Genomic DNA, 72,089 nt, shown 5'->3' on the forward strand with positions numbered 1-72,089 from the left:
TATGATCATCTAAACATCATAAGAACAAGAATATGAATATGAACACCTTCAAGAATCAAAATCACATTTAATCTTTGTAATTTTGATAACTAGTTGTTGTAAATGAGTTAGAAAAGACATTACACCTTCTAAAACAAGTTTTCAAGTACCAAAACAATTTAGGGTAATGTTTCTAATTCATTTCCAGCAACTGAAGTCGAAATTCTGCATTCTGTCGACCCTACTCGCCGAGTGCATAAACCTACTCGCCGAGTAGGTTGAAGATACAAGTGGACTCGGCGAGTCCTCCCCATGGACTCGGCGAGTCCATCAGCCAGACAGCAAGATTTCGACTTTTTTCAACTTTTAAGCACAAATAACAAACAAACAAGCCTAGGCTCTGATACCACTGATGGGTTTTGAGCATTCTAACACTTCCTAAGTGTACATGCAACCCTAATAACCTTGGATCTATGTTTGTCTAATTATCATGCAAAGTTGAATTCCAAGGTTATATTCCTATCTAGCATACATGGGGAACAATTTTAACTTGAATCATAGATAGAATAACTTACCTTGTTGTTGCTTGTGTTCCTTGAAACCTTGTGAGCCTAGCACCCCAAGTGTGATGCCTCAAATGCTTCACACAACACCAAATGCTCTTGGAAAGACTCTTGAGATAACACACACTTCTCAAAATCGGCCAAGCCCTCTAGTTTCTTAGTGTTCAACTTGTGTAGCCAATTTTGTGGAGAATGGGACTCTTATATAGTGTTGGCACATCTAGGGTTACACCATGTAAACCCTAATGTGTCATGACTCTTCATTTCCATGACCCATGGGTTTGTAACTCCCATGGAGCATCCATGGAGCATCCTATGGGTAGAACCCAACTTGATAATCCATGGAGCCTCTTAGCCCACTATACAAGATATGGATGATTTACATAATCAACCCATATATTTAATTAGTTATCCTTTGATCACTTAATTAATTCCAAATTAATTCTTTGATCAACTAATTAAATAATATTATTAATATATTAGAACTTATAATATATTAATAATCTCCAAGTGTTATTTCTCTCATTTAGTCTATCCAATTGCATGGTGCCATGCAACCCAAATGGACCATGCCGGGTCGGGTCAAGTACAAGCCCGAAATAGTTATGGACTTAGACACCTTATCCAACAATTTGTACTCTGACACTTTTATGTTTTATAAAAATGTTTTCCAGACATGCAATATCTTTTGTGAAATGATATGATCATTGAATGTTTTATTCCTAATGTTTTGCTAAGTACATGTTTTAAAAATGAAATTTTTGGCTCGTATTTTTGAGATGTTACAATTATAAGTTCTAATATATTAATATGAAATAATATGTTTTAATTAGTATTGATCAAGAATTAATTTGGAATTAATTTACTGATCAAAAGAGACTAATTAAATCCATAGGGACTAATTATGGTAATTAGTTATATTTATATGTGTTGGCTTATGATCCATGTCGGACCAAGTTTATGTATGGACACATAAAGAGTTGGGCCACATGAACCATGGATTATAGAACCCATGGGTATGGATTTGGGTTATACCCATGATCAGTCGAATCCTACATATAAATATGTGCTCTATAGCTAAAAACGCCAACACTTGTAGTTCTTGGAGGTGTTTTTGGTGCATGGAGATTCTCTCTCAAGAGCCACCTTTGTCCTAGGTGAGTTGTGATCCATTTGAGGCATTCATAGTTTTGGTGCTAAGCTCTTAAGGCCAAATACAACAAGGTGTCAAGCTACATAAGAGGTATGTCATCCTAACTAGTATTTCATATTATTTATGTTAATTGTATGCTAGTTATAGGCTTAATGCTTTGGAAATTCCATTACATGTATAATTAGAGAAAACATAGATCCAAGGCATTTATGATTGTATGTGCACCATAAGATGTTGTAGTATACAAAAACCCAACAGTGGTATCAGAGTCATAGGTTTTTTCTATTATACTTGATGTTATTATTAGGTTTCGAAGCAAAAAAAATCGAATTTTCTGCATTCTGTCATCTGGACTCGCCAAGTCCACTGGGTGACTCGACGAGTTGCTTGAAGATTGTCTTGGACTCATCGAGTGCATCAAGGGGATCGACGAGTTGGCAATCCTGAGTGCAGATTTTTCAAGTTTTTGGCCTGTTTTGGATTAGAATCATTACCACAAAATTTTTTTGTTCATAAAATTTGATTTTGATGCTATGGTAATGATTATCCTCATCCAAATAAAGGATAATTGTCAAAGTTTCAAGATTTGTATTAGTTTATGTGATTAACTAATTTCTTGAAAATTGTTAATGTGAATTATCTTTACTTATGAGTTTGATCATAGAAAAATTATTTGATTATTGTGTTAATTGGAATAATTGATCTTAATGGTTTTTTATGAATTCCATTACTTGTCCTCAAGTTATGGAAGATGAAGAGTTTTTCTTTTAAAAGATTCATTAAAGTTCAGAGGTTATGAAAAATGAAAGGTCTTATTTTAAAATAGTTTTATGTCTTCCATAACTTGTCTTCAAGTTATGGAACTTGAAAAGTCTTCCATCAAAACCGTATTAAACTCATAAGTTATGGAAACCAAAAGTTTTTTGAATTGTTTAAAACTTGTCCTCAAATTTTGGAATTTGTAAAGTTACCCCCCATGTATACTTTAATTCCAACCGTCAGAATTTTAAAATTTAAAATTCAACCCTTCTACTATTATAATATTAAAAGTTATATATATATATATATATATATATATATATATATATATATATATATATATAAGAACAAAGTCAGTCTTACCATTAGTAGGCCTCATTCACGAATATAGGGGGTATAAGGTTATTGCCTATAAAATGACAGTTTAATGAGTGTCCACTCTTACCCACCACTTCCTTGACTGGTGGATGGTCGTTAGCCGAACGGGTAGGACATGTCATTAATTCTCCCTTCATTAAAGGTATAATGATAAATATAAAGTGACTAAACTTTATTAAATTCTCAATCTTAGTTACTTTAGGAAAATACGAATTTGGTGCTAACTCATGAAATTGCACTTTGCACCTTGTTAAGTCGTTAGTGGAGCGTGTGTGGTTAATCAGCACACTAATCTGGGACTGACAATGCGTGGCAAATGGTAGCTTGATGTTAATCATAGATCAATGGAGTGTGTGTGGTTAATCGACACATTGATTAGGTGGTTGTAACATTAAATGTACCAAGCTAATTTGCATGGTTATTCACTCATTGTTTGTGATCATCGGCATCCCAGTCACAAATGTAACGCCCATGAGTTAGAGCTAGACGTTAAAGGGATCATAATAATAAATATTCATTTTATTAAATAAATAAAATCTTCGAATATGATAATTGTTTGTCATACGCGTTACGAGTTATATAAATACATCCAATGATGAATACAAGTAGTGAAACGGTATTTTTGTGTTACATCCGTTTTTCGATGATAATTATCCTTATATATTTTACGACGTTAGCAATTGGTGATTAACTTTAATATATCATAAGATAATATCAATCAAACTAGTTGTTTTATATATGACGTATTAAATAAATAATAAAGAAATGAATTAATTATTCATTAAAAATAAACGTTTAAATGTATATATGGAGGTTGTTGGAGATTGTGATATATTAGATAATCATATATACATATGTCTTATATATGTACGAATAGAAATAGTTACTAAAGTCATGGTAAAAAAATTTCTTCCACCACGACCATTTCTCTTTTTTAACTCATCAACCATGTTGGAATCCAGAATAGCAACACTTGATGATCCTGTAAAAGTTAATAAACAATAAAATTATTAACTTTATTACATAAAAAACAACAAAAAATTTAAACTATACATGAATATAACAAATTTTTATACCAAACCACATGATTCTTTATAAGTTTCTTATATCTATAGTATCAATCATGTTTTAGCAACAAAAAAAACTCTAACTTGTTATACCGATATAAACTTATTCTTCACAGAATGTTTGTATTCAATAAATGTTTCATTATAGAATATGATTAATAGAGTACTCTTACTCATTAATGACCACACAAAAAACCCACAAATCTGTGTTTTTTTAAACTTACAATCAAATAGAAAGTAATACAAACTTTAGTTATAATTTACATACACATGCAAAATAGAATACACTGTCATCATTTACTTATATTAATCAACTATGTTCCATGAACAAAAAACCCTAACTTTCTATATGAATATAACATCATCGTTCTCAAAATGTTTTGATTCAAAATGTCTTTCTTGTTGAATATGATCGACATTCTAGTATAACTCAATAAACATAAAAAGAAACCCACAAAACATCATGTTTAGAAAAACCCCAATCTCACAATCAACTTAGAAGTAATACATACCTGAGATAATGTTAACAAAATCATCTTCATCAACATCTATTGCAGTACTTTCGGTGTTTGAAAACTTCGACAAGCACGGACTTGCCTTCATTCTCAAAGCACTTCGTAAAGTTCTCATTCTCGGTTCCTTTTACGCTGCTAACATATTTATACTGGAATGTAATCGATCGGATTATGGGATATGATCGGAATTGATTGAGTGTTTTTGATTATCAGAAAATCTTTTGAATTTTTTCTTGATAAATCTTTAGAACGACAAAACAATTTCAGGGGAGAAGATCATGGGATATGATCGGAATTGATTGAGAAGCCAGCTAGGTTGCCTTTTCAATTAACTATGCAGCTTTACTATTTTAGCCCTCTATCATTTTTTAGTATAAAATTTCATTATGAAATTATTTTAAAAATAAAAAAATCTAATACTATTAATAACATTAAATTGCTTAATCTAATGGATAATAGTTGTCATCACATCCTCACTTTAACTATTGTCTTCAATATATATATATATATATATATATATATATATATATATATATATATATATATGTGTGTGTGTGTGTGTGTGTGTGTGTGTGTGTGTGAGAGAGAGCACGATATAATGTTTAAAACTACAGAGTTGATAACCGATTACCACACATGTTTTATGACAAAGCTTTTTATACATAAAAAGTCATAGCACTTTGTAGTAGAAAGATATATCATTTTTATTAGTTGTAATATAATTATAAAAACTATAATATATCCATATGACATATGATAACTAGTTTATTTGTATATGAGGTGTTATTCAACAAAATAATATATATAAATTAGGGGATATATACACTTAAGTCCCAATATTTGCAACCATTTGACAAGAAATTCATAAACTTTATTTTTTTGACAATAAAGTCCTAACTACCGGCAATTTTTGACACGGTTACCCTTTTTTGCCGGTTAGTTGGTAATTAGGACTTTACTATCAAAAAAATAAAGTTTAAGACTTTCTTGTCAAATCGTTCAAAATATTAGGACTTTAGTCTATACTCTTTGTTTCCCTAGAAACAAATAATTTATCAGTCTCGTGAGACCCAATTCGTAGCCAATAACTTTTAATTGTGATTTTTGTCCCAACACCACTATTTTTCTTACTGTCATCATCTTTACACTGCTACAAACACGATCAGAGGAAATAGATGCAAGAGAGAGAGAGAGAGAGAGAGAGAGAAAGGAATGAAGACTTGTAAAGCTTTCTTCTTGGTTCACCGCCAAATCGTGAACTGAAAAGAGGGGACAAATTATATAAAAAAATAACACACGCCTACTCAAAAGGGTGTGAATGTGGGGAATAGGTAAGAAAGACAGTTTCGTCTTTTTCGGTTTCCTAGTTCTCCGTTTTAGGACTACAAAAGCCCACACAACCCTAGTTCTTTCTTTATTTCTTCATTATCTCCACTTTTTTAATGTCGGTTTGTTGAGAATAAAAAATTTATTTAACAAGAAGCAAACGTTAATGATTTCAATAGGATCTAGTTGACCAGTTTCAATAATTTTTATGCTTAATGACTATCATACCATTAAATTTCTAAAAAAAAGGATATATACACTAAAATCCAATATTTTCAATGATTTGACAAGAAATTCTTAAACTTTATTTTCTTGACCGTAATGTCCTAATTCATGATTTGACAAGAAAGTCCTAAACTTTATTTTTTTGATAGTAAAGTCCTAATTACCGACTAACCTGCAAAAAAGGGTAAGTGTGTCAAAAACTGTCGATAGTTAGGACATTATTGTCAAAAAATAAAGTTAAGGATTTTCCGGTCAAAGCGTTGAAAATATTAGGACTTTATTGTATATATCCTATAAACTAGTTCTAAATTTGTAAGTGCTTTTCATAAACGAAATAAATTATAGCACATGTATTCTAGCTTTTTATACATAAAAGGTCATAGCACTTTGTAGTAGGAAGATATATCATATTTATTGGTTGTAATATAATCATAACAACTATAATATATCTATATGACATATGATAACTAGTTTATTTTCAAATAACTTGTTACTTGTTGAAATAACATTTTATAAACTTGATATGAGTTGTAAGCGAAAACAAGAAAATTAATCTAGAATAACGATTTTTTTCCTGTTTTATAAAAATTCTATAAAAATCATCGGGAGTTAGAATTAGTACCTGTAAACTCTCAAGGTTTAGAAATTGAGTCTACTTTGTCCTTAATTTTTTCTCTGACGTGATATCAACCTAACTAAGGTAAAAGTGACCGTTTTTATAGACTAGTCCGAAAAAGGATAGCAATGATAGACAGTTTTGAAAATATCATAATAAAATGTATAGAAATCGTATGAATATGTGAGAGTAGTCCTTGAAAAGGTATTGATCTAAACTACTTTCATATAAAACAGTTTTGGAAACTATAGGGTTTAAGCTGGAAAAAATAGGTCTTGAACAAACCACAATTTTTCATATCAATTGATAACATTTTGTAGTATGTTTTCAAGAGTGTTTTTGTATAAATGAAATATGTGAGTACATGTATTCCCCCCCCCTCCTAATATATGTAAAAACATTAAAAAGGGGTCATAAACACTCACCCTTGATGCATGATTTTTGAACTAGAGTCGAGAGTGCGGTTATCTTTGGACTTGATTTAAACCCACAAAAATCAATGAAGACTAAATTGAACTAGGAAACACTACAAAAAAGATAACAACACAAAGGTGGCACAAGATGGTAGTGGTTGGTCGTCAAAAATAGGGGCAAAAGGAGGTGGCTACGGTGGTTTATGATGGTGGAGTGTTGGTTCTTGGTGGTAGGTTCCAAACCAAGAAAAGAGAGAGAATGGAGAGGGGAGAGTAAGAGAGGAAGTGGCTGATTATTTGTGTATGAAATGAAGACCCAAAGCCTTCCTTTTATAATGTATGAGGTCTCTCACATGCACCATGCACCCATAAGTTCATAGAAAGTCCAACACACAACATACACCATGATTGTACTAGAAGGAGAAGTGTGCACTCAACTAAGGAGAGGGGGGAGGTGGTAAAAAACATGGGTAAAGGTCTAAGAGGGAAGTATTTGCTGATTTTTCACTCTTCCAAGCAAGCATGGTGGGGCTTAGACCAACTCCAATGGATACACAAAAATAGTGTTTTGGTGTGAAAATATGTTCCAATGTACCACTAAACTCAACACAAAAATGGTAGGATTGAATAGTGGCCTCTATATTTGGTGTAACACTATTCGTCACACAAAAACAACTTTTTGAATTGTTAAATACTATTTTGGTTAGTTTTATAACTTTTTCAACTTTGATAATTATTATATTCTATATTATAATATGAAAATATGTTTTTTGTGTAAATTTTTAGTGTGTGGTTGGAGTAAAAAAAAAGTTTTGGTGTTAAAAATACACCAATTTAGTGCTTTTTTTAGTGGAATGATTGGAGTTACTCTTAGTGATGTCATCTTCTTAAAAATGCTCTAAAAACTTTGCGTGCTATGATCCTAACTCCTAATATTTTTTTCAAAAGTGTCAGATTATAGTAGAGTTCAAGGGTTCCAAAAACCCAAACAAATAAATTTTTCGAGTTGTAGAACTCCGGGAAATTGCATTTAAAGTTTTGCATCTAAATGGGCCGAAAGGCTCGAATTTTTGAATTTTGAAAATATTTTCGCTAAAAAAATTTCAAGTGCAATATTAAATATTACACCATAGCATGAGTCCAAAAAGCTCTCAGAATTTCCATCTAAGGTGTGCAAGTGCCTCAACGGATCGATTCGGTTTTAGCAGTTTCAAGAAAGTTAGTGTTTTATTGGTTTGGTTTCTTATAACGGTCGTATCTTTTGCATATGAACTCCGTTTTGGATACGAACTCCCTTTTGGACGTTCTTTTATTTTTGGAAACAGGGGAACATGTACTGTGAGACTAGAATGATTATTTCGCTCACAACTACTTAATACAAATTTTTAGTTTTTCAGACGTATTAACTAGGGTTGTAGTTGTAATGACACTATATATTATTCAAAATATGCATTAAAGCTTAATAGGCCATACTACCAAGAAGTTAGTAGTGGACTCACTATCTACAGTTTTAGACCTAAATTTCGGGTGTCATATAGGGTGCATGTACACCTAGGTAAAATATTAATTGTTTATAATACCTATTTAATGTGTATTTAATGCTTAAAAAACTAAACACATACTCCTTCTAGAATCAGTTCGGAAACTCCAGCTAATCCCTTGCCCTACCTCGTAGGATGTTCACAACGAACCATACATTTCCATCCTTAGGGAAAAAAACATGTGCGAAAATTGCTCTCCACATCTGCTATCCAAAGCATGATCACTATTAGATCCTTCCTCCCCTCGAACAATGGAGGCTGACATGCGAAGAAGTCACAGTATGTGATATCTCCAGTCCTCGTTTGTCCGACCCTACTAGTTGTTTGCGCGTCCGCATACCGCTTATCAAATGTATAGATTAACTCCTCATTGATCCTACCAAACATACCAGGTAACTCCTTGAGTATGATCCACAAAACATAAAAAGCAACCAAATCGTGTAAGTTAGAATCACTCGAACCTTCTCCAAAACTCTCTCCTCCAAGTCTAGTAGCCACATTTTATGAAAACAACGGAAATAAGTTACAACAATTTCATAGTGATATTCTCACACTACTACCTATCCACCAACTTCTCAGAACCCTTGTGACCCTTCCCGACCCAATTTCATATCTTGTGCTTCTGGTAGTACAAACCCATATTATCTTCCACACATATCCATACGTGTTCCAAAGAATTTCCCCAAAGCTCCTAAGTTGCCCATTATAGTCGTTATTAGATATCCTATAATACATGTACATGTCTATACATGCACGTATCATTAATCTTCCTAGAATCTCTAGTAATCCTTACCACTCTCATGCCGAACAAAGTTTATGCTAATATCAACGAGTTGCCTTATGAATGCACAATCATATGTAGTCGAGAATGAGATAGACAGTCGAATAATTGATTCTACCCTAAGTCAACAACCTAATAAAGAATATGTAATAAGACCCATTTAATCATTCTAAGGCTATTTAATCGTATGTACATACAACCCTAAATCATTCACTTAATGACTCATCAATATTAATATTGGCTTCAAGTAGCACAGGGCAATTAACATTCATGGAAAACCATATATTTCTCCTAAGAAGGCAATTATCACATGCAAAGCTTGAGCAAATACTTAGCCTACATTCTAGCATGCATATTTATCAATTTCATAAATAGCATACATAAAAATATAGGTACATTGGGAATCACTTTCCTTGTAACATCCCAAAATTCAGAACCAAATCATTTTTAAATAGGTAGTTATAAAACCAGTAGTCAAAAACATCAATAGTGTCAACTCTTATCATAGTCAAAACCAGTATGTCAAATAACCGAAACATGTCATAGAAAAGTAATATCAGAGTACAACTCCCAAAGATCTCATAATGCGGAAAATCATAGTGTGATGCGCTGCGATCATGCCGACTACTTTTCTTTTGAAGAAGAAGTACCTGAAACAAAAACTGAAAACCGTAAGCACGAAGCTTAGTGAGTTCCCCCATCATACCACATAATCACATACTTCCAGGCATATCTAGGTATCTGACCTACCCTGTAAGGCATATCTGGGTGCCCGACCTACCCTGTCAAGCATATCTGGGTGCTCAACCTACCCCGTCAGACATATCTGGTTGCCCGACCTACCAACTGGTTTATTTCAACCGATTACGGGGACTATTTCACCCCTACCACTACCACATAATAACATAGCATAAACATACTGTCAGACATATCTAGGTGCCCGACCTACCCTTCAGTTTACCTCCTACCACTATCACATAATATCATAGCATACTAGCACATAGAGCATAACAGATAGTGGCATACCAAACAATTATCACAAATACAATCATCTCTACTATAATAAACTACTAGTAGGCCGACATTAGTTCCTTCCACCCGCTTCTATAGGAAGGTAACTCACCTCACACTGCTGAAGTTCACTACAGGAAATCCTTGGTTGCTGTACTGACAACTCCTTGTGCTATCAATACCAAAATATAAACCAATTAGCAATTGGGTTCCAAACCATGATCCATAATCCTTACTTTGGGTGATATAACCATTTCACCCCCGACCCATCACGGCCCAAATTATAAAATCCACGAAAGTCCATCAATGGCCCAATTTTCCAACTTAGGCCTAAACCCTTACATGAAACCACCCTTTAGAACCCATTCTGTACTTCATAACCCTACAGGGGTCAACCTTGGTCAAATTCAAATCAAGGTCAAATTCAACATCCAAGTCAAAGTCAAAGTCAACATTCCGAGTTAACTTAACTTGTTGAGTTGTCCTTCAACTCGACGAGTTCCCATAAACCATAGAGTCGTGATACTACGAATCAAATCGTCGAGTTCTCCCTTAACTCGTCGAGTTATTTCCTTTTCAACAGAATCGGGACATACTCACATCAAATCGTCGAGTTCCTTTGTGAACTCGTCGAGTTCTTCAGTTTGTTAACCATTTTTAATGCATTAAGCCATTTCCCTCGAATCCAACAGCTCGAAACCTCAGGTTCTTTCCATTATGATATTTAGAAGGGTAAAGTTTCCAACTTTACCCACAAGAACCATTTACTAAGCTTAAAAATCAAACCCTAGTTTCTTTAAAGGTGGTATTGATCCATTAAACCCCCTAAACCCCTACTACAATCCACCAACATACAGATCTGATGTCCTAAGGTGGACAAATCACGTAAAGTTTCCAACTTTACGTTCATGCATGCTAGAAACATCCCCATATGTCCATTTTTGGCTTCACAATGGACATATTGCATGAATGGGACATGGAGGCCATTAAAGTTTGCAACTTTAAGCCTCAATAGGCCATATAGGGGTCAGATCTATCCTAATAACCCCTGGAAACCTCTTCTCTTCGGACCATTTGATCAAAGCCCCAAAACTTAAGCTAAAACTTCAAGAAAAGAGATCTAGTAAACTATGGGTCAAGGTGATGACTTTATACCTCAAAGATGCAGCTCTTGATGAAGGGTTTCTAGATTTAGAGTCACTCCTCCAAGCTAGGTGCTTCCCTCTTTAAGTCTCCTTCAAGAATCACCAACAAATACTCCTTATGAACTCACAACACTCAAAAATGGCCTTAGGGTCTCGAGGTTAGGGTTTTGGACGATGGAGGCTAGAAATGAGGCCAAACCCTAGAGCTTAAGTTGTTTAAATAAGGTGCAAAACCCCGAATTCAGGGTTTCTCAAACCGCGACCAACTTGTCGAGTTGATCTTTGAAAATATGTGTGACTCATAATTCCTACACGTCGAGTTTATGCCTTAAACTCGACGACTTGACTTTTAGAATAAGGTTTTATTTTCCATAATTAGCCTTCTAGATTCCGGGTGTTACATTCCTTCTTGAGATCCAACTCACTATATGCATCACATGTTTCCTTTTTTATAAAAATTATTTTTCTAAAAGGTTTTTAAACTTTCAGACCTTAGTTTGAGTTCAAGAACACGCTAATGTTCATCCAACTCCCTCAAACTAAGACTCTGATACCAACTTGTAACGTTCCAGATTTTCAACACAAGATTTCTTTTTAAAATATAATTAAACAACCCGAAAACCCTTTTTCTAAAACGTACATAAAAATCCATTTGTTATCATCATAAAAACATAGTACCATATCAAAGTAATATCATAATATCAACGAAATTCTTTAGACGTCATACTCTTATCTTTCTCACCGGAACAACCTGAAAAACATTTAAATACATTGAGTAAGCATAAAGCTTAGTGAATTCCCCAAGATACCATGCATTTCATCACACATACAATGTATAACACATGCTCGCTCACAACCTAACATTGTTCCACCAAACACATACAGGCACGTGGTCTCATACTGTCACACCCCAAAACCAAGAACGGCGGAAACGTTCTGGGGCGGAGGACGTCATGTATAGTATCACAACACAGTAAATGTAAATAAGTAAACAACATCATCCATTGCATTAAATATATAATTTTAATACAAGTGTGTTCTGTACAGTTATAGACACCAAAATAATGTAACACAAAATAATAAGAGATGAGTCTTGAATGCACTCCATCTTCTCAAAAGCTGGCCTCGGTACCTGTCTACTGATGACCTGAGAATACAAGTTTTTTTGAAAGAGTTTATCAGCATTAAGCTGGTGAGTTCATGCGTACTTTAGTGTCAATGTTTCTTGTAAAAACGTTTGAACCTGTCTCAATGTATAAGTTTGTGAAAATGTAAGTAAATGTTTGAAAGTGTTTGTAAAAGTTTGAATCTCTCAGAAAAACCTATATTTTCTATTAAAGTAACCTTCTACCAAGGCTAAACTGTTTTGTAAACTTGTCTGTTGTAAAAGTGTGTAATTTCCCAAGTATAACTATCATTTGATAAAAATATAGTTTGTACATAAATGCTTAAGTGATGTTATCACTAAAATATGTAATGGGTAAATCATTGTAGTACTGTAGCTTTGTATAATAAGACTACTATGGTACTAAATACTACTACCTTAAACCGGATTTATATTAAGGTATAATGTGATAAATTGCACCATGCTATCGACTGGTAACAACGACATAATGAATGGTCGTAATAAAAGAAATGACGTTTGGCACCCGCAGACCTGCAGGTCCGGCTGTAGCTAGCAGCAAGGTGTAGGATAGTCAATCCAGTATAGATCTATACGCAAACTCACGCTCTCCCTCCAAGAGAATTCTGGCTACAACTCGGGCCATGACATTTAAGGCATGCTCCGACACAGTGGATCACAATTATTACGTATTTATGTATATGTAATGTTTCTCGTTCTAGTATGGCTGTATATGTACTTGTTTCTAGTATATCTGTATATGTACTTGTTTCTAGTATATCTGTATATGTACTTGTTTCTAGTATATCTGTATATGTACTTGTTTCTAGTATATCTGTATATGTACGATCCTGTGTTACCCAGACGGTAACTAACTAATGAGGTACTGATGAGTATGAATACGGAAGTACTTTTATGTCTATATATGTATATATGATATATAAGTAATATTGAAACGACCTTCGGATGGTCACCCGAAATCCCACCAGACCACATCTCAAGGCGCGAAAAGGAAATAGGGCGGATGGCCTTCCTAAGTCCTTTAAACATTATTTATACATCTATAAATATATGGGCATGCAATTGAATATATAAAAGCATAAATAAGTTTTCATAAAACATTTGAAGCATAAATATGATTTCAAGAGGAGATCGACTTGATGTCGATGTATAAAACAATTTGAAGGCATAAGTTAATAAAACAGTTTAAGTATAAGAAGCATTTGTTTGAATCACAGTCTATAAGTAAGTTTGGATAGTAAAACAGTTTGTAAAACATTTCAAAGTAAAGCAATTTGATAAACAGTTTGAACAGTGGTAAAAATCGTTGTTTTCCTAGTTATTAATCACATGTGATTAAATGCAATCACATGTGATTCAAGCAATAACTTATAAGTATTTGAATTGTATTCCCCCCCCCCATAAAGTGTTTTAAAACATTTAAAATCATTTCAAAGGTTGATTCAAGGGGTATGAACTCACTTGTGGTGAGTCGTTTGAATTGCAGTGTCGGATACCGTGCTAGGTGGCAAACGGAGACTGGTTTACACGCACGAGCCTAGTTATCATATAATAAGCATATATATAACTAATTAGACAAATAATAACTTAAATAAATAAGTTAAGACACTTAGGAAACATGTAAACACTTTTATGAGTGTTTAAGGTTCAAATGGTTGCATCTAAGTTGCTACGGGACAAGGCAAAAGGGTTTGAAACATCAAATGGCCTTGTATAGGAGTTCACCATCCAACAAACCCCACACCTTGGAGTTTACGGCCGTAAACTCATGGGTTTATGGCCGTGAACTCCTCAAATGGTGGTTTTGGGTGTTTTGTGGTGCTATCTTGATCCTAGAACACTCCTAGCTTTGTTGGAATAACACATGAAGTAATTTAAGGCTCTAGAACACTCCATATGGGAGTTTACGGCCTAAAGTCCATTCACCCTAGAGTTTACGGCCGTAAACTCCTATGGGGTGATGGCTTTTAATTGTTTTGAGGCTCTTAAACATCAAGGATGGCTTCCATGAATTTATCTAAGGCTAATGGGGACAAGAGGCACACTTTTGTGCCTTCACTTGGAGTTTACGGCCCAAGATATGTTCCTTGGCCGTAAACTCCTTTCAAGGAGTGATTATTATGTGTTCTACTCTCCATTCTAGTCCCAAGTATTCAAGGTAAATTGTCTTAAGGCCTAAGGTGTGCTTGGAATGATTTTTACCCTACAAAAAGGGGTTTACGGCCCAAGAGGGGTTCTTGGCCGTAAACTCCTACAAATCTATGATTTTGAAGGGTTTAGATGTCTTAAATAAGCATAAGCCTTTGAGGGTTAAAGTCTTTAAGCATAAGAGGAAGTTTAGGGCACATTAAGCCCTTGAAAAGGGGTTTACGGCCCAAGGAAGTTCCTTGGCCGTAAACTCCTATAACTTGTGTTTCTTGGATGATTTCTAGCCTATAAAGATCATACCCTAACCCCTAAACAAGTTGTCTAACAAGGAATCGGGACAAGGAATCCTTTATGTTCCATTTTGGAGTTTACTCCCCAAGAACGTTCTTGGGCGGTAAACTCCCGGATCTTGTAATCTAAGCATGTTATTGATGTTAATAAGCATCTAACAAGTATTGAAACACATTTAGTAAAGTAGACTCACAATATGGGATGAAAACCCGAAGATCCGTCAGAGAGAATATGGCTTTTCTCTATTTGGAATTGTAAATAATGAATTTATTTAGTTCAGAAAACTATTTATAGTCCTGGAATATTTTGACAGAAAATATTTTTATTCTGGATACAGGACTGTAACATTATGAAACTTGAAATGCCCAAATTTCACACAACCAGGAGCATCCACTCTCCTGATATCTCCTAAAACATAAACCCTAATGTACACAAACTTGTTCGGAAAAGTATGAAAATCACTGAAACTGAACTGGCTTCTATTGAATAGATAATGTTCGTACAATGGAAATTTCGGGTTGTCACATCATCCCCCCGTTAGAGGGAATTTCGTCCCGAAATTAGAATTTAAGCAAATAAGAGTTACAAACAATTAAGCGAAAAGATGAGGGTATTTCAACTTCATCTGATCCTCGCGTTCCCAAGTGAATTCCGGTCCTTGCTTGGCGTTCCAGCGAACCTTCACGATAGGGATACGGCTTTGTTTCGTCTGCTTGACCTCACGGTCCATGATCTCTACAGGTTCTTCCACGAAGTTGAGGCTCTCGTTGATCTCGATCTCGTCGAGTGGGATTACGAGAGTCTCGTCGGACAGACACTTTTTCAAGTTAGATACGTGGAATGTAGAATGTACGTTACGCAGTGTGTCGGGTAGATCAATTTTGTAAGCTACGGGGCCGACTCTGGCAAGAATCTCGAAAGGCCCTATATACCTCGGATTAAGCTTCCCACGCTTGCCGAAGCGTATCAAGCCTTTCCAGGGTGAGACTTTGAGAAGGACTCGGTCTCCCACCTGAAATTCCAAAGGTTTTCTTCGTTTATCGGCGTAGCTCTTCTGTCGGTCTCTAGAGGCTTTCAATCGTTCACGGATTTGAACGATTTTCTCTGTCGTTTCCCGAATGATTTCCGGACCAGTGAGAGTACTGTCGGAAGCTTACCCTCTTGCTAATTGGGTATCACCAACCTCAGCCCAGCACAGAGGGGATCTGCACTTGCGGCCGTAGAGAGCTTCGAATGGAGCAGCCTTGATGCTTGTGTGATAACTGTTATTATAGGAAAATTCGACAAGGGGTAAATGAGTATCCCATGCCTTCCCAAAATCAATCACACAGGCTCGCAACATATCTTCCAATGTTTGGATGGTCCTCTCACTCTGTCCGTCGGTCTGTGGATGGTAGGCTGTGCTCATGTCCAGCCTTGTTCCTAGGGAATGTTGTAGGGATTGCCAAAATCTTGAGGTGAACCTACTATCTCTATCGGAGATAATGGAAATAGGTACACCATGCAACCGTACAATTTCCCTAATGTATGTTCTCGTAAGTTTCTCCATCTTGTCGGTTTCTTTGATAGGCAGGAAGTGTGCAGACTTGGTCAATCTATCAACGATGACCCATATGGTGTCAAGTCCACCCGTCGTCTTGGGCAACTTGGTTATGAAATCCATAGTGATCCGCTCCCACTTCCATTCCGGGATCTCTGGTTGTTGCAGTAAACCAGAGGGCTTCTGGTACTCGACCTTAACCTTTGCGCAAGTAAGGCATTTACTCACGAAGGTAGCAATCTCTGCTTTCATATTAGGCCACCAGTATAGCTTTTTAAGATCCAGATACATCTTATCTGAACCTGGGTGGACGGAATACCGAGTGTTGTGCGCCTCGGTCATGACCAAGTCTCGTAAACCACCGTGTTTCGGTGTCCAAATCCGGTTCGTGAAATATAAAGCTCCGTCACCCTTGGCTTCGAAGTTCTTGTCCATTCCCCTAAGGGATTCAGTCGACACATTTTCAGGTTTCATGGCCTCAAGTTGAGCCGCCTGAATTTGCTTAGTTAGGTGTGAATGGATGGTTATTGATAATGACTTGACCTTGCGACCAGAATATTCTTTCCGACTTAGGGCGTCTGCTACTACGTTGGCTTTACCCGGGTGATAACGAATATCGCATTCGTAGTCACTGAGTAGCTCGACCCACCGTCGTTGTCTCATGTTGAGCTCCTTCTGATCGAAAATGTGTTGTAAACTCTTGTGGTCGGTAAAGATAGTGCTCTTCGCTCCATACAAGTAATGTCTCCAGATCTTCAGAGCAAACACTACTGCTCCTAGTTCAAGATCGTGGGTCGTGTAGTTAACCTCGTGTGTCTTCAACTGTCTCGAGGCGTAGGCGATGACCTTACCTCGCTGCATCAGAACACATCCGAGTCCTTGATTGGATGCATCGCAATAAACTACGAAGTCTTCTATTCCTTCTGGAAGGGATAGTATTGGTGCGGTGCACAAGGCTCGTTTGAGCGTTTGGAACGCTCTTTCTTGCTTCTCTTCCCAGTCAAAGGCCACGCCTTTCTGGGTCAGGGTCGTAAGAGGCTTCGCTATTCGGGAGAAGTTCTGAATGAACCTGCGGTAGTAGCCAGCGAGACCTAGAAATTGACGAATTTATGTAGGTGTCTTTGGTGCTGACCAGTTCTCAATGGCTTTTATTTTGGATGGGTCCACGTGGATTCCCTCTTCGCTTACCACGTGTCCTAAGAATTCGACTCTTCGGATCCAAAATTCACATTTCGAGAACTTCGCATAAAGTTTTTCCTTTCGTAATGTCTCTAGAACTTGTCGCAGATGATCACCATGCTCCTTCTTACTTCGGGAGTAGATCAGGATGTCGTCAATGAAAACGATGACGAACTGATCTAAGTAAGGTCGGCATACTCTATTCATTAGATCCATGAAGACTACGGGCGCATTGGTCAATCCGAATGGCATCACCACGAACTCGTAGTGTCCGTAACGAGTTCGGAAGGCTGTCTTCGGCACATCCTCCTCAAGCACTCGTAACTGGTGATATCCGGATCTCAGATCAATTTTGGAAAAATAGTTCGCCCCTTGCAGTTGGTCGAATAGATCGTCTATGCGTGGCAGAGGGTAACGATTTTTGATCGTCAATTTATTGAGTTCTCTGTAGTCAATGCACATACGGAATGATCCGTCTTTCTTCTTAACAAACAAGACCGGTGCTCCCCAAGGTGAGAAACTTGGTCTTATAAAGCCCTTGCTGAGCAGTTCGTTAAGTTGACCAAAGAGTTCTTGCATCTCGGCTGGTGCTAAACGGTAGGGCGACTTGGCTACTGGGGTAGCTCCTGGGACTAAGTCGATTCTGAACTCGACTTGTTGTTGCGGAGGTAACCCGGGTAGTTCTTCTGGGAAGATGTCGGGGAAGTCGCTCACTACTGGGAGGTTCTTTAGTTCTTTCGTTTCTAGGTTCGTGTCGACGACGTGAGCAAGGAATGCGTGGTATTCTTTGCGCAGATATTTCTGTGCTTGAATACTAGATATAATGCGAAGACTCGCACCAGGTTTGTCGTCGTAGACTATAAGAGTTTCGTTAGACGGGAGGTTTAGTCGGACTGCTTTCTCGTAGCACATGATGTCGGCGCGATGAAGACTTAACCAATCCATGCCGATAATAACGTCGAAACTTTTTATTGAGACCGGCATAAGGTCGATTGGGAATGAATGGTTATCTAAGGTTAGAAGACAACCTAAGTATATGCTATTAGTACTTTCAGTTTTCCCATTGGCCATTTCTACTGTGAATTGTTCATTAAGTGCGTGTGGTTGTTGCTTAAGCATGCGAGCAAATTTGTGGTTTACGAAGCTTCGCTCCGCTCCACTATCGAACAGAATGCATGCATAGGAGTTATCAAGGAGGAACGTACCAGTCACCACTGTCGGGTCAGCGACTGCTTCCCCGTGGCCTATTGCTAGTACCCTCCCTGCTCCTCCAGTATTCCTCGCCTTAGGGCAGTCCCTTTTAAAGTGGCCTGCTTCGCCACATCCATAGCAAGTTGGGCTCACGCCAAAGCCAGGAACTTGGGAGATTGGTTGTGTCGGGAACTTACAGAATCGGACGGTGTGTCCTTTTCTGTGGCAGTTAGTACACTGCATTTCACGGCAGGCGCCGTTGTGGTGGAAGTTGCATTTGTTGCACTTTGGCAAACTTCCCGAATACTGCTTCCCCGGAGCAGTAACAGCAGTAGGGGTTACCGCAGCATGTACTGCTACGATTTGCTGTTTCTTTGAAGCTCGTTGCTTCTTCTTCTCATCCCAGAATTTCCGCTTGTTGCCAGCGGGTTTGGAGGGTTCTGGGATGGCTAGGGTGGTTGTGGCTGCAGGGGTCTTGACTCCATGGTCAATGAGTCTTTGTGCCAATCGCTTGGCACTGTCGAAGGTAGCGGGGTTGGATGCTAAGACATTCCCCTGGTACAGAGGCACTAGCCCCCATACATACCGTTCAATCTTTTTCCCTTCAGTGGGAACCATATTGGGGCATAGGGCCACCAGTTCGCTAAAGCGGGCAGTGTAAGCGATCACGTTGGTGCCCTTCATGGTCAGATTCCAGAGTTCGTGTTCTAACTTCTGGACTTCGCCCCTCGGGCAGTACTCCTCAGTCATGAGGTCCTTCATCGTTGCCCAGCCCATGTCGTTAGCCACGACGAGAGTTAGGGCTTTGACGTGGCCGTTCCACCACGTTAGGGCTTTATCCTCGAAGGTGCATGCGGCATATTTCACTTTGAATGCAGCAGGGCACGAACAGATTTTGAAGACTGATTCAGTCTTCTCGAACCATTGCGAGAGAGCAATGACTCCGCCGGTGCCATAGAAAGGCTTCGGCTTGCAGTTTGTGAAATCCTTGTAAGAGCACTCCCTTGAGCGTACAGGGATTTCGATCGGAATAGATTCCACAGGGGTTCCACCTCTGCTGGCATCTGATGAGTGATACTGAGCCATGGCAGTTGCCACTGCTGCAGCTACGGCAGCATTCAGGGTTGCAGTATCGATGACCGCAGGTGGTGGAGGCGGTGGAGGTGCAGGATTATTCCTAGTCCTGGGAGATTTGCGAGGAGGCATCCTTCAGATATAAGTTTATAAAGACACGAAGGATGATAAGAATCAATTTGTAAGCAACGTGAGAGTGACCCATGGACTAACTAACCATAGCCCAACAGTTTGAATGAGTGCTTGAAATCACAATAAGAAATATTAGTAGGAATACACAAGTGTACAAATTTTTCCCACAGATTAGATAGATTTCAATAGTACGGGTATTACTGATGTAATAAGTTCAAGGAAAATCGACCTAACAGTAGGTCTTACATCATACCATAAGGACAAGACTGACAGTCCTAGATTCCTAATTAGAGTATCGAAAGTTAGGAATATTTTACAGACAAGTGCTACTTAGAGCACATAAGTTCAAGGCTATCCCTAAATCAAAAGACAGAGATGTACTAGACATCATCTAATGGCGATGGGAGTTTCTCGGGCGAGCCCTGAGGTCGGACACTTGGCGAAACACCTCTTGAAGATGTCGGTCCTGAGTTCTCTGACGAGCTCGAAGTTCTAAGACTTCAGCACGGGAGGCAGCCAGCTGTTGCTGCAGAGTTTCGTTGGTTCTCCGGGTCCGTTCCATGTCTTCTTCAAGACGGCGGATGCGGACTGTATTGACACCTGAATTGGCATCAATCTCCATGACCCGGTCGATGGCTGCTCGACCTTGCTCGACATTACGAGCTATTCTGCGGATGATTACCGGCAGAACTCTATCAGCAGAGCCACCATCGCTGATGTTGTAAAAGGTTCGGTCTCCAAAGTATGGTAAGGGCTGACCCTGCTCATCACTCCAGCGATTTAAGTCGTTTGCCCACATGGGAGTAGGACCTGGAAATGCTGGTCGAGGGTTGTTGTTCGGGGCTTGACCTACAAGCGGTAGGTTGTTGACTTCAGGCTCGGAGTCAGATCCATCTGAAAAGCCTTCTGCGAGGTGATCATCCAAAGGGATTGGATGATCATCTTCGGGCTCTTCATCGATCCACCCGACATTGCCTTCATTGGGAAAGTATGGGTCGCCATGATGGAATCCAGCCATTTAGATCTACGCGAGAAGAGAGGTATAAGAATATAGTATACGTGTAACTAGTAACACAAAATACACCTATAGTATTTTAAGTTTAAGTTCTACTGATCTTCTTGTGGTATTGTTGGTAAGTTTTTAGACTTGTTAACATATCACAACCATTCTAGGGCATATGCTAATCACTCCTAGGACTAGCATAGTTGATCAGGCTATGCCATTCCCAGGACTGACCATACATCCCCGAGCTCACTTGTGATCTTCAACAATCGTAATACTTTTGTTCTTGTCATTGTGACACTGATTTTAGTATGAATGCAGACTAGTATACTTAATTAAATATCTTATTATTTAAAGTATAGACTCTTGGTCAGAGTGTTATAATCCCATTTGGGTTTATAGATTAGTATATCTTTTATGGGTTGATATACTTGATTCACTATAAACAATGCTCTGATACCAATCTGTCACACCCCAAAACCAAGAACGGCGGAAACGTTCTGGGGCGGAGGACGTCATGTATAGTATCACAACACAGTAAATGTAAATAAGTAAACAACATCATCCATTGCATTAAATATATAATTTTAATACAAGTGTGTTCTGTACAGTTATAGACACCAAAATAATGTAACACAAAATAATATGAGATGAGTCTTGAATGCACTCCATCTTCTCAAAAGCTGGCCTCGGTACCTGTCTACTGATGACCTGAGAATACAAGTTTTTTTGAAAGAGTTTATCAGCATTAAGCTGGTGAGTTCATGCGTACTTTAGTGTCAATGTTTCTTGTAAAAACGTTTGAACCTGTCTCAATGTATAAGTTTGTGAAAATGTAAGTAAATGTTTGAAAGTGTTTGTAAAAGTTTGAATCTCTCAGAAAAACCTATATTTTCTATTAAAGTAACCTTCTACCAAGGCTAAACTGTTTTGTAAACTTGTCTGTTGTAAAAGTGTGTAATTTCCCAAGTATAACTATCATTTGATAAAAATATAGTTTGTACATAAATGCTTAAGTGATGTTATCACTAAAATATGTAATGGGTAAATCATTGTAGTACTGTAGCTTTGTATAATAAGACTACTATGGTACTAAATACTACTACCTTAAACCGGATTTATATTAAGGTATAATGTGATAAATTGCACCATGCTATCGACTGGTAACAACGACATAATGAATGGTCGTAATAAAAGAAATGACGTTTGGCACCCGCAGACCTGCAGGTCCGGCTGTAGCTAGCAGCAAGGTGTAGGATAGTCAATCCAGTATAGATCTATACGCAAACTCACGCTCTCCCTCCAAGAGAATTCTGGCTACAACTCGGGCCATGACATTTAAGGCATGCTCCGACACAGTGGATCACAATTATTACGTATTTATGTATATGTAATGTTTCTCGTTCTAGTATGGCTGTATATGTACTTGTTTCTAGTATATCTGTATATGTACTTGTTTCTAGTATATCTGTATATGTACTTGTTTCTAGTATATCTGTATATGTACGATCCTGTGTTACCCAGACGGTAACTAACTAATGAGGTACTGATGAGTATGAATACGGAAGTACTTTTATGTCTATAAATGTATATATGATATATAAGTAATATTGAAACGACCTTCGGATGGTCACCCGAAATCCCACCAGACCACATCTCAAGGCGCGAAAAGGAAATAGGGCGGATGGCCTTCCTAAGTCCTTTAAACATTATTTATACATCTATACATATATGGGCATGCAATTGAATATATAAAAGCATAAATAAGTTTTCATAAAACATTTGAAGCATAAATATGATTTCAAGAGGAGATCGACTTGATGTCGATCTATAAAACAATTTGAAGGCATAAGTTAATAAAACAGTTTAAGTATAAGAAGCATTTGTTTGAATCACAGTCTATAAGTAAGTTTGGATAGTAAAACAGTTTGTAAAACATTTCAAAGTAAAGCAATTTGATAAACAGTTTGAACAGTGGTAAAAATCGTTGTTTTCCTAGTTATTAATCACATGTGATTAAATGCAATCACATGTGATTGAAGCAATAAGTTATAAGTATTTGACTTGTATTCCCCCCCATAAAGTGTTTTAAAACATTTAAAATCATTTCAAAGGTTGATTCAAGGGGTATGAACTCACTTGTGGTGAGTCGTTTGAATTGCAGTGTCGGATACCGTGCTAGGTGGCAAACGGAGACTGGTTTACACGCACGAGCCTAGTTATCATATAATAAGCATATATATAACTAATTAGACAAATAATAACTTAAATAAATAAGTTAAGACACTTAGGAAACATGTAAACACTTTTATGAGTGTTTAAGGTTCAAATGGTTGCATCTAAGTTGCTACGGGACAAGGCAAAAGGGTTTGAAACATCAAATGGCCTTGTATAGGAGTTCACCATCCAACAAACCCCACACCTTGGAGTTTACGGCCGTAAACTCATGGGTTTATGGCTGTGAACTCCTCAAATGGTGGTTTTGGGTGTTTTGTGGTGCTATCTTGATCCTAGAACACTCCTAGCTTTGTTGGAATAACACATGAAGTAGTTTAAGGCTCTAGAACACTCCATATGGGAGTTTACGGCCTAAAGTCCATTCACCCTAGAGTTTACGGCCGTAAACTCCTATGGGGTGATGGCTTTTAATTGTTTTGAGGCTCTTAAACATCAAGGATGGCTTCCATGAATTTATCTAAGGCTAATGGGGACAAGAGGCACACTTTTGTGCCTTCACTTGGAGTTTACGGCCCAAGATATGGTCCTTGGCCGTAAACTCCTTTCAAGGAGTGATTATTATTTGTCTACTCTCCATTCTAGTCCCAAGTATTCAAGGTAAATTTTCTTAAGGCCTAAGGTGTGCTTGGAATGATTTTTACCCTACAAAAAGGGGTTTACGGCCCAAGAGGGGTTCTTGGCCGTAAACTCCTACAAATCTATGATTTTGAAGGGTTTAGATGTCTTAAATAAGCATAAGCCTTTGAGGGTTAAAGTCTTTAAGCATAAGAGGAAGTTTAGGGCACATTAAGCCCTTGAAAAGGGGTTTACGGCCCAAGGAAGTTCCTTGGTCGTAAACTCCTATAACTTGTGTTTCTTGGATGATTTCTAGCCTATAAAGATCATACCCTAACCCCTAAACAAGTTGTCTAACAAGGAATCGGGACAAGGAATCCTTTATGTTCCATTTTGGAGTTTACTCCCCAAGAACGTTCTTGGGCGGTAAACTCCCGGATCTTGTAATCTAAGCATGTTATTGATGTTAATAAGCATCTAACAAGTATTGAAACACATTTAGTAAAGTAGACTCACAATATGGGATGAAAACCCGAAGATCCGTCAGAGAGAATATGGCTTTTCTCTATTTGGAATTGTAAATAATGAATTTATTTAGTTCAGAAAACTATTTATAGTCCTGGAATATTTTGACAGAAAATATTTTTATTCTGGATACAGGACTGTAACATTATGAAACTTGAAATGCCCAAATTTCACACAACCAGGAGCATCCACTCTCCTGATATCTCCTAAAACATAAACCCTAATATACACAAACTTGTTCGGAAAAGTATGAAAATCACTGAAACTGAACTGGCTTCTATTGAATAGATAATGTTCGTACAATGGAACTTTCGGGTTGTCACACATACTGTTTGCCCATAGCACATGTATGTTCACAAACTCACACTGTTCAACCATATCACCTATTGGGCCTAAGAACTCATGAACTCACACAGTTCCACCATCATCCCATAAAACCATCTAATTAACATACAAAAGACTATGCTACTCTAATCACATATATGTACACTAACATTACACATACATCCTACCATATAAAGGATATCTAATTTCACACATATTATAGTAAAAAAAAACTCACCTAAAGCTAGCAACCCAAGTCGTAAGTCTCGACGGATGAAACATCCAACATTATAGAATTTACATCAATGTTAACTTTTAGTTACTCCAAGATCATCACGCCTACATTCTAACGCAACAAAACAATTATCTATCTAATTACAATATATGTAACTTGAAAATATCATGTAAAATAAAATTATATAATTAAAAAAAGTGTACAAGTCACTACTATTAAATATCATACGTTATAAACTAGTAAATGTAAAAAGAATGAGAAGAATTTTTGGCAAAAAAAATCGAAAATACAAGGCACAAATGCATGTCTTATGCATCAATGACTTGTACATCTTACATGATACATCATAAAATCGGTGAATTTCTTATGCTTCAGTAACTTACATATTCTCATAACGTCATAAAATCACATGTAGAAATCACTGATGCATAAGTTATGCATGAGTTACTTGTATCTTCACATAAAAAATAAACACCTACACATACAAGTCACCGGTGCATGATGTATGAATCAGTGACCTGTATATTCTCACCTCACACATTTACATATGAGATTTCATAATGTTATAAAGTAACAAAATGTATAAAAAAAAATGAGAAGAATTTGGCAAAAAAAAGAAAAAGAAAATACAACGCACAAAATGCATGTCTTATGCATCAATGACTTGTACTTTTTCACCTGTTACATCTTAAAATCAGTGCATTTCTTATGCTTTAGCAACTTGTATATTCTCATCTGGCATGTTATAAAATCACATGTAGAACTCACTGATGCATAAGTTATGCATCATGTACTTGTATATTCACATAAAAAATAAACACCTACATATACAAGTCACTTATGCATGATGTATACATGAGTGACTTGTATATTCTCACCTAACACATTTACACATGAGATTTCATAATGTTATAAAGTAACAAAACGTATAAAAAATGAAAAGATTTTTGCAAAAAAAAGAATTACAAGACACCAATGTAGGTCTTATACACAATGGCTTGTACATTCTCACCCGATACATCATAAAATCGATGCATGTCTACATCATAAAATCAATGCATGTCCTATGCGTCAGTGACTTGTATATTTTTTACCTGGTACATCATACAATCACATGTATAATTCACTGATTCATAAGTTATGCATCAGTTACTTGTATATTCACATAAAAAATAAACACCTATGAACATATGCATAATATATGAATCAATGACTTGTACATTCTCACCTAACATATTTACATTTGAGATTTCAAGCCAACTAGCTTCGTTTTACTCCTAGGTAGATGTGATTTCCTAAATGTATAAAACCTAATATAACACAATTAAAACATGAAATAAATAAATACTTTACAGAATTTTCGGAAGAATATATATCAATCTTTGGCCATCGGAGAGAATTCAAAGGATTTATCAAAGAAAAAAAATGTGAAAGTGAATCTCGTCTCTAAAATTTAGGGTTTATATAGTCCGAAAATAAGTCCAAAATACAACCCAACCACACCAAACCACAACTACAAAACATGAAATTGCAGACAAATCACCTACAATTTGTATATTATTTCCGGAAAAAATCTAATTTTTAAATATTTTTATCATTGATGATTTATATTAATTTATAATTGTTCGTCTGTTTCTATTCTTTGTTTATTATTAATAATTTAAAAGATCATTAGAAAAAGTAGCTAATTTTAGATGACCATAGTAGGGGTGTTGATCGGGTAAAATTTTCGGGTTTCGGGTAATTCGAGTCGGGTCATTCGGGTTTTTCATATAAAAAAATTTACCTGTTACCCTACCCAAATTAAATTCGGGTAATTCGGGTATGGGTAATTCGGGTAAAGGGTCGGGTAAGGGTAATTCAGGTATTACCCAATTTTAATTTTTTTTTTTAATATTTTAATGGCACCTAAAAATAAATGTAATGAAATAAGTATGTCGTGCTAAACTTTGAACATTGGGATTTTTTACTCAATAATATTTGAAATATCAAGTATTCTTTCCAAACTTTCGATCTTGGGTTGAATTATTTATTTATTTTTTTCTATTTTCCTTGTGGAACTTGATCATTGGTTGAGTTGTCAACTTCAATCGTCTCATCTTCTACTTCAATATAGTCATCCATTGGTGACGAATACCAACGAAGAGTGAACGAGGTACGAGGGGTTTTTGACGTGGGGAAAATAGAACGAGCCTCAACGAGGGAAATTGAGATTTGAGAATTGGAAGGGTTAGATAAACTCATAAAGGGACATTATTTCTTATATATATTTCGGGTAATCGGGTATACCCGAAACCCAAACAACTTACCCTTTACCCGACCTGAAAAAAATTCGGATTACCCACTTACCGAAAAAATTAACCCGATATCCGATTTACCCGTTACCCGGAAAAATCAGGTGGGTAATTCGGGTAACGGGTATTCTAAAATTTTCCTTTTATAAATAAAACATAATTAAAACTAACATAATTACTTCCGGATCATGGGAATTCGAAACCGTGATCCAACGTGAAAACTTTTTTCAAAAATCTTCTGTTTGGAATCGTATTTGACACGCCCTCCACTGACATCACTTTGGTTTTTCAAAAAGTAAAAACAGTACTCGCCCGTGGCGGAAGTCTCTTTGCTGCTCAAATCTTCCCCAAGAAATATAAGTTTCAATCAAAACCCTAGTTTTCACCATCTATTGCACATCTCTGTCACAATGGAGTTCAGATTCGGAGGATTCGATCAACTTTATCGTACGCCTAACTTCTCCCATCGGGCTCCGGAAGGTACGTGAATGGGATAATTCGATTTGGTGATTTTGTTTGAGTATCGCAGGTGTTGTTTTACTTTTGCATTATAGTTATTTCTATGGGTTTTCCAGAGGGGTTATTGAACGGAAGAAGTTCCGGCGGCGGTGGCGGAAGGTCGGAGACTTTCCGTGATATCGAGAAGAAGATAATCAGAGAGGAGATATTGGCGGAGGAAGCGGAGCGGAGGCGAGTTTTGAAAGCTGAAGTTAGAAAGGAACTCATGATGGAACGGGAGATGATGGCAATGCAGAGCTCCCTGGGATATTCGTCGTCGCTCATGCTAGAGCCGCCGCATAGCCACCACAACTGGTTTCATCCTGCTGCCCTTCATGGTGAATCTCGGGAATTGGAGGTGGTTTCCTTCAAGCGGGTTCCACAGTCGCCTGAGGTCAAAAGTCCTGTCGTTGTCAACGACCAAATATTCATTAATATATCTAACAAGTAACAAAATAATGGAACTACAATCATGTTTACGTAATCGATATTGTGTATACATGCTCAGAAGGAAAAACAATATCCTAAGCTGTTTGACTTGAAATACTAGCCAGGGTTTATCTATCGACTCATAATTTGATGTAAACATCATTAGTTCTCTTTTATTGCAGAGAAAACTCTTTGGTCCAACCCTTTCAGGAGGTTCAACTGAGCTTTGTTACAGTTCGAGAAAGATAGGAAGCGAGTTGAAGTGTGCTCTTTGTGAGGTCACCGCAACGAGTGAGCGGGGATTTCAGGAGCATCTGGCCGGAAAGAAACACAAGGCCAAGGCAGCTTGCCTGATAACCAGCCACACCGGAAAGACCAAGAACTGCGTAATGGAGAGCTCACTCAAATCATGTAAATTAGGAGCCTCCGATAAGAAAGTTGTGACGAAAAGGAAAAAACATTCGAAAAACCTTAAACGTCGCCGAAAATCTAGAGGCAAAACTTGCTAGCTTTAGCATCTGTTTAAAAGAAATTTGTAATTTTGGAACTTTTTTCTAAGAAAATTGCATCTTGTTTTAGGATTAAAAGCACTTGATTTTTACAGTTGAATGAACCTTGCTAGACCTAACAATCATCTTAATGGCGTTTATGTAGTAACACATACCTAATACCTCATGTACATAGGGGTTGTCAAATCCTGCTAACATGATTTTTGTTTAACACTAGACTCGATAAGTTTAACAGGATTTTTGTTTAACACTAGACACGATAAGTTTAACATGATTTTTATTTAACACGTCACGTTAAATTTAAATGTAAAAGAAACACGATACGATACAAATAAAGCACAACAGGACAAAGATAAACGTATAATAATTTTTAATTTATTTAATAAGTAGCAATTTTGTGTTGAATTTTAAATCTGAACACGAAATGAGAACAATACATGTTATCAATCGACATCTTTATGTGTACTACGAGTGGACAAAAAGCCGGGACAAGTAAGTTGATTCATCTAGGTCATGGGTCATGCAAATGATGGATCGGGTGGGTCCTATGTTATAAAGTTATAAACAAAACAATTTAGACAAAATTGCAAAAATTGTGGGTGTAGTATGATTTTTTTTTGGGGTTTTTGTCCAAATTTTGATTTTTTTTGGATTAATGGTCATTTTGAACTATTTTCGTTGTGGATTTGATGCATCGGTAAACTGAAATGACTATAATGCTATTCTGATTTATTTTTTATGTTTTTTCTATTTAATTTAAATGAAAAAGAAAATAAATAATTAATTTCGGTCTCTCTCTCTCTCTCTCTCTCTCTAAGAAAAAAACCCATGTATCTTCTTCTCCCCACCTCACCTATAACTCAAAGACATTAAAAATCATATTAGCAAAAAGGATGATAATACGAAAGTAACGAAATTGATGGTGTGTTGGGGTTTATCGAAAGGAAAGAGAAATGTTTTGGTACTCGATTCGGTTTTTTTATTGATAGAGCTAAAGGGGGAGATGGAGGATCTGTGTGATCTGCAGGTGACGAATGAAAGTACAAAGGGTTCTTGATGGGTGATTTCAGAAGGAGGCGGTGAGAGGGGATGTAAGTGCAAGATGAAGAACGGGGTTTGGACATCAGAGAAGGTCGTTGATTTGGACATGGAAGACGAGATGAGTGGATAGAAGACAATAAAAAACATCACTCCTCTTTTACTAGCAGCTACTTCATCTTCATCCAGTGGCAACTTCTCCGGTGAGATCTCTAAAGGTATTCTAGTGATCTGCTCCGATTGATTCAGGGGTAAAAGGATATATCGAGATGCACCTGTTATGTGTTCAAGAACTGATCATAACCCAAATCAAAAATCAAAGTTGCAGGTGGTGGAGGAAGATGATGATGGACCACAAAAAGAACCAAACCCACCAGAGCATTGTGAAACTGGAGTCGGAGCCTTGTGAACTTCTCAAAGTGTCCAGGAATATATAAATCTACACTTTTGTTATACCCTGAAGATAACTTTTACACGTGAAAGTTCTTTTTGTTTTTTCTATCAATTTTCATAGTGCTTCAATATTTAGCCTCCCGCCTTTCCCTACCGATCATCGTCTCTATCGACATCCTCCTTAGCATCTTTCTTTTACCAGTAACGTGATCTTAATTTCAGGTATGAGTTGAGATGATCAGAAACAAACAGGCATGAGAGCTGTTTGAGAGGATGGATTAAGGAATAAAGGCATGTATTGGGTGATGATTCAAGCACAGATTTACAAGATATTCTCCAATTAAAATTAAGGCCAGCAACAATCACCTCTATTTTTAGATAACAACAATCTTAATGTCCAATTTTCAAGGAATCTTTAGAAGTCCAGGTAACAAAGGAAAATTTTTCATTGGTTTGGGTTGTATATCAGAAATGGGATGCTTCTACTAATAAATTACATGTTGAAGTGGAGTGCTGAATCTCGCACACAAGGTGTTGACCAGCCATGATCTTGTTTGTTTACCGGCCATAAAAAAAGAGAAAGAGAGAGAGAGAGAGAGAGAGAGAGAGAGAGAGAGGTCCTTTATTATTTTTTTAATTGTTAAAATAAATAAATAAATATTAAATTTTAAGAAAAATGAAAAATAAATAACCTAAGGGTATTATAGTCATTTCAATTTTCAGAGTGAATATTTTCACATACAAACCACTCCAAAAGGACCATGAATCCAAAAAAACTCGGGGTTTGGACTAAAACCCCAAAAATTTGCATACCAGAGGGACCATTTTTGCAAACTTGTCAACAATTTATGAAGCTACACTGGCGCATATATATATATATATATATATATATATATATATATATATATATATATATATATATATATATATATATATACACACACACACACACACACACGCAATATACCCGTGCATTGCATCGGGATATAATTTTCTACAGTAATTGGATGGTTCCATGGATGTATTATTTCCTTCCGAAAGTCAACCTTAAAAGGTATCGGCTATAGATTTTATAATTTTCTTGCATTATATGGTAAATCTTAGTGTGGTTACAAGATATAATAAGTACTAAATAATGAAAAATAAGTAGATTTTATGATTTCTTGCATTATTAGGAAAAACATTAGAATATTAATTTTCAAGTTTGTAAGTGGCCCATCATAACTAAATGACATCTTATTAAAACTTTTGACATTGTAATATGATTACTTTTTGAAAAATCAAAGGCAGTTGAGTGATTATAATTTTCTAAAAGCTTGATTTTAATTTGTACAATGACTTTCAAATAGGAAAACCCATACTTTAACAATAACAATCATTTATAGAGCGATGATCCCTGATAAAAAAACTTTCAAATGGTTGTTCTTTAACTAATTAAACTTTTCGTGTTTAAATATCTTTTGTAACTAATAAAGCGCATTATAAATGCAATCGCTTCCATATACAGTAACAAAACCTACAAGATATATCCAAATTTCATTCATAATCATTTCATGTCACAATATGCTATAAACAAAGCTCTGATACCAATCTGTCACACCCCCAAACCTGAACGACGGAAACGTTTGGGGGCGGAGGATGTCATGTACAGTATCATAACAATGAACAATAGTAAACAAGCAACAACATCATCCATTGCATTAATAATATAATTTAATACAAGTGTGCTCTGTGTATAGTTTGAAAGACACCAAAATATGAATCAAAATAAAAGACGAGTCCCGAATGTGCTCCGTCTTCTCAAAAACCTGGTCCAGTGTACCTGTCTACTGGTAACCTGAGAATACAAATTATTTTGAAAGAGTAGATCAACATTTTAGCTAGTGAGTTCATAAGAATTTTATTGTGAATGTTTGTATAAGTTTGATGAAAGTGTTTGATGTAAATGTTTGTAAGTGTTTGATGTAAACGTTTGTATCTCCTAGAAAATCCTATATTTTCTACTTATAGTGAAATGTAGTCTTCTACCAAGACCCGATTGTTCTGTATGTTTGTTCTTTTGTAAAAGTGAGTGTTTTTCCCAAGTATGACTATCATTACCATAAAATAGTTTACATTTTCGTTTATGTGAGAAGATCACTATATGAATGTAATGGGAAAATGAAGATGTACAGTAGTATTGTATAAAGTAACTACCGCTGTACTAACTACCTTAAACCAATTGTTTAATTAAGGTAAAATGTGATGAGATTATAACCATACTTGATTGACTAGTAAAACATGACGATCAAAGACGTCGAAATGGTATGACATTCGTCATCCGTAGACCTGCAGGTCCCACTGTAGCTAGCAGCAAGGTGTAGGATGATCAATCTCGTATAGATCTATACACAAACTCACGCTCTTCCTCCAGGAGACTCTGGTTATAAAACATGACACAACAGTATATTGCCATGCCATGAAGTAGTGGCTCACATTAATGTTATATTGTTCTTGTATTAGTGTAGTATGCTCCTTCTGTTCTAGTGTATAGTATGTTCCTTCTGTTCTAGTGTATAGTATGTTCCTTATGTTCTAGTGTATAGTATGTTCTTTCTGTTCTTGTTATAGTATGTTTGAATTGAATCATGTATGAACTGACACTTGTAAGTTTCATTGTTCTAGAAATAGTGAGTAGTAATCCTCTAAACTATACCTATTATAGTTTACTAGTATTGTTGTTTGAATGACTGATCATCTTTGTACACCTTTGCTACCCAAAGGTATTGAACTGATTGGAAGAACTTTTATATCTACATACATATACATGATATATAACTACGATTCAAACGACACTCTGACAAACAACTGATACCCTAAGTCCACAAACAAACAAGGAACAGTAAATAAAATGAGTTATCAGTCCTAAGCCCTTTCAACCTTATTTATATAACTATATCTATATAGACATGATTTTGAAAACACATAAGTTTAAAAGAGTTTTTTAAAACAATAAAGAGTTTATATAAAAGAGTTTTAACCATTTGAATGGTTTTTGATGACTTGATTTCAGTTTATAAAATGATTTGAAACAGTTTGTTTGATAACACAGCTTTGAAGTATAAGAAATCCTCTTGTTTGATAGTTATAAATCACATGTGATTGATACTATAACTATAATGTTTTCTATTTGTATTCCCCCTCCCCGTAAAACCATTTAAAATCATTTAAAAGATAAGTTTTGGGGTATGAACTCACCTATAGTGAGTGATTCGAATGAAAGATCGATATAGGATGCTAAGTATGCCAAGTGATGCTTTGAGCACAAAAGGATCCTATTAAGCATATAATGACACATATATGTATATAATTAGTGTATATAACAACTAATCATGTATTGGAAACATCCCTAGGCACAATCCTTGAATGTACTAGGCTTAGAACACTCAAACAGACCCTAAACAATGCTAAAAAGATAGCAGATACAAGTCTGGATTTTGATTAAATTGATTGGCTTTACAAGATAGAAATTCCGGGTTGTCACATCATCCCTCCGTTAGAGAGAATTTCGTCCCAAAATTATAGTTTAAGAAAATACAAATAACTAAGTAAAAATATGAGGATATTTCAGTTTCATTTGATCCTTGCGCTCCTAAGTGAATTTAGGTCCCCGCTTGGCATTCCAGCGAACCTTCACTATCGGGATACGGCTTTGCTTCGTTTGCTTCACCTCTCGGTCCATGATCTCTATTGGTTCTTCCACGAAGTTGAGGCTCTCGTTGATCTCGATCTCGTCGAGTGGGATTTCAAGTGTCTCATCGGATAGACACTTTTTCAAGTTCGAAACGTGGAAAGTAGGGTGTACGTTACTAAGTTCGTGAGGTAGTTTAAGTTTGTAAGCTACAAGGCCGATTCTAGCGAGAATCTCGAAAGGCCCTACATATCTTGGATTTAGCATTCCACGCTTTCCGAATTGTATCAATCCCTTCCAGGGTGAGACCTTCAATAGAACACGGTCACCAACCTGGAATTCCAAAGGTTTGCTTCTCTTGTCAGCCTAGCTTTTTTGTCGGTCTCTAGAGGCTTTCAATTGTTCACTAATCTGAACAATCTTCTCTGTCGTTTCCCGAATGATTTCTGGACCTGCGAGAGTGCTGTCAGGAACTCGTCCTTAAGCTATCTACGTGTCACCCACCTCATCCCAGCACAGAAGGGGTTATGCACTTTCGGCCATAGAGGGATTCAAATGGAGCAACCTTTTATGCTCGTGTGATAACTGTTATTATAGGAGAACTAGAAAAGAGGTAGATGAATATCCCATGCCTTTCCAAAGTCTATCACACAGACTCGCAACATATCTTCCAAAGTTTGAATAGTCCTCTCACTTTGTCCGTCGGTTTGCGGATGGTAGGTTGTACTCATGTCCAGCCTAGTTCCTAGGGAACCTTGTAGCGAATGCCAGATCCTTGAAGTGAATCTACTATCTCTATCAGAGATAATGGATATGGGAACACCATACAGTTGTACGATCTCCCTAATGTAGGTTCTCGTTAGTTTCTCCATCTTGTCGGTTTCTTTGATAGGCAGGAAGTGTGCGGAATTTGTTAACCTGTCTACGATCACCCAAATGGTATCGAGACCACCTGTTGTCTTGGGCAAATTGGTTATGAAGTCCATTGTGATCTTCTCCCACTTCCATTCCGGTATCTCCGGTTGTTGTAGGAAACCTGAGGGTTTCTGGTATTCGACCTTAACCTTGGCTCAAGTAAGACACTTACTCACGAAGGTAGCAATCTCTGCTTTCATGTTAGGCCACCAGTATAACTTTTTGAGATCCAGATACATTTTATCTGAACCTGGGTGGACGGAATATCAAGTGTTGTGCGCTTCGGTCATGACCAAGTCTCTGAAACCACCGTGCCTCAGTATCCAGATCCGATCCATGAGATATAAGGCTACCAACCTTTGATTTCCAAGTTTTTATCTATCCCTCACAGGGTTTCACCCACCACATTTTCAGGTTTCAAGGCTTCTAGCTGAGCCTCATTAATTTATGTGGACAGATGTGAATGGATAATCATAGTCAATGATTTGACTCTACGACCAGATTATTCTTTCTGACTTAGGGCGTCAGCTACTACGTTTGCTTTACCGGGATGATAACAAATTTTGTATTCGTAGTCATTGAGTAGCTCGACCCACCATCGTTGTCTCATGTTGAGCTCATTCTAGTCGAATATATGTTGAAGTCTCTTGTGGTATGTAAAGATAGTGCTTTTTTTGCCGTATAGGTAGTGTCTCCAGATCTTCATAGCAAATACCACTACTCCTAACTCAAGATCATGTATGGTGTAGTTGACTTCGTGTGTCTTTAGTTTTCTTGAGGCATAGGCGATGACCTTACCTCGTTGCATAAGAACACAACCGAGTCCTTGGTTGGATGCATCACAATAAACCACGAAGTCTTCTATCCCTTCCGGGAGGGATAGTATTAGTGCACTACATAAGGCTCGCTTCAGCTTTTGGAACGCATTTTCTTGTTTCTCTTCCCAGTCAAAGGTCACACCTTTCTGGGTCAATGTAGTAAGCGATTTCGCAATCCTAGAGAAGTTCTGAATGAACCTACGATAGTAGCCAGCGAGGCCTAGAAATTGACGAATTTCTATAGGTGTCTTCGGTGCTGACCAGTTCTCAATGACCTTTTATTTTGGAAGGGTCCATGTGAATTCCTTCTTTGCTAACCACATGACCCAAGAATTCGACTCTTCAAATCGAAAATTTGCATTTAGAGAACTTCGCATAGAGCTTCTCCGATCGTAGTGTCTCTAAGACCTGACGTAAATGTTGACTATGCTCCTCCTTACTTCGAGAGTAGATAAGTATGTCATCGATGAATACAATGACAAACTGATCCAAATAAGGATGGAACACCCTATTCATTAAGTCCATGAATACTGCGGGGGCATTGGTCAATCCGAATAGCATCACTACAAACTCGTAGTGTCCATAACGAGTTCGGAAGGCTGTCTTCGGAACATCCTCCTCTAGCACTCGTAACTGGTCATACCAGGATCTCAGATCAATCTTTGAAAAGTAATTCGCCCCTTGCAGTTGGTCGAACAAGTCGTCTATGTGAGTTAGAGGGTAACAATTTTTTACGGTAAGCTTGTTTAGTTCTCTGTAGTCGATGCACATACGAAACGATCCGTCTTTCTTCTTCACAAACAAGATCGGTGCTCCCCGGGGTGAGAAGCTTGGTATAATAAAGCCCTTGCTGAGCAGTTCGCTAAGTTGACCGGATAGCTCCTGCATCTTAGTTGGTGCTAGACGATAGGGCGATTTGGCTACTGGGGTAGCCCCTGGAACTAAGTCGATTCTGAACTCGACTTGACGCTGTGGTGGTAAGCTTGGTAGTTCTTCTGGAAAGATGTTGGGAAAGTCGCATACTTCTGGGATGTTCTTTATGTCTTTCGTCTCTTGGCTCATCTCAACCACATGAGCAAGGAATGCATGACATTCCTTTCGTAAGTACTTCTGGGCTTGTATACTCGAAATGATACGAAGGTTCATGTCGGGTTTGTTGCCATATATAACTAGAGTTTCGTTAGACGGTAGATTAAGACGAACGACCTTTTTGATAACACATGATGTCAGCACGATGAAGACTCAACAAATCCATGCCGTTAATGATGTTGAAACTTTTAATTGAGACCAGCATGAGTTCGATTGGAAATGAATGGCTATCTAGAGTTAGGGTACAACCTATGTATATACTGCTATTGTTCTCAGTCTTTCCGTTAGCCATTTCTATAGTGAACGGTTCTTTAAGTGCACATGGTTTTTGTTTAAGTAAGTGAGCAATTTTCTGGTTCATGAAACTCCTCTCCACTCCACTATCTAACGATATGCATGCATAAGAGTTATCGAGGAGAAACGTACCAGTGACCACTGTAGGGTCTGCTACCGCTTCCTCGTGTCCTATAGCCAAAACTCTTCCCACTCCGCCCGCATTCCCTGCCTTCGAGAAGTTTCTTTTGAAGTGACCTACCTTGCCACATTCATAGCAAGCCTGGCCCACACCAACGTCGGGGACTTGGGTGATTGGCCTAGTCGGGGAGTTGCAAAAATAGGCAGTGTGCCCCTTCCTGTTGCAGTTACCACACTGCATTTCCCGGCACGGTCCGTTGCGATGCAGGCTTCCCGCATACTGTTTCACCGGCGCAGTGGCAGTAGGTGCTATCGCGGCATGAATAGCCACGACCTGCTGCTTTTTGGCAGAGTTATGTGCCACGTTGTTCTTCTTCTTGTTATCCCAAAACTTCTGCTTGTTTCCAGCGGCTTTTGATGGTTCTGGGTTGGCAAGGGTTGTTGTTGTTGTTGTTGGGGTGCGGACTCTGTGATCGATGAGCCGTTGTGCCAGTCTCTTGGCACTGTCGAAGGTAGTGGGGTTTGAAGCTAAGAAATTTCCCTGGAATGGAAAAACCAACCCCCAAATGTACATCTCGAATTTCTTCCCCTCAGTAGGGACCATTCCTGGACATAGAGCCACCAGATCGCTGAATCTGGCAGTATAGGCAACTATGTCGGAGCCCTTCATGGTTAGGCTCCAAAATTATTGTTCAAGTTTCTGAACCTCGCCCCTTGGGCAGTACTCCTCAATCATTAGCTCTTACAGAGCTTCCCAGCCTATTGCATTAGCCACTATCAGGGTTAGTGACTTGACATGGCTATTCCACCATGTCAGGGCTCTATCCGTGAAGGTGCAGGCAGGAAATTTAACTTTGCTCCCTTCCGGACAGGAGCAGATCTCGAAGATCGACTCGGTCTTTTTGAACCATTGCGAGAGGGAAATGATTCCTCCAGTCCCATTAAAGGTCTTGGGCTTGCAATTGGTGAAGTCCTTATACGAGCACTCTCTAGAGCGTACTGGAGCATCACCTTGAGTAGAATGCACAGCTGCTCCACTCCCGCTAGTACCACTAGCACTAAATTGAGATAAGGTTGTCGTAACAGCCGCAACTACCACAGCTTGGAGAGCTACAGGATCGTATTGTGGAGGAGGTGGTGGTTGAGTTGGAGTTATCGGAGGGTTATTTCTCGGGGAACGACGTGGAGGCATCTTTCAACTAAAAGTTTACAAAGATGAAGATGATAGTAAGAATAATGAGAGTGATCCATGAACTAACTCGCCATAGTTCAACAAATAGATGAGAGTATGATTGAAATAGAGATCTAACAATAGAAGGATGAAAGCATTTGGATAAAGATTTCCCATTAGATTAGATGTCTATCAACAACATTGGCATTAATGATGTAACAAGTTCGGGAAAAAATAACCTTAAAGTAGGTCGTACATCAAACCAGAAATGAGAAAATTTGACAGCATAAAGACCTAGCGAAACAGTACTTGCAGTATAGGAATATTTACAGGGAAAAGTGCTACATAGAGCATAGATATGAAGGCTATTCCTTAAACCAAAAAGGAAGGATGAGTGGAGCATCTCCTACCGGCGACGGGTACCCCTCAAGCGAACCCTCAAACCTGCCAGCTAACGCTCCACGTCAAGAAAGTGTCTTTCATACATTGTTTGGCGTGCTCGGAGTTCTATGACTTCATCTTGAGTTGCAGCTAGGGGTGTTCACGGGGCGGTTCGGTTCGGATAGTAATGAAATTGTGAACCGTGACCACGGGGCGGGTACCTCATACGCACTAACCGAAACCGAACCGTATTGACAAAAAAACCGAACTGAACCGAACCGTATAAAAGCGGGTAACCACGGTTCGGTTCACGGATACTCGGTAAAATATAAAAAATTACATTCAATTGAAACTAAAAACTTCATTTTACTTATCTCTTTCTTAAAATTAGTAAGTCAAAGAGTTAAAAAAACATAATGAAGTTCAAATATCATATATTATAATTTGTATAATAAATACAATAATAAAAACAAAAAATCAAATGAATTTAGAATTACAAAATTGGATTTGTCGATATGGATTTTTGTTTAGGTTATTACACTCGTAGATCAATCGAAACAATACTAATGAAATAATACTTTTTTTTTAACTTTATATATATATATATATATATATATATATATATATATATATATATATATATATATATATATATATATATATATATAATCAAACGGTTCAGTTCGGGTATCCGTGGATACCTAAATATAAAAACCAAAAACCGACCCCTTGATATCCGGTTTTTTCGGTTTCGGTTTTTTTCGGTTACGGTTTTTTTCGGTTTCGGTTTTTTTCGGTTTCGGATTGGCCGGTTCGGCTCGGTTTTTCGGTTTTACGGTTTTTTTGCACACCCCTAGTTGCAACTAGCTCTTGCTGCAAAGCTTCATTGTCTCTCATAGTCCTCCCATGAGAAAATTCAAGATTACGAATACGACCCGTATTGGCGTTCGTGTCCGCATCAAGCTCCACGGTCAGTTGAATGGCTGTCATTCCCAGCTCAACATTTCGAGCCACTCGGCGAACCACGATGGGAATAATTTTGTCTGTAGATCCTGCCTCGCTTATATTGTAGAATCTTCGGTCTCCGTTGTAGGGTAAGGGTTGACCCTGCTCTTGACTCCATCTACCCAAGTTCTCAGCCCACAGAGGCGTCGGGCCTTGAAAAGCCGAAAGAGGGTTAGGATTTAGGATTGGAGCCACCATGGGTAAATCATTGACTTCTGACTCGGAGTCAGAATCCTCTGGGAAGTTTTCTGCGAAGTCATCATCTAAAGGAACTGCATGGTTCTCTTCTGGCTCTGCATCGAGCCATCCATCATTTACTTGTTTGGGAAAGTACGGGTCGCCAGGGAGATGGAATCCATCCATGTTATCTAAGCGAGAAAAGGGATGTAAGAATCATGTATTATACGTACTACTAAAGATAATTATAAGGTGATCCTTATCAGTTACTTCACTACTTACGTAGTGCATACCAGTCATATGTAACCAAGATATAATAGATTTTCGAATAAGTGACCCTAACTCTAAATCCACAACCAAACAAGGAATAGGAAGTAAAGCAAAGATCAGAGATTCTAAGTCTATGACACCCTAGTCACATATAACCTTAGCGTATCCACTCAACAACTATTGACCTACTAATAAAGACCTTTTAGTTCTCAAATAAGTAATTATAGTAATACAAAATACTCCTATAGTATTTTAAGTTTATGTTTTGTTCTAATGTTTTCATTGTAGTAGTGTTGGTAAGTTTTTAGACGTGCTACAACACCACAACCATTCCTAGGCACATGTTAATCACTTCTCAGAAAGATATAGTTGATCATGCTATATCACTCCTAGATCTGATCATATGTCCCCAAGAGTACTTGTGTTGTCCAACAACCGCAATACTTTTGTTCTGTTCTATTATGACACTGATCCTAGTATGAATGCTTGTATGTATACTTTAGTTAAATAATTTATTATTTAAAAGTATAAACTCTTGGTCAAAGTATTTTAATACCGATGTGCTTATAGTTGTATATCTTTTATGGGTTGATATACTTAATTCAACATAAACAAAACTCTGATACCAATCTGTCACACCCCACACCTGAACGACGGAAACGTTCAGGGGCGGAGGACGTCATGTACAGTATCATAACAATGCATAATAGTAAACAATCAACAACATCATCTATTGCATTAATAATATAATTTAATACAAGTGTGTTCTGTGTATAGTTTGAAAGACACCAAAATATGAATCAAAATAAAAGACGAGTCTCAAATGTGCTCTGTCTTCTCAAAAACCTGGTCTGGTACCTGTCTACTAGTAACCTAAGAATACAAGTTATTTTGAAAGAGTAGATCAGCATTTAAGCTAGTGACTTCATAAGTATTTTAGTGTAAATGTTTGTATAAGCTTGATGAAAATGTTTGTAAGTGTTTGTATCTCCTAGAAAATCCTATATTTTCTACTTATAGTGAAATGTAGTCTTCTACCAAGACCCGATTGTTCTGTATGTTTGTTCTTTTGTAAAAGTGAGTGTTTTTCCCAAGTATGACTATCATTACCATAAAATAGTTTACATTTCCGTTTATGTGAGAAGATCACTATATGAATGTAATGGGAAAATGAAGATGTACAGTAGTATTGTATAAAGTAACTACCGTTGTACTAACTACCTTAAACCAATTGTTTAATTAAGGTAAAATGTGATGAGATTATAACCATACTTGATTGACTAGTAAAACATGACGATCAAAGACGTCGAAATGGTATGACATTCGTCATCCGTAGACCTGCAGGTCCCACTGTAGCTAGCAGCAAGGTGTAGGATGATCAATCTCGTATAGATCTATACACAAACTCACGCTCTTCCTCCAGGAGACTCTGGTTATAAAACATGACACAACAGTATATTGCCATGCCATGAAGTAGTGGCTCACATTAATGTTATATTGTTCTTGTATTAGTGTAGTATGCTCCTTCTGTTCTAGTGTATAGTATGTTCCTTCTGTTCTAGTGTATAGTATGTTCCTTATGTTCTAGTGTATAGTATGTTCTTTCTGTTCTTGTTATAGTATGTTTGAATTGAATCATGTATGAACTGACACTTGTAAGTTTCATTGTTCTAGAAATAGTGAGTAGTAATCCTCTAAACTATACCTATTATAGTTTACTAGTATTGTTGTTTGAATGACTGATCATCTTTGTACACCTTTGCTACCCAAAGGTATTGAACTGATTGGAAGAACTTTTATATCTACATACATATACATGATATATAACTACGATTCAAACGACACTCTGACAAACAACCGATATCCTGAGTCCACAACCAAACAAGGAACAGGAAATAAAGCGAGTTATTAGTCCTAAGCCCTTTCAACCTTATTTATATAACTATATCCATATAGACATGGTTTTGACAATATATAAGTTCAAAAGAGTTTTGTAAAACAATAAAGAGTTTATATAAAAGAGTGTTAACCATTTGAATGGATTTTGATGACTTGATGTCAGTTTATAAAATAATTTGAAACAGTTTGTTTGATAACACAGTTTTGAAGTATAAGAAATCCTCTTGTTTGATAGTTATAAATCACATGTGATTGATACTATAACTATAATGTTTTCTACTTGTATTCCCTCCCCCCAATAAAAGCATTTAAAATCATTTAAAAGATAAGTTTAGGGGTATGAACTCACCCGCAATGAGTGATTTGAATGAAAGATCGATATAGGATGCTAAGTATGCCAAGTGATGTCTTAAGCACAAATGGATCCTATTAAGCATTTAATGACACATATATGTATATAATTAGTGTATATAAAAACTAATCATGTATTGGAAACACCCCTAGGAACAATCCTTGAATGTACTAGGCATAGAACACTCAAACAGGCCCTTAACAATGCTAAAAAGATAGCAGAAAAAAGTTTGACTTTTGATTGAATTGATTGGCTTTACAAGATAGAAATTTCGGGTTTTCACACCTTCGGCCGTATCCCTCCCGCTTCCATCGACCAACCCCATTAGAGATTCGTCTGTATTATTTGAAACCATCCATCCTATCGCCGGCGACCTAAATCAGTTTTGACCAATACAGTAATATGTTCATTGGGTTCACTACAGGAGGTAATTTGGTCGGTATGTTCTAGTAGACGCTTGGATTTCGGCTTCGATTCCAATGAGGAAGAGTACGACGTCGACGATGAGGATGATGTCACCCATAACAAGAACGATTACGCCCCTATCATTGTCGCCACCAAGCATATGCCTCCATATGCCGATGAAGTCGATGCAATGAAATAGATGAAGCTCTAGTTTGGTAAGTATGTCCTTTGGATTTTTAAACCAAGTGTATGTCTCATGTATGTGGATTCTTCCTTTCTGTTACTGTATGTATCTGTTAAAATGCGAAATTTTGAAGTGCTACTATGGTTCGATTTGCTTATTCTTACACGATATGTGTGAATTTAAGATTATTATGCTTTATTATAATCAATCTTACACGATTTGCTTATTCTATGCTTGTTAGTTAGAGTTATCTGTTTACTGAATATAGGGATGTCGCTGTGTTGCACACCACCTGTTTGTGTTTTTGTTTCAGGCTTTTTTTCATACGCGTTTTGATTGTAATATCTTTAAATAATATCTTATTGGCTTATTCACCATTGTTATTGTAGGCTCTTGTAAAGAGAATTGGTCCACTTTACAAAAAGCATCATCATTCTTTCAGAATATTAAGGTTCATTTTACAAAAGCAACATCATTCTTTCGGAATAGAATGGTCCACCTTACAAAAACAACAACATTCTTTCAGAATATAAGGGTCCACTTACAAATACAACACCATTCTTTCTTCAAGGAGAAATCTGGCAGAATGCATTCTTAAATTTTATATCAGTTTTTGTACTTTCAAGAATTGCATATATCTTTTTCTTAAGAATGGGCGACGTTAGTTAGAGAATGAATTAAATTTAGTTTTATTCTTTAAGAATATATTTATATTTTTCATGTTTGTTGTAAGTCAATAAAGAACGAGTATTGTTGTTTGTCAAAATGAATGTTGTTATTCTTCAACTCATGGTTCATAAATTTGTTATTCTTCAAAATGTCCATTCAATCAGAATATGTATTCTGTGAGAATTTGTATTCAATTAGAATATGTATTTTAAACTCTTGGTCCTCATTCATTCCTATATTCACACAATACTTATCATCAACATTATAACCTAACCCTATATATATATTTCCGATGCTCACGATTGGTTCCTTGTTAATTATGGTTCTCTATTGAAAATCACTATATATATATATATATATATATATATATATATATATATATATATATATATATATATATATATATATATATATGGTGATTTTCAATAGAGAACCATAATTAACAAGGAACCAATCGTGAGCATCGGAAATCATAATGATCAATGCAGGAAATAGATGTACACTTATACATTGAACGCATACACACCAGATTATACCAAAAAACTCATCTTCTTACCAAAAAACTCACCTCTTTTTTTCGATTAATTTTCTTTAGGCCACATTTTTTATCGAAAAAGAAAATCAAATATACCGTCGTTCACAATTTTTCATCCTCTTTCCATAGAGATTCATGTTGATATATAAAAAATGATTTTTTTTCGAAAAAAACTCACTTCATTTTTTTTTTCAATATTTAAGTTTAATATTATCCAAAAAACTAACTATACCAAAAATATTAATTTTTTGTACTCTATTAATAAACATCAACACCGATTAAAAAAAAACTCGATCAATATAGATTCACACTATGAATCTAAATATTTCAAATTTTAATATTCACAATGTGAAAAAGCTCGATCAGTTCTGATTCACATTGTGAATCTGACTTACTTATTATTCACATTGTGAATCTGAACTGTGATATATATATATATATATATATATATATATATATATATATATATATATATATATATAAACATCAATACGAATATATGTTTAAATAGTACAAAAAAGTATGAATTTTAATATATTTATTATTTTTTTTTCAATAAAAAATGGATCTTAACTTTTCAACAAACAAAGAAAATGAAGTAGGTTTTCTGGAAAAAAAATCATTTTTTATATATCAATATGAATCTCTATGGAAAGATGATGAAAAATCACGAACAATGGTATATTCGGGTGTTTTTTTGGTAAAAAAAATGGCCTAAAAAAATTAAACTAAAAAAAAGAAGAAGTGAGTTTTTTTATAATCCGGTGTATGTGCATCCATTGTAAAATTATACAACCATTCATTTTGCCGTTGATCGCTTCAAATGAGAACCCTAAAGGTTAAGAACCTATTATTTTTACCTTATGATAAAATTGATATTTGATATTTATCAAATAAATGTTACTAAAGGGTATTTGTGTGTGATAGCTCAAACAAAAAATGGCATGGTTGTAAATAAAACAAAACTTAAGCCTAATTTTTTTATTTTATGTCTATTCTATCAGATCATAGATTTAGATCTAAACAAAAACCATTTCAAACAACAAAAACCTCTCAACTTCTTTAACAAAAACCTCTCAACTTCTTTAACAAAAACCTCTCAACTTCTTTAACCATTTGGCTGAAAACCAACACCTCAAACGATGTCGATGGCATCCATCCACCGCCATACCGCCGACGACGGACCATCCTCCGTCGTGACCTCTGGTCACCGCCACAATTTTCGATTCCAACAAAGAGGCTTCCACCACCATCACTGTCGACGTGTGCCACCATCGTAACTTCTCTTATGACCGAACACCTCCAGTAAACGAACAACAACTCCGAAGCACCACCTACGACTGTTGTATCTGATGGTTTGTTAGGATATTTATGAATCTGATGACTTTCCTTTACAGTTTGTGCTTATATTTGGTTCGATTGTATTGATGTGTGCTTCGTCTCTGACACCTAACCTTGCTAGAACATCTGAAAAACTCGCATTCATCTTTTCTCTTTGATCTTCGGTGCTCTAACTCCGACAACCTCTTGAGGTCAGATGTTTGTTTCTATGCAAGTAATTGTTAAGATCGAGATGAGCTCCACTCTAGTTGTTTCTGATTTTGATCGCTCAACAGATTTATAGAAACATATTTGATTGAGAGTGTAGAGAGAACGAAGCCGATCCTGTAGTCGCAGATCATGTAGTCGTTGCGATAGATCTATGTTGAAAGTCAAGGAAAAACAAGAGAAAAACTTTGATTTCGATGGAGTAATGAAGTTCTGGAAAGCTTTGATTGTTATGGAGATGCTAAAAAAATTGATAAGGTACATATAACCATATAATTTAATCATTTTTTTTGTTTTGTTTGAATATTACTTTTTACTTTTTGATTTGTTTGGATAACAAATCGAGATTATCCAAGGCTTTTCTTGCTAGCTGTCATATAGCTTCTTTACATTACTTTTTTTGCTAGCTAGCATATAGCTTCTTTACATTTATTTATTTAGTCTGACATATCATATAGCTACTTCATATTTATTTATTAAGTCTCATATTTACATTTATTGATCGTATATATTGGATGGAATACATACTATTTAATAGGAATTGTTATTAGGTTTTTTTTAAAGACTATTAGAATTATAGACAAATCAAATAGCTTAGTGTTTTAATTTAATGATAATTCCATATTAACATATATAATAACTAAACTTTGAATGTGAGATTTATTATGTGAAACTTAACGATGTGATACTATATAGCCTTAAAATTTGGTACACAAGGTACTTAATGAAATGCATTATTGGATTAATAATAAAATTTTAAACCGTGAATGAATGTCTAAACTATTGTACTAAATTGTGAATGAGTGTCTGAACTCTTGTATTAAATTATGAATGAGTGTCTAAAATGTTGCATTAAACTGCACATTTATTGTATTAAGCTGTGAATTTTATGTACTGAATTGTTAATTAATTGTATTAAGCTATAATTTTTGTGTGTTAAATTTTGATTTGACTGTATTAAGTTGTGAATTTACCGTATTAATCTGTGAAATTTTTAATGAACTTTGTGAGATAAAGAAGCATTATACACATATTTGTTTTTCTCAAATTTTGAATAAAGTATGAATATTTTGTAAATAACCTTTGAAAGAAACGATGGCCTCGAAAATCTATATCTATATCTATATCTATATCTATATCTATATATCTTATAAAGCTAACATTTTTCCTTGAACCTCATGCATTTGAAACTCTCATGCATATTTCCTTTCACCACATTTATTTGAAACTCCCATGACTTTTCAATTTCTTTCTAATAATAGTTATAATTGGTTAATAAGGTTAAATAAATATCAAACCTAAAGTGTAATTATATATAAATAATATTTTTACTTCTACTTATAAAATTATGTTTTTTTAACTTTTAACATATTATAATTAATTTGTTAGTGCTAATATATTGTTGGATGTAAACCATTATCATTTTAAAGATACAATTTTGGAACAATTTGTATAAAATACTTAAATTATTAATTTAAATATAACATTACAGGGTCAACTTAAATACAAATTTTAGTTTACCTTAAACAACCCCCAAAATATTTTGTAAATAGTTAAAAGTGATAAATTGTAATGTCTTTCTAATAAATGATTATAAGTTGGTTAATAAGGTTAAATAAATATCAAACCTAAAGTGTAATCATAAATAAACTAAATTTTAATTTTAAAATAATATCTTCACTTCTACTTATAAAGTTATGTCTTTAACTTTTAACATATTATACTTAATTTATTTGATTTAAAATGTTGTTGTATGTAAGCCGCCATCAGTTTAAAGCTATAACTTTTGAACAGTTTTGACAAAAATACTTAAATTGTTAATTAAATATAACATTACAGTGTCAACTTAAATATAAATTTCATTTCCACATAAAAAAATATTTTGTAAATAGATAAAAGTGATAAATTGTAGTGATAAATGCAAAAACTAAACTATAATCTCAATTTAACTAAAATATTTCATAAATATATTTTTATAGTTGTTAATGATGAGTTTTAGCCATAAGAACTTTCCTATGTGCGCATGCAAAACCCTAATGCTTGGATCTAGGCTTTCTAATTAAGCAGGCTTTGAATCCAAGACTTCTAATGACTATTTAGGAATAAGAATAATGTTAAAACAGATCTAGAATCATACCTTTGAATTCCTTGTTGATCTTGTTGTCTTGGGGCTTCTAGAGTCACAATTGTCACTCCTCTAATGGCTTACAAACACCAAATAGTAAGGAAGATGATTTGGGAGAGAGGAGAGGGGAGGAAATCGGCCAGGGTTCTCTTACTTTAGATGAAGTAACGATTTCCTTATGCCATAGGGTCTATTTATACTTGTAGACTCCTTAAGGGTTACAACCTAAACCCTAATTGGATAATCTTCTCTTAAGGCTATCCAAATCCATTCCTTAGATAACCCCTTGGACGATTTGAAGCTATCCTTAGCTTCTAGAATCCGTCCAATGCATTACAGTCTAAAGTTTAACTATCAAACAATTGACAGTTTATACCCTCTTATTTAATTAATCTCTTTAAGTCACCAAATTAATTCCAATTAATTTATGACTTATATTAATCAAATAACAATATATTATTCTTTATATTATTCTCATAATATACTAATAAATTTACTCTCTCTTAAATCATCCTATCAAGTTGCTATGGTGAAGGCAACCCAAAAGGACCATGCACAACCGGGTCGAATACTTGCCTAATATAGTTGCAGCCTTAGACACTATTCCAACAGTCTCCCACTTGGATAAGTCTAGTAACTATATGCACAAGTACAATTCGGTTTGCAATCGTAGCTCTCAAAGACGCTGTCAAACTCTGATCTAATCAATCTTGTCCTTTAGATAAGGGATCGTACAGTCCTCTGTTAGATATCATGCTGACAATCCTATGGAATGGTTAGTCAAGCATTTAGGTTTCTCGATCTCTGATTTATTTGACATAGAACTTAATCGAACACATCAATTCAGTTTTGACCAGGCCCGACACATAAGTCAAATCAAATCATCGAGCGGCCGAGATATCGCTTTTACCTTCTTAGATAAAAGTTACAGATAAACTTCGACTTATATGCATTTACTTATTCAATAATCAACTATACACAACAATGTGTTTTATAACATTGAGTTACCAATGCGTTTTCGCATTATCAATGTACAATCAATTAGCAAATAACAAACCATATATCTAGGTTTTAAGACTATATGATATCATCGTCTCGCGATCACCCTTTTATATCATATTCCATAAGGTGATTCCAGCAAGCGCGGGTTTGTTCCAATGCTCAAAACCAGTTCATAAGCACTCATGAATGTCGCAGCAACCCTTTGCTATGTCTAATACCATTTAGACAATCTACGCACCGATTCATGACAATCTTCATTCATATCTACTCCCAACATATGAACGATTGTGGACAATTTGAACAATTTGATTATTCCTAATAAACTCAATTATTCTGGAAGTCAAAACATGCAAAGTGAAACAATAGCTAAACAATTAACATAAGATAGTAACATTACTCATAAATAAAACTCATTTATTTAATCATCAAATGTTAATTACATTTATCTATTACACGTTTCTAATACTATCTAACCTATGCTAATATCATCCTTCAACCCAATACTCCTAGCATGCTGCAAGTGCTTAACCCTACTCAGTCCCTTCGTAAGCGGATCTGCTGGGTTATCTTCTGATGATATCCTCTTTACTACGAGTTGTCCTTCTTCTACACGATGTCTAATGAAGTGATATTTTCTGTCGATATGTCTTGATCTACCATGATCCCTCGGTTCCTTGGTCAAGGCAACCGCTCCTTCGTTATCACAGAAAATCTCCATGGGCTCCTTTATGGCAGGTACAACTCCAAGATCACCGATGAATTTCTTTAGCCATATTGCCTCCTTCGACGCTTCGCTCGCTGCAATGTAATCTGATTCGCACGTTGAATCAACTACGGTTTCCTGCTTGGAACTTTTCCATGTTACTGCTCCTCCATTTAGGGTAAAGACCCAGCCCGACTGCGAACGGTAGTTGTCCCTATCTGTCTGAAAGCTGGCGTCACTATACCCTCGCACCTTCAAGTCATCACTCCCTCTGAGGACTAAGAACCATTCCTTTGTCCTCCGAAGGTACTTAAGGATATTCTTCACCGCAATCCAATGTGCTCTGCCAGGATTCCCTTGATATCTGCTAACCATGCTCAAAGCGAAAGCTACATCAGGGCGAGTACAAGCTATAGCGTACATGATTGAGCCAACTGCGGAAGCGTATGGTACTCGGCTCATTTATGCTATCTCAGCTTCGGTACTCGGACTTTGAGTTTTACTCAACTTGGCATTACTTTGTATCGGTAATTCTCCCTTCTTCGAGTTTTCCATACTAAAACGTTTTAGTACCTTCTCTAAGTAAGTATTCTGACTAAGTCCAATTAGTCTCTTACTTCTTTCTCTTACTATCCTTATTCCCAAAATGTAAGAAGCCTCTCCGAGGTCCTTCATAGCGAAGCACTTCCCGAGCCAGGTCTTAACCTCCTGCAGAGTCAGGATGTCGTTTCCTATGAGTAATATGTCATCGACATATAGAACGAGGAAGCTTACTATACTCCCACTGGCTTTGACATATACACATGATTCGTCTTCGCTTCGTACAAATCCAAACTCTTTGACTTTCTCATCGAAGCAAAGATTCCATCTGTGAGACGCTTGCTTAAGTCCATAAATAGACTTCTCAAGCTTACACACTCTATTCGGATGCTTCGGATCCACAAACCCCTCTGGCTGAGCCATGTAAACATCCTCAGCCAACTTTCCGTTAAGGAAAGAGGTCCTGACATCCATTTGCCAAATCACATAATCATGAAATGCGGCAATAGCTAGCATCACTCTAATAGATTTAATCTTCGCAACTGGTGAGAAGGTCTCATCATAGTCAACTCCGGGAGTTTGAGTAAAGCCCTTCGCAACCAATCGCGCTTTATATGTGTGTACGTTTCCATCCACGTTGGTCTTCTTCTTGAAGATTCATTTGCACCCAACGGTCTTACGTCCGGGCACATAATCAACCAAATTTCAAACTTGGTTATCATACATGAATTGGATCTCGCTATCCATTCCCTCTTTCCATTTTGCAGACTCCGGGCCTGCCATGGCTTCCTTATTGCTATTAGGTTCATCAAGATTTATTAGTGTACCATTACTAATATACGTGTCCCCTTCGGTAGTAATATGAAAACCATAAAACTGGGGATGAACTCTAACTCTATCGGAACGTCTAAGAGGTAAGGACTCGTCACTCGGTTCAACCGGAGGTAAGGACTCGTCAATCGGTTCAACCGGAGTTTCCTTCATCTATCGACTCTTGAATCTCTTCAAGCTCGATTTGCCTCCCACTGTCTCCTTGGCCTATGAGTTCTCGTTCTCGGAAAACTCCTCTCCTCGCAATAAAGACAACATTGTCCTTCGGTCTATAGAAGAGATATCCAAAGGATGTCTTGTTGGATTAGTGTCTAAGTCCATAACTATTTTGGTATGTACTTGACCCGATGGTGCATGGTCCTTTTGGGTTGCCTTCACCAAAGCAACATGATAGGATGAATTATGGAGAGAAAGGATTAAATATGATTTATTAATATATTATAGGAATGATATATTAAAGGAGAAATCATATTGTTTAATTAATATTAGTCAATAATTAATTGGTAATTAGTTTTGTGACTAAAAGAGATTAATTAAACTTAAGGGACTGGAATTGTAATTATAAGATAATTGCAATTTGGGCCATGGATTGTCTTAAATCAAGAGGTGGACGAATTCTTATGGGAAGCCCATAAGGAAATCGTCCAAGGGCCTGATTAAAGGAGTCTATGAGTTGCTTAGGGCTTAAGCAACCAAATTAGGGTTCCTTGTTAGATAACCCTAATAGCCTCATTATAAATAGAACCCTTAAGGCTCAAAAACGGGGGGAACTTCTTTTCTAGGGTTAGAACACGTTTTGGGCAGCCTCTAACCTCTCTCCTCTTCATTCTCTTGCTTATGGTGTTTGTGAGCCATTAGAGGAGTGACACTTGTGACTCTAAGCCTTCCAAAGTCAATTCAAGGAGATTTGGGATTGTTATTGCTACATAACAATCAAGGTAATATCTTAAACCTAATTATATGTTAATATTGATTCCCATATGCTAGAATTAGGGTTTATAGTCTTGGATTCAAAGCATGTACAATAGAGAAACCTAGATCCAAGCATTAGGGTTTGTATGAGCACATAGGATGTCTTATGACCAAAACCCATCATGTATGCGGGTAGCCGATGAAAATACATCGCTCACTTCGAGGTTCGAGCTTGTCATGAGTATCTCGTCTTACGAAAGCCTCGCAACCCCAAACCTTGATATGTGCCAACGAGGGAGCTTTCCCTGTCCACATCTCGTGAGGTGTTTTGGCAACCTTCTTAGTAGGGACTCGGTTAAGGATATGGGCGGTAGTCTTTAAGGCATACCCCCAAAAAGAGATAGGTAGTGAAGCACGACTCATCATAGAGCGAACCATATCCAATAAGGTTTGATTACACCTTTCTGCCACACCATTCAACTGTGGTGTCCTAGGAGGCGTCAATTGCAAAACTATTCCACACTCCTTGAGATAATCGTGGAATTCAAGACTTAGGTACTCTCCTCCTCGATCGGATCGAAGCATCTTGATTTTCCTGCCCAATTGATTCTCCACTTCATTTTTGAACTCTTTGAACTTTTCAAAGGTTTCTGACTTTTGCTTGATTAAATAGATATACCCATATCTACTATAATCATCGGTAAAAGTCACGTAGAAGCGGTTCCCATCCTTCGTGGTTGATCTAAACGGTCCACATAAATCGGTATGTATGAAGTCCAATAGACCCTCACCCCTTTCACACGTACTCGTGAAGGGTGACTTAGTCATCTTTCCAAGTAAACAAGACTCGCATGCGTCATCTTCCCTAAGGTCGAATGACTCCAACACTCCATCCTTTTGGAGTTGGGCTATGCGTTTCTTGTTGACATGTCCAAGATGACAATGCCACAAGGATGCTTTATCCATACTAGTGGAAGAATCTATGTTTAAAACATCATTTCCTAAGTTATCAACAATCATAACAGTTTCATAAATTCCATTACATGGTATAGCTTCAAAGTAAAAGACACCATTTAGATAAGCCAAAATAGAACCATTCTCATTATTAAAAGAAAATCTAAAACCTTGTCTATATAAACCATGAAATGAAATGATGTTTCTAGCCATTTCTGGCGAACAGCAACAATTGTTCAAATCTAAACATAAATTATTCCTAAGCACTAAAGAATACACTCCAATCTTGGTCACAGGCGACGATCTTCTGTTCCCATGATTAGATTGATTCTTCCTTGCTCCACATCTCTACTTCTTTTTTGTCCCTACACATTAGAACAAATGTGGTAACCACAACCGGTATCAAGAACCCAAGAAATAGCATGATTAGAATCGTTAGATTTAATTGTATATATACCTGCGAAAGATGGCTTGATCTTTCCTTCCTTGATGGCTTGCAGGTATTCCGGGCAGCTTCTCTTCCAATGTCCTATCTTATGGCAGTGGCGGCACTCTGCCTCCTTCGGGTTAGGGCAGGGCTTAGCGGGATCAACTTTGGTCCCACTAGAAGAGGCACCATCTCGGGCTTTAACCTTGCGATAGTTGACGAAGCCTTCCTCTTCTTTCCCTTTCCTTGACCAATAGCCAAGACAGGAGCAGCGGGTGGATTGGGAGTTGGTGCAACATACTTGTCTTTGAAGTTGCTCTCAGCGACCCTCAAGAGACCTTGGAGTTTGCTTTGGGTGACCTCCTCTTTGTTCATGTGGTAGGTCATCCTAAATTGATTGTACATCGGAGGCAAAGAGTGAAGCACCATGTCGATCGCCAAGTCTTCCCCAAAGTCAACATTTAACTTGCGAAGGCGATCGACATACCTTTGCATCTTTTGCAGGTGCACGGTAAGAGATTCTCCATGACCCATCTTAGCGGAAATCATGTTAGTGAAAATCTCATACCGCTCTTGTCTCGCGTTTTGGTGGTATCTCTCCAATAAGTCTTGATGCATCTCGTACGGGTACATGTCCTCGTAGGACTTTTGGAATTCGGAGTTCATGGTGGCTATCATGATGCAATGTACCTTCGTTGCATCTCACTCATGAGTTTCAAAAGCGGTAATTTCAGCCGGAGTAGCAATTTCAGGGTTGATTTTCTCGAGCTTCTCATCGAGGACATACTCCTTATCCTCATAGCGAGCAATGGTGCGAATGTATCTTATCCATTCGCTAAAGTTCGTTCCATCGAAGGTGACCTTTTGGCAAAGGCTCCTCAACGTGAAAGAACTAGCAGCAACTTTGTTGGCGTTCGACATCTACAAATAGAAAGGACAAAGATAGATTAGAATATGAATCCCTAATTATCACCCAATAAGAAAAATTAGGGCTAGGATCCAACAACAACATTTACATATTAGAAAAGGGATGCCGTAATCTAACATGCAAATAAATTGAAGGTAAGTGAATGACGATTCACTAATTCTCCACCATAAAACCTAACTATTAGTCCTAAATGTATTAAGAATTCCTAGGATCGGATGAGATTCATTGAAACTATTCAATGGCATGTTTAAATCTCGATATGCCCCTCTTGTTTGTGACTGGGATACCGAGGATCACAAAGCGGGTGTGAATTAACATGCAAATTCACATGGTGCCTTCATTGTAACGATCACCTATTCGATATGCCGGTAAACCACACACGCTCCATCGAACTATGATAAACAATGAATCACCCTTTGCCACCTTTGCTTATAACCAATTAGTGTGCCGGTAAACCACACACGCTCCACTAACTTCTTAGCAAGGGTGCAAAGTGTAATTTCATGGGATTGCATCAATTCACTTTTCCTAAAGTAACTAAGATTGGGAAATTTTAAAAATATGTGTAGTTACTTTGTATTTCCTATTATACTTTTAATGAGAGGATGAGGTTGCCCTATCCTACCCGTTCGGCTAACGACCCTCCACCGATCAAGCAAGCGGTGGGTGTGAGTGTACACCCATTAAGCGCCATTTTATAGGCCGCAACCTTATACCCACCTTATAGATCGGCTTCGTGAATGAGGCCTACTAACGGTAAGACTAGCATTTTAGTTATACATATATATATATATATATATATATATATATATATATATATATATATATATATATATATATATATATTAATCTTGTAATATTATATTAGTATAGGGTTGTATTTTAAACCTTTTAAAATCTAGGGTTTGGAATTTAAATTGTCCAAATTAAAACTTTTAATCACAAAATATAAATTTCATAACTTGAGGACAAGTTTTAAACATTTAAAACATGGAGGATCAAATAACAAATAATTTTAATTAACAATTAATTTCCTAATTATCTATATTTGATTTATTCAAGATTTCTTTCAAGATAATTACCAAAATAATCAAAATAATTAATTAATTATCATATAAGGAAATTAAATATTTTATTAGTTGATAAATATCTTTAATTAGATCAAGATAATAGTCATATATATCAAAAAATCGGATTAGGGTTGATCTAATATGATTAAGGTAAGTTTCCATAAGATAAACATGAAGAAATCCCGAATCTGGCCATTCCTGACGCTTGGACTCGCCGAGTGCACCAAGGGACTCGCCGAGTCAGGACAACTCGCCGAGTCCACTATGGAAATCGCTGAGTCCATGACTCAGAAACACAAAAATCGAATTTTGCAGTTTAGTTTCAGACAATTAAGCAACAATTTAATGAAAACCAAGCTAGGCTATGATACCACTGATGGGTTTTAGCCATAAGAACTTTCCTATGTGCGCATGCAAAACCCTAATTCTTGGATCTAGGCTTTCTAATTAAACATGCTTTGAATCCAAGACTTCTAATGACTATTTAGGAATAAGAACAATGTTAAAACAGATCTAGAATCATACCTTTGAATTCCTTGTTGATCTTGTTGTCTTGGAGCTTCTAGAGTCACAATTGTCACTCTTCTAATGGCTTACAAACACCAAATAGCAAGGAGGATGATTTGGGAAAGAGGAGAGGGGAGGAAATCGGCCAGGGTTCTCTTACTTTAGATGAAGTAACGATTTCCTTATGCCATAGGGTCTATTTTTACTTGTAGACTCCTTAAGGGTTACAACCTAAACCCTAATTGGATAATCTTCTCTTAAGGCTATCCAAATCCATTCCTTAGATAACCCCTTGGACGATTTGAAGCTATCCTTAGCTTCTAAAATCCGTCCAAGGCATATCAATATGGATTTACAGTCTAAAGTTTAACTATCAAACAATTGACAGTTTATACCCTCTTATTTAATTAATCTCTTTAAGTCACCAAATTAATTCCAATTAATTTATGACTTATATTAATCAAATAACAATATATTATTCTCATAATATACTAATAATATTTACTCTCTCTTAAATCATCCTATCAAGTTGCTATGGTGAAGGCAACCCAAAAGGACCATGCACAACCGGGTCGAATACTTGCCTAATATAGTTGCAGCCTTAGACACTATTCCAACAGTTACAAGTTTTCAAATAAGTAGTTTAAAATAATTTACAGTAACAATAGTTAAAAATAACTCGATATAAATGATTATATTGTTACATTTAAAATCAAAAAACAATGCTTGATGTTTTAAATAATTATAATGATAGAAATTAAAACATTAAGCAAATAAATTTTAAAAAATTAATTAACAATAATAACAACTATAAGTAACATTAAACCATATATTATATTTAAATTTATTCACGTGTAATTCGCGGGTAGAAGTAATTCAAACTATTTAGATAATGCAGTTATAATAAATGTATATATATTATCATATAATTCAAAATAATCAATATATTATATCAATTTAGTATACGGATTATGATATCAAATTTAACAACTACATTATTATTATATTTTAAAAAAACATATATTCGTAAAGACTTCAACCATATAGGTGTTTTTCACACAACGTGCGGGCATTTGTCTAGTTTAAGGTATAAATGTAGGTTTTAAGTTTAGAATATGGATGTGAATATATATAATTTTTTGTCTATTAAACAGTGAATTTATTATATTAATTTATGAATTTTGCATTCCAAAATGTGATTTTATTGTACTAAGTTGTGAATTAAGAATGTATTTAAACTGTGAATTTTTTATAAATTTTATAATAAAATGTGAATGATTTATATTGAATGTTTGTATTAATTTATTTGTGAGTATATTTATATTTTGTGTTGTACAAATATGTAAAAATGACTTAATCTTTATAATTATTTTGCTTTAAACTTTGAATTAGTGAAATAATTGGTTTATTAAATTGTGAATATAATATTTAAGTTGTGAATCCAGGATTTTATATATAGATCTTATTTGGATTGAATGATGATTGCATCGGTGGCACAAGTGGTAGGTAGCGACATGTGGTAGTTAGTGATGGTGCACACATGGTGTTTGATGAAATGCCAAAAAATTTGGAAAGTCATTAAGCTGTGAATATGTGTTTTTAAGTATTAATTTGTGAATATGTAAGTTATTAAGTTGTGAATATGTATTTTTATACACCAATTGTGAACTAATGTCTAAAATATTGAATCAAGTTGTGAATTAGTGTTTGAAATGTTTTATTAAAATGTGAATTCTGATTTTTCTATCCAAATCTAATTTTTGAGGTGTGGTTGGTGGTAGCGATGGTTGATTGTAGCATATGGTAGTTGGTGATGTTGATGTCGGTGTTGGTGGTAGAGTAAGGATATGTTGCATTTCTCACTCATCTTCTTCATTGAGTTCAGATAAGTTATCCTTTTTTGATGATTGATGTATATGTTATTCCTTAGATGTTTGCTTTTGAAATATGACATAATTTTTGTATGTATTAAATTGTGAATGATATATGAGATTATACTTGTAAATCACCTTTGAATGTATTGTATTAAGCTGTGAATTTTTTGTATTAAAACTTTAAACTGTGAATTTTATCGAAGGCTCAATATATTATATTCACAATCTAATACGTATAAGTGCCTCCATACATGAATGTATAAATGTAAGTTTTAATTTGAGAAATATAGGTATGAATATATATTGTGTGTATTACATTGTGAATTTATTGCAGTAAGCCGTGAATTTTGTGTATTAAATTGTGAATGGACTGTATTAAGAGTTTTAAGTTGATAATATGGTTGTGAATGCATAATTTGTGTGTTAAACTGCAAGTTTATTGTATTAAGCTGTAAATTTGTTGTATTAAGCTGTGATTTTTGGGTTTTAAACTGTAAATTGACTCCATTAAGCTGTAAATTTTCTGTTTACATTGTGAATTCACTTAGATGTGAATTATGCATATTTAACTGTGATTTTTGTGTTATAAATTGTGAAATGACCACACTAAACTGTGAATTTTCTATTTAAATTGGAAATTGATTGTGAAATTTTGATGAATTTTATGTTAAATTATGAATGATTTAGGTAAGAATGTTTATACTAATTTCTAGTGTGTATATATATATATATATATATATATATATATATATATATATGTTATATAAATATGTAAATATGTATTTGTTTTTATAATTATTTTGCATTGAACTCTGGATATGTGAATTGATTGGTTTATTAAATTGTGAATATAGTATTTAAATATAAATCAATGATTATATATATATATATATATATATATATATATATTTGATTTGGAAGAAATAATGACAGCAATAACGACACGGGTGGTTAGTGGTGATGTGCGGTAGTTGGTCGTGGTGGCAGGGGAATTGGAGTCTGACTCCTTTAAATATATGAATTAATGAATAATGAATTGTATTATGTCATGTTGTGAATTTTATGTATTAAACAAAAAATGGATTCTGTTAAGTTGCATATTTTATATAAATTTTGTGTTAAAATATGTATGAAGGTATGCATGAAAATATTAACCTGTGTATTTCTGAATTATTATGTTTATTAAACTGTGAATATTTCTTATACACGATATATTTTCTAAATAAATCTACAATTTAGAAAAAGAAAACTTATTTTTTCAAGACATAATTTTATTTTTTGCTAAAATTTTGTATATTTTGGTTGGGAAAAAAATTACTAAGGAAATGGGAGCTACAATGTTTGCTTGATTAAGTTGTGAATACAGATACAAAACTGCTACTTAATTTAATGTTAGTATGGTGGCGGTCCAATGGTAATCCGATGGTGGTCCTAAGATGGTCCGACGGCGGTCCGTTGACAAATGTCAAGTAGTATGTAACTAGGGAATGAAAAAGTTTGCTTAATACAATATAAATGTTTGATTTGTATAAAATGATCTTAATAAAAATATTTAAGATACTGGTTCTTAGGGTTTTTAATCTTTTTGGGTTCTCATTTGAACCACTCCATATATATATATATATATATATATATATATATATATATATATATATATATATATATATATATAATATTCAGATCTTATAACTCGTGATGTGATGCTTGTATTGCACGTAGAAAGCTATACTTTATATGTAGGCCCCGATATGTTTTATTAGGGATGGGTAAATGCTCATAAAGTTTTCAAACACGCCATGTATTCTCGTGTTTTCTGAGGGGAGTGGTGTTGGGATAACTGAGCTCCATCTCAGCAATCTCTATTTCTGCCGAATATGAGGCCTGACAAAGAGCATGGAAGAGAAAGAGAATGGGAGAAGAGAGAAGAGTAGCTCAGTAGAAACTCACCGAGTTAAACCACCGAACTCCACATACCAAGTTCGTGGCACGGTGTTTACCAAGTCTAGATGGGATTCTCCAAGAGTTGCCGACCCCCACTCCGTCGAACCATATGGTAGAACAAGCAGTTTAGGAAAACAACTTAGGAAGTGAAGATAATAAATTTTATAGTTATATAAAAGTATAATTGTAACACTTGGTTTAGGTATGAACTTATTCTTCAAATTGTTGTATTTTCCTTTAGGACTCGGCAAGTTGGAAGCTCCAAGTCGACGTGTCGAAAGGGCTTTGGTCGCGGAAATTAATGAACCAACTCAGCGAGTTGGCGGTTGGGAAGGAAACCCTAATTTTTAGGGTGTTGCACCCTATTTAAAGGCCTTAAGTCCCTTCGCTGGCCTCCTTACCAACCTCCTCTGTCTAGAAAACCCTAATAGCATGCATCGTCTTGTTTTGTGAGTGTGTGAGCTTGTAGAGGGTTTGAGTGTTGATCTTTTGTGCTCTTTTGAAGAAGATTTGAAGTGGGAAGTGTAAAGCTTGGAGGGAAGACTTAGATCTAGAATCTCCCCACTTGTTGCAGTATCTTGGAGGTATCAAGTTTATATCTTGCTTTGTTATCGTTTAGATCTCTTTGTTTTAAGGTTTTATCTTGATTTTAGGCTCATGGATGGATTGTCCAAGAAGTTGAGTGTTACAGGGGTTGTTATGTTAGATCTGACCATTTTATGGCCCTTTTTGACTTAAAGTTGCTAGCTTTATTAAGTTCTAGGTCCCATTCATGCAATAATTTCATTTTTAGCCCATATTGAGTCCTAGGGTTTCTTTTTAGCATGCATGGACGTAAAGTTGGAAACTTTACGTGATTTTCCAGCCTTTGGATGTCAGATCTGTATTTTAGGACTAGGTTTTGAGAGTTTAAGGGCTTAATGGGTCAAGCCTCACTCTAATGAGTCTAGGGTTTGGGTTTGACTCATTTTGGATGGTTCCTAAGGGTAAGGTTGGAAACCTTACCCTTCTAGACATCATTTCAAAGGAGATCTGAGATTTGGAGTTCCTAGATTCGAGGGAAACAACTTAATGCATTAAGTTGTTGGATTTATGGCTAACTTGACAAGTTCATTAGTGAACATAGCGAGTTGATGAGAGTTTTCCCGATTTGTGCAGTTAATGGAGAAACTCGACGAGTTGAAGGACAACTATGCGAGTTGGGTCAACTCGGACCGTTGACTTTGACCTGTGACTTTAGTCTTTGACAAAGTTGGGTTATAAGGGGTTTTAGGGCATTTTGAGTTGTATTTAAGGAATTGTTTTTGTTTCAGGGTTGAGTAGAGCTAATATTCGGAGCTAGGACCTAGTCAGCTATCGTTAAGTATTCAAGGTGAGTCTTCTTACTACACTCATGGGTCGAAGACACTAAGTCCAACCCACTAATTGTTATGTGATGATTTGTATTGGAATATGGAATTATTTGCTATGTGATATATATATATATATATATATATATATATATATATATATATATATATATATATATATATATATATATATATATGGACTTATGTGTAGACCATGAGAGGAGTCCATGGTATTTGGCAAGACCATGGGAGGAGCCCATGGCCCAGAGATATAAGACTATGGGGGTAGCTCATTGCATTCCATTGAAGACCATGGAGGGAGTCCATAGCAAACGTATATGTATGTGTGCATGGTATTATGTGATTTTATTTTTGCGTACTTGGGAATTCACTAAGTGCGTGCTTACAGTTTTGTTGGATGTTTCAGGTACTTCTAGTGTTAAGGGCAAGGGCCCGACTTGATGGTGCGGCGTGCATTCTCCAGTGTTTTCACATTTAGTTTTATACCCTAATCTTTTAAAACACTAGGGTCATGTAATGAGATTTCTGGAAACAATGGTGGTTGGTATTTATGATTATAAAAGTTGAAATTTTCTGTAAAATTTTGGGTTGTTACAATAATTTAATTTTGTCTGTATAATAATCCCATATATATATATATATATATATATAGATATATATATATATGTGTGTGTGTGTGTGTTTAGGTTCATTTGACACTATGTTAATATTATGAGACCGTGAGACACAATCTAAAAATAATTTTAAAATTCAAAATAAAAGGAAAAATCCGAAAAGTATTTTTTAATTTTTCGTCATTTTATTTACCTAAAAAAATAAATAAAAATTACCGTTTGTTTTGAAAAATACGTGAAATATTCTAATAGAATATTATATTGTAAATATTCTAATGTGATTTTTAGAATGTTAGAATATTGTAGTATTCTACTAGATTTGTCAGATATGTAAAATATTCTAATATTCTATTAGAATATTTTACAGATATACATAAAAAACGGTAATTTATTTATTTATTTATTTATTTATTGATAAAAAAAGTCGAAAATAATATTATAATTTTTTTTTGTAAATTTTCAATTATTTTGAATTTTTAAAATATTTTTTTTATCTATGAAATGAGTGGCTAGGATTGCGTTTCCACATCTCATAAAATATAATGGTCTCACATGAACCTAAGCCTATATATATATATATATATATATATATATATATATATATATATATATATAATCGGGTTCGAATGAGAGTCTGGCATCCTTAGGGATCTGGCACTACCTTCCAGGTTATATATATATATATATATATATATATATATATATATATATATATATATATATATATAGTTATGTTTGTATAATCTTGATACTCTTTAGCATCAAATGATGCATGTAACAAGTTGAAGCTATTCTACTTGGTAAACAAAGTGTCTAACAAGTTGTTTTTAATAAGAAGGTTATGAGTTCATATATATATATATATATATATATATATATATATATATATATATATATATATATATATATATATAGAGAGAGAGAGAGAGAGAGAGAGAGAAGGGATAGTTCTTGTAAAAACACCCATTATTCTGAGAACATGAGGACATTTTACAACCATTAGATTATTAAATAGATGGTTAGGATAATTAACTACTTTTTATTTTAATAAAAAGGAAAAAAAAAAGTTGAAAATCCCACAAATTAACTGATCACGGGTTTGGGAGGGCATAGGTTGCTAAAAAACTAGGGTATGTATTTTAGGAAAAGGGGTTCCTGTTCGTAACTTATGCCGATGAATACATCTTCCAAATCTGTACGCATCTTCCATTTTTGGCTGAAGATATTATCCGATTTCAACGTTGAATGGGATTCTATTAAAGCTGATTCGGTAGTTTGGTATAAAAAACGTTGATTGTTCAACATAGCACACAATGAGGACTCTTCGATCAGACTTAAAAATGAAGGGCAACAAGTTCAGCAACACATTTGAAGAAGCGATTAACCTTGATGATGATGATTTCGTGAACATTCATTCATGTATTACTCATTGATGTTAGAAAACAACTTTAAATTAGTTTTTGTGTGGAAGACGATGACTATTTTGTTTGTTTTTTAAATACAAATATTATATTCATAATAGAGTTGAAAATGTAGATTTTGAAGTTTAAGTAAGATTGTTTGTTGAATACGACGAGACACATATTACAATTTTTATTGTTGTTGATTTATTAATTTTTTTAGTGTTTTGTTGAAGACGACGACTGTTAGCGTTGTGTATTTCAAGTGTTTTTTATTTTTGATATTTTAATATTATAACCGTAATTAGCAATAATATTAAAGTACATTATGTGGTGCCTATTAATCTACTTAAAAAAATAGGGTACACAAAGGGTATGAAATTATTCAAATCAGAATACAATAATATTTGACTAGTATGTTATGTGGTTTTATGTATTATTTCAAAATGTCAATTAAAGCTTATATTTAGTATTCCATACAGAATACATTATATATGTAATGCTTCAATGCAGAATATATGTAATGCTTCAATGTAGAATACGTTACTGTAAAAATAATTGTTTTAGGTTTTGTATATATTGTATTATTTAGTATCCACATTCAAATATATGATATTGAGGAATTTTCAAAACAGAAAACTTATAAGGTGGTGTTTGTTTTTTGGTCGCAGATCTTCTTGGCCTCTTCTGTCTGCGCGGCGCAGGCCATGCGCAGACATTAGCCTTCACAGACTGTTTGTTTTTTTTGAAGACTGCAAACCTAAAAATGTTTGTGCGTCCTCTTCTTAGCGCATATGTGGACCATAGTCTTCTAACATCTACAGACATCTTCTAGTCTAAAAAAACACATATATATCTTTATTTTTTTTAGTTTTTTTGAATTTATATTTATTCAAACTTTATTAATGATAAACAATTTTAAAAAAAATACAATACTTAAAAAAATCGACGATACAAGCATGGTATTTTTGACAAATTTATAAATAAAAATTTATTACAATAATGGTCGTTGAAGTTGTTTATATAAATATGAAAAAAAATAAAATAATATTTTCTTATATTTTTATGCCAAATTTTATAAAGCATTATTTAATACAGTATCGTCAATTTCTTTGAAATATATGTATGGCCCGGTTTTAATTTATTTAATTGAAAAAATCGAAGTTTGTTTTCATCCATTTATGTATAAAATTCTTTGATTTCTAATTACAATGTTTAAGTATAACTTTGCGACCAAAATTGTTAGTTTTTATTAAATATATACATTAATTTATACCATTTTTGTTTTCAATTTTTATACAATAATACATAAAAGTTGATTTAGATTTATTAATTATTTATAACAAAGTCATAAATATATTAAAAATCACTTTGTAGTTTAAAAAATCAGTTTATTTTAGTAGCCTGCAGATGTTGAAAAAACAAACAGTCTTTTTTTTTCAGACTGCAGACATTTGGTCCACATCTTCTGCTGCAGAGTTCTACAGATGTGGTCCACAGACTGCAGACATTTTGCCTCAGAAAAAACAAACAACACCTAAGAAACAAAGATGTGTGATTCTTATTGGGGTAGTATTATCCCAATCATGCATTGAATGTTGACATGACTAACATTATTTGATTACTTGATTTCTCTCCCTATATAGAGGATAGTTAATAATAGTATTCTATAAAAAAATTAGCATTGTGTATGAAATTATTCAAATCAGAATAGAGTAGTATTTGACTAGTATGTTATGTGGTTTTATGTATTATTTCAAAAGCTCAATTCAAGCTTATATTTAGTATTCCATTCAGAATACATTATATATGTAATGCTGCAATGTAGAATATATGTAATGCTTCAATGCAGAATACGTTACTTTAAAAATAATTGTTTTAGGTTTTGTATATGTTGTATTATTTAGTAGCCAAATTCAAATATATGATATTTAGGAATCTTCAAAACAGAAAACATATAAAAAACAAAGATGTGTGATTCTTATTGGGGTAGTATGCAAAAAAGACATCATGTATGCAATTGTTTTATATGTATTCAATATTGAAAACATAATTGGGGCATGACTTTAATATGATGCACTGAATTTTGATATGTTAACATTAATTATTTTTTAAATTAATGTGTATATGTTTTATTGGTGGACTGTGGAGATTTTATTCTCACTAGAATGGTTTGTGTTATTGTGTAGTATTTCAAAATAATAGTATTCAATAAAAAAATTTAAGAATTATGTATGAAATAATTCAACTCATAATACAATATTATTTTAGTAGTATGTTTCCGGGTATTGTGTATTATTTCTAAAAATTATTTTACGGTTTAATTTGTTCTATGCAAAATACCCTATGTGTTTTATGCTTTAATGCATAATACAATATGGAAAAAAATCTTATATGTTTTGTATCTGTTGTATGATAATTTATTATCGGTTTACATTTTTCACATACACAAATATTATATTTATGAATCTTTAAAACATAAAATTAGGAACATTTTTTGTTCTATTAGTCATCTTATCGACTAACATCTGCGCATCAGTTCCACCTATGAAGCAATTCCCTTATCAAAATTTTAAAATCATCTACCGTGCCTCCAATAATGTTGTATCCACCATTAATAGCAGTAAAGAGCCTTTGAGCTTGGGTGACACCAACATTCTGATTAGAAAGACTGATAATGAACGATTTCTGCCATGAATTAAGCTGTCTATGGTATCGGGAAAACATTATGTTATCTTGAGACATAAGTTCATGAAAATGTTCCTCTATATAAAATCATATAGCAACCATGTAGATCTTCCTTTTGTCAATCTAAATCTGATACATGCATTACATCCAGTCTGTCACAACTGGAAATTTTGTGTCATGTAATCTATACACTCAAGTTAATGTGAATCAAAAACTTAAGAGCATGTGTGACACCTATTATTATGACATCAAAAACTTCAATCAAATACATCATACAAGTACTACAAATAGTCATCAAACAATTGGAAACCCTAGAAGTTCTTGTTTAGGTCCACTTTGGACTAGGACTTCCTTATTGGACCCAAATGGACCAATAAGCTTCCAATTTGACTATCATGGGCTTAGAACCCTAATTAGGCTCTAATTGGACTCACATTAATTTATTTCAACATTTTGGGCCATATTGGGCCTAGAATGAAATGAATTAAAAGCTTTGATCCATGAATAACCTAAACTAGTCCACCAAAAATGTAAAAGTCATATCACATTCTTTTAGGTTGAAACACACCCAAACAAACTCTAATATTGGGATTAGGGGCAAAAAGCCCAAAATTTTCCTTTTCCCTTCAAAACTCTCGGCCCAAGGCCCAAACCCAAGAGGAGATGAAGAGAGTTGACCTTCAAGTGACACCTCACTATTACCTCATGGTTATCCATGCATTATATCTCATATACCCATGCATACATCACCTCAAAGTTCATTCCTTCTTCCCTCTCACTCACTCTCGGCCGAAAACACACCCACACACACCACAAAAATCTATTCCAAACTCTCTAAGTCTTGAAGAACAATCCTCCCTCCTCCTTCAAAAATTTCGTGAATCAAGAGCTTCACAAGGAGAATCCATCACCAAAATCATTATCTAGGTAAGTTAATGCTTGGATCCATGCTTTGGACTCCTTCTTATCTCCAAAAATCTCTTCTTAACTCTCATGAAATCATAAACTTGTGTCTTAGAACTCCATAAACTCGAAATCTTCATCAAAGGGTGCTAAGGCCAAAAATCACCAAGTTTTCTTCCATCTTTTCTTCAAAAACCGAAATCACACACTAAGGTGAGCTTCATACCCCCTATTTTCTGTTTTTATGAGTTTTGTGGGGGGGGGGGGGAATACAAGTGAAAGTGTAGATCTATATGTGTTTTGTATGCCTTGTATGATTTCTATGCTTATATGTGTGTTTTTGTGTGTTTATAATGTTGGATCTAGTCATAAACCCCTAAAAATCGAGATATACTTTATGTTAAATGACACTAGCATCAAATATATTTCTACATATAAAGTGTTCCAAGAAAAATAGCTAAATGGCTTAGTAACATTTTCTTTGGGCTAAAAACTCAAATTTTGGACATAAAATGTTAAAAATATAAAGTTAAAGGGCCCAAATTGAAATATTTCGAAATCTGATGGGGGAGATGAGTCAAAACAGTTTCCATAATGTATTTTCTGAAAATATACTTGTTGGAGGATTAAAAACATAAATTTCAAGCTTAATGGGCTAAAAATGACATTTTCGGCCCAATAAGGCCCATTATGCGAAATTTTCTGTTTTGGAGGGCCAAAACTGTGTTTTTCTGTAAAACAGTGGACTACTAGTGTTCCAAGTACTTTTCAAAGGTTTAAAATGCTTTTTAAATTTAAAAAGGACCAAAGTTGCAAAATTTTTCCACTTTGGGCCAAAATTGTCAAAACTGCGAAAAAGAGGGGTTATAACCGAGAAAACTGCATTTTCAGGGACTTAAACTGTTTTCAATGAAAAATATGCTGAAAAATATTAATTTCAATAATTTTTGGTGTTAAAATGTCAAGAAAAATGATTTAAGGACCAAACCGGAAAGTTATTTAATTAGAGGGTTGAAAAAGTAAATTTTACAAACAATGAGGGGCTGAAAACAGAAAACTTTCAAGGCTAATTCAATACACGCAATTTGATCAAATAATGGCACCGCGACTACCGATGAAATACAATACACAACAATACCAAAAGTCGTTGTTAAACGAATTGGTTCGGTCTCGAACCAATAAAAATCCGAAACTACTAACGCGACGATACCTCGATTCATACAAGTAACATTTGGGAATTCAATATACACGTGAGAGTGCACAGATGTCTACGCACTATCTTTGGGCCCCAAAAGTGTAAAATCTTGTTTGTTGGGCCTAGCTAGCTCAATGACCTGATCTTAAGGCCCGAAGACTTCTACCTTACGAGTTGTTGGGTCTTACACGATCTAACACAGCGTAAAAGGACTTTCAATGGCTTGTATACTATCGGTCCCCAAGGGTCCTTTGGTATTGCTAGTAAAGTCGGTATTTCATGCGAGGCGGGTCAGGGACCCCTCGTACCTTTTTTTTATCCCCAACCGGTTAATGGAGTCATCGGGGTCTTCGTGTCCTCTTTCTCTTCGGATGTGGGATTACTCGAAGTCAGGGCGGTCGGATAACGTGATTAGTACGGACGACGCCTACGGGATCGTTAGTATAGTTATAAACTGGTCGTTTGTGTAACGCATGTTTATAGCAATTAATCATGCTCAAAAATAATCCGACGTCGCCTGGAATTGATAACTTCACGCGTTGCAATGGTTTTATTTTAACTTCATGGAATTCAAAGAATTAGGAAAACATTGGGTTTTCCTAGGGGGTTTTTTTATACACATGGTTTTCAAAACGTACACAAGTTTGATGAACATTTTCTTTACAACTATAGAAACAAACAAGCATACGTATGGATCTTCACAAATGTTTTCAAGAACTCTTTTCAGAAAATATCGGATTTTCTGGTGGTTTTCAAAATGATACAAAACATTGCTTTTCAAATACCGCTTATGAACTCACCAACATTTCGCATGTTGACGTTTTTCAAAATACTTGTATTCTCAGGGAACCAGTGAATCAAAGGAAAATGTACTCAGTGATGGCTTGCAGTTTACCTATTAACGAATCGAACAATTTATTTTTGGAAATGTAATGTTTAAACAATGTACTTCATGTAAACTTTGTTGGTTGTACTATATTAATGCATGGTGACGAATGTTGTTACGTCTCATATATATTCAATGTTATGGTATTCAATTAAGTCACGACAACCCTCAGACGTTTCCGCCGTCTGGTTCGGGGGTGTGACACAGTCCTTCGACTATCAGTCCTTCTTTGAATCTTACTTTTGATCGGGTTCAATGTATTAAGATGACCTGTATTAGGAAGACCTTTTCTGTTACACACAAGGTATCTCAATCTAATAATACCCTGCACATTTTTTCTATTCTTCATTTTTCTAACATCAAAACCTACTGCAAGAGCGTACTTGTAATACATATCTGTTATATCTTCATACGACTTGTAATGGCCTTTGAGTTTCGGCTTAACTTCATCAGGTACCTTTGGAATCCAATACTGTTTTCCATTGATAATCAAATGCTGATGATTAGAATGTTGATGATTATCATTAGATTGAATATCATCAAATCCACTCAATGTCTCGTCTTCAATTGAATTATCACGAAAATCGTTTACATCTTCATCAATATTATCATATATATCACAATCTTCTCCTTAAAAGAAATGATGATTAATTAACATAAAATATACAACCTGAATAAGAGAAAATGAAGTTAACAATTAAGAAAAAGTGTACAAAATTAAACCTGGATTTTGATCAGTTCCATGATGTTGTTCATCGAACGGACTCTCATGATAAGCATGATCTATTCCATCCTACATTGAATTGAAATCAACATGGCCACCGTCTACTGTATGACAATCCATATGGATCAACAAAATAATCAAATCGTTTCAATCGTGAAGCATACGATGATTGTAAGACTGATAATAGGAAATTAATAATATGTGGGTTTCAATCCTCCTAATAAATAAGAATCCTATTGCCACTTGTTAAGTTCTTATGCAATTAGACTATGACATTTTCTTGATTTTTTGATTTACCTATTATTCCACTTGTCAATTTATTAAGATGCCACCTAATCAATACATAATGCAGATTCATAGTCTTGAAACACACGTATACATAATGTTAATTGTTTCCTAAATTTTAGTCCATAAACAAAGCAAAGATACGTTTCATTCTATAACACCAACCGATTAGCCTCCAATCACGGTGGATTTCATGAATGCATTTCAAAATCACATGTCTTCCATTTAATCAAATATTCTCTGTGTATGTTATATGGACTTATATGGAATGTTATATGGATATATATTTAGTATCGCATCAATCATTCAAAATCGTTCATCTTTTACTGATAACAGGTAATAATTTCTTAAATTTTCTTTCAATTTCATCTATATATATATAATACATTTCATCTATCGTTTTCTTTCAATTTAATTCATATATGACCGAGTCGTCTTCACGCTGGAAATCAAGTCTCTTCAAGAATCTACATTAGCATTCCAACAGCCACAAAAGGTCAGCAATGTGATTATTTTGTTATGTATAGATTGTCTTTTTTTTCAACACATAGTATAAGATGGCCGATGACCTTTTTTATTATGTCTGCCAAGTGTTCGATGTAATGCCTTATGTATGAATGCTCTTTAGTTGTTGTGGTTGAGTGAAAAAAACTAGAATATTTCAGCAACAATGTTGTTATGTATTCGGTGAAGCAACTATGTGTGACATAACATGTTTAACTTGGAATTTTGGGTGACTTGACCTCAAAAGGCAAAATTTGCCTTTAAACATTCAATTTAAAGATAAGCAGAAACTATTCTATGATATAAATTTTATATGTTTAGATTTTCATTCTTGATTCTCACCTAAATAATAATGATCTGCTAACGCTCATTAAAATTGAACCTGATGAATATTGTTTATGATAATCTTAACAATTTTATTATTATAATATTGTTTCCAACACAACATCATTATAATAAAATATGAGGAATAGAATTAAGATCAAAAGACAATGAACTTTCAAATAAGGAATTCTAAGCATGACCCATAAGATGCTTCAATAATTAAAGTGCAAAGTTCGGATAATAGTAACATAAGAGTTTCAAGTTCATTAACACTACTCATTTATAACAGTAGGAAGGATCAAATACTTCATAACTATATTGGAATTAATCAGGTACTTTAATTTTGTCATGTCTTTTTTTATAGTTGCAACATATTAACGTGAGGAATTGATCAGGTACTTCAATGTAGGGGCATAATTGTCATTTACAAATTACATATCTTAATAGGAGGATCTGCTTTTTTTTATTAAAAAAAATGTCTTCATTTATTTGGTGATATAAAATTTATATGTTTTAGTGGAATAATATGAACTAAATGTTTAGTTGTTAATAAATGTAATGACTTTTATACCTGAATAAAAATTATTGTTCTTCTAATCCATACTCAATAGAATAAAACTATGTAATGTAAAAAAAAATCTTTTTCTAAAAAAAAAATCTTTTTCTAATTCTTATGCAATTCGATATATGTGTGACTATGTATTGTAAATAAATAAAAAATTCTTTTTCTAATTCTTATGCAATTCGACATATGTTTGACTATGTATTGTAAAAAAAATTGTAATGTATATGACTGTTTTGCCCCTGGTCTGATAACCAATTTTAACTTTAACAATGTAAAAATTCATGGAGGTTAATACCTACATTTTATTTCCTATTTGAAATAGATTTAAGATTTTTAGTCGTTATTACTAAAGTAATGGCTTCATAACTTTTGATACAACAACACTAAAACAAGTTATGTAGTCGTTATAATTTCAAGAGTGTCATTCATGAAATGATGAAAACGTATATCTGAGTGAATTCTATCATTGAACAATCCGGCCAGAATCACTGATTCCCATATTGAAGTCTGATTGCTTGGGATTAATGTTATTGTTGGTAAACAAGGGGAATCATGTGATTCAGTTTGCAAATCAGTTGGGAAATCTTGTGTTGGGAGTAAATTCCCGCTTATTAATCAATGTGAAATTATGCAAAAGTATATGAAATGTAGATGATCATGTCTTGCAAGTATAGGAGCTAATCAACCTGCTAAAGTGGTTGAAGATGCCCCTAGATATCTGAATCTTGGTGTGTGTTTATAATTTATACGCGAAAAGACCTTCATTGCTTTCTTGTGATGGATCTCATCAGCATACAAGGAGACTTTGCCCCTGTGCTTAATGTAAAGATGTTTATTCAGGTCCGTTCAGTTAGGGATATGGTGAAAAAGGAATTTGTTCCATGTATTAAATATAAGTGCAGAAAAATATAATAGGGTATTTCGGTCTCTTTTTAGGAATTTGAATGGTATGAAAAATGGTAGCAATGAAGGTTTAAAAGGACATAATGGTCATTTACTGTGATGAACAATGTATTTTTTTTATTGTAGTATTTCACACTTGCAATAAACTTAATTAATAGTAACACAAACCCAAAGATTAGAATATACTTCATAAAGAAACA

At 35.2% G+C, this 72,089-nt stretch overlaps 1 protein-coding gene and 1 long non-coding RNA gene across 4 annotated transcripts; both read left to right on the forward strand.

Annotated features, from left to right (window-relative positions):
- The first annotated feature begins 27,576 nt into the window (after positions 1–27,576).
- On the forward strand, positions 27,577–28,859 carry LOC111878182 (uncharacterized). Its single transcript, XM_023874694.3, has 3 exons — positions 27,577–27,825; positions 27,921–28,237; positions 28,455–28,859. The coding sequence occupies exons 1-3, from the start codon at positions 27,756–27,758 to the stop codon at positions 28,779–28,781; spliced, it is 714 nt and encodes a 237-aa protein (XP_023730462.1). The 5' UTR covers positions 27,577–27,755; the 3' UTR covers positions 28,782–28,859.
- A 16,700-nt stretch (positions 28,860–45,559) lies between these two features.
- Positions 45,560–57,817, forward strand: LOC111878148 (uncharacterized). 3 transcript variants are annotated; one of them, XR_002845632.3, is made up of 3 exons: positions 45,560–45,698; positions 45,783–45,972; positions 57,479–57,817. It is a non-coding gene; the product is annotated as an uncharacterized LOC111878148 (long non-coding RNA). The 3 variants fall into 3 exon arrangements; XR_006192608.2 differs by having other exon boundaries at positions 57,495–57,817; XR_002845631.3 differs by lacking the exon at positions 57,479–57,817 and adding an exon at positions 57,159–57,419.
- The last annotated feature ends 14,272 nt before the right edge of the window (positions 57,818–72,089 follow it).

This window comes from Lactuca sativa, chromosome 5, assembly GCF_002870075.4.
Source record: "Lactuca sativa cultivar Salinas chromosome 5, Lsat_Salinas_v11, whole genome shotgun sequence".
Classification (NCBI taxonomy): Eukaryota; Viridiplantae; Streptophyta; class Magnoliopsida; order Asterales; family Asteraceae; genus Lactuca; species Lactuca sativa.

Coding starts and splice junctions, on each gene's coding strand:
- LOC111878182 (XM_023874694.3), top strand. CDS start 27,756: ATGGAGTTCAGATTCGGAGGATTCGATCAACTTTATCGTACGCCTAAC. Junction 27,826..27,920: donor CTCCCATCGGGCTCCGGAAG/GTACGTGAATGG, acceptor TGGGTTTTCCAG/AGGGGTTATTGAACGGAAGA. Junction 28,238..28,454: donor GGGTTCCACAGTCGCCTGAG/GTCAAAAGTCCT, acceptor CTTTTATTGCAG/AGAAAACTCTTTGGTCCAAC.